Below are 55,809 nucleotides of genomic sequence, written 5' to 3'. Positions count from 1 at the left end.
TCAAAAATTATCTCTAAGGTTGAAATGACAAAAATGCCCTTCATTTTGTTTATCGAGTTAAAATTATCAATATTGATTGACATAATTTTTCTTGTATTTTCTTGGTATTCTATTATCATCTAAACCTCAATAATTCTTCACTTGAGTCTCAAATAATTATTTTACAGGGTTTCCCAAGGATTTAGGGTTGGCAACTGTCTTAACAGTCGCTTCCGTTAGGGTTATTATCGCCATAGCTCCGGCTCATTTTACCTCTTTGCATTTCATTTCTTAAATTTTTTCCTTAATTTTTCTTGTCATTATTTAGGTTATTTGTGACTCATCACTCTAGTTTAAATATAGTTTCAGACATTTTGACTGTCCGGACAGATATTAATTACCAGAACAGTAGAATGTATGGACTACTTAAAGTGATGGTGTTACAATTTAGTTTTGTACTTATTTTTAAATATATTTAAAATATTCGGTACTTATATTAAAACAATGATAACTAATATAATGATTTGAAAATTGCAATGAACCTGTATTCTAAAACCAATTAATATACTATAATAATGTGATCAAAACGTTATAAAGTAGTTGAATGTGACATTATGTTATTTGATATTATTATTTATATTATACTAACAATTCTTTCAAATTTTGAGTCATGTAAAAAGTGTATAATATTATATAATATATGAAAAATTAATAAAAATTACATATAAAATTAAATAAGGAGTATATAGAATAAATACAAATAATGTACAACATAAGTTAAACAAAAAAATTGGTTATTAAAAAAATCATAAACTCTCATATTTATTATCTAATTAATTTTTAGCATTTACATATTTATATTAATTTTAAAATTTAAACTTTTAATTAGTAAAAGTAAAAAAATTTATAATTAATTAATAAACAAAAATATGAATTAAAGAGACAAAATTTTTAATATCAATGAATTTAAATTTAATAATATTAGAGCGTCTTAAAGATTATTTTAAAGATTATGAAATTTTGAGTTTAAATTTTAATGACATTTATTTATACAAAAAGTAAAATATTTAAATTAATAAATAAATATGAATTAATGAATGTAATATGTAATTAATGAAGCACATGTAAACTATTATAGAATAAATTTTAAAATTGAAATAGAAAATTATTATTTAATTTATTTATTTTAATAAAATAATTATTTAATTTTTATTATAAGATATATATTAATTAATTTAAATAATTTATCCTGTTTATTTTTTAGTTTTTTTACATTTTAATTATTAATTTAAATTTTATTTAGTCTATATAATTTAAAAAATATAATTATATACTACCTTTATTTTATAAGTATTAAATTATTTAGTTCTATAATAATATTTTTTTTATTATATGTTAATTAATAAAAATTTTATTTTAAATTGAATGAAGCCACGGAGAGAATAAAAAATATATGCAATAAAAATACAAAAATTAATTAATTTTCTGTTCACCTGTTCTCCCATCCACTTTACCCAGTATCCCCCTCCTCCTCATCCAAACGAAACCGATAGAGATATCACAATTTCCTCTTTCAAGACACTAAACAGCCCTTCAGCTGCCGCACCACTGTAAGCCTCCATCGTAACTTTCGTTAACAATAGCTGTTCTTCCCACCGTTGTCGTCACTGTCACTCTCGCTCACCACCACTTTGAAGCTGTGGCGATCTCTGCTTTAGAATGAACAAGGAGCACTAAATAGCTGTCCAATCCTTTCCCCTTGTCTTCATCGCCGTTGCTGTGTGTGGTGAGTTTGGTTTCTCTATAAAGGGATTTTCGATATATAAGCTGTGAAATTCGGATATAGGTTGTGCGCATCTAGTAGTACTGTTCTGGTACGGGTACTAATGGAGATGTTAAACGGGTAGACCAATTTTTGCATGTAGCCTAATGAATAATTAGAACCATTGCTAGAATGATTTATTATGTAATTTTTAATCAACCGTTTGCTTGAAAATTGTAGCCTCTTTTTTTTTTTTTTTTGTGTGTGTGCACTGCATTTGTGATTTCAATTGGCAATATGAATATATTTGATCAACACGGAGTTTAGCCTGTCATCTTTAATTTTAGAAGGTGTGCAACCTTAACTAGCCAGTCTCCATTTTGAATTGATGCTTAAAGAAAATGCCTCATGATAAAATATTGTAAAATAGTATGTTATTTTTGGTCGTGGAGATGGAGTGTTTTAATACAACGGATAGCTTCTGAATTTAGGGCTTTATGTTCATGCCTTGATGAGCATTTCATCAGTAAGAGCGATGGAGCTGCTCTTATCAGAAGTTTTGAACTGTCTAAGATCAGTGCTGTACTAGCATGCAATTTGTATTTCTCACATGAGGATTCCCTTTCCTTTTAATATTCATTATTTGATAAATACCAAACTAGCAGTTAATGAACGCCCCCATATTATTTCTGAAAAAAAGTTTATTTTAGTTTTTGAAGTTATTTGCTTTTGTTTGGTGTTTTTGTTTTAAGATATGATTTGTGGGAGCTTTGGTTTATGGGTCTTTGTTGCTCCAAATGGATGGAAAGCTGATCTGATAAAATTATGATTTGGCAATCGTTTATTATTCTACATAAAAGTCATATATTCTCCCCAGCATTTGTCTATTTTTATTAGTACTATTATAGATCTGAAAAGAAAAATATTGCTTAAGAATTTTATCTAGACAGTATGTGGAGGCCGGAGGGACACACTTTCTTTTTTCATAGTTTCGTCTGATTCCTATATGTCCCCACCCTGCAGTCGGTGCTAAAATGTACAGCATTTCTGAAAAGAAACTTGGGTGATTGTTTGTCTTTGTTGGATGAATCTTTTTTTTAATTTCCCTTGTAATTTCTATTATTACCTTATCTTCAAAAAGGTACCAGACAATGATTCTAACTGGATGTGCCATGCCTCCCGCTGGTGGATGTGCAAAAACAAACACCAGGGCATGTAAACCGATGCCTAGTAGCCTGTTATCTGCAAGTATTCCTCGATTGACTCCCAAGGCTGCATTTTTAAACATCAGAAGTTCATGGTCTTCGGTTCAAGATCTTAAGTCTAAACCCTGGTCATATAGAGGTATATGTTTTTTAAACATTTCTCTTGTTTTATTTTTTCCTTCATCCCCTGTTCTTTTGGAAGCAGTTGAGAAGCAAAGGGTTGATTTTGTGAACACAACAATATGGTATAGTGGCCTTATCTTGGAGCCATAGTTCATTTTAACTAGTTCTCAACATAACTCTTCTCATTTTTTGCGGTCTTAGCATGCTGTGAAGCATCTCAATCATGGTTCCTTCTTGTTCTAATTTAGACTTTTTCAATAATAGATTTGCCATTCTTGCACCTTTCTGCTGCATCAACCCCTCTCTTAAGTGGTGATCAAGGCAGAATATGGCACACTATTCCCTCATTACCAAGGCAGCGAAGATCGCATGTGTGCCCTCGAGCATCAAAGGATGTGCCATACAGTTTTCGTTACCCTCCAATGACCAAGAAGCCAAGATGGTGGTGGAGGACTCTAGCATGTCTGCCTTATTTGATGCCTCTTCATGAGACATGGATGTATGCTGAGACAGCATATCACCTACACCCATTCCTTGAAGACTTTGAATTTTTGACATACCCATTCCTTGGAGCAATTGGCAGTTTGCCAAGCTGGTTCCTGATGGCATATTTCTTTGTTGCATATCTTGGAGTTGTGAGGAGGAAGGAATGGCCACATTTTTTCAGATTTCATGTAGTGATGGGCATGTTGTTGGAGATTGCTCTCCAAGTGATAGGGACTGTGAGCCGTTGGATGCCACTCGCTGTCTACTGGGGTAAAGTAGGTATGCATTTTTGGACAGCCATTGCATTTGCGTATCTTTTTACAGTCTTGGAGTGCATACGGTGTGCTCTTGCTGGTATGTATGCTGATGTACCTTTTGCCTGTGATGCAGCATACATCCAAATCCCTTATGATTAGGAAGTATAAGAGCAAAAAATTAGAGCAGTCTTTCCATTTTATGTTTGTATTGGAAACTTTTTGAGCTGAATGGCTTATTACTGAAGACAACCTTGTAAAAATGTTACATTTGAATCACCTGGATCTGCATCGGGGATTCTTATATGAAGTGCTATTTCAAATTTTCTTGTTAATTATCATACAAATGTCACTTTGAATTTTTAAAACATCCATGTAATCTTGCCACTGTTCCTCATATTTTCATAAGTTGCTGCTTGTGGATTAGTTTATAGTAGTCGTAAATGTTTGTTTTGCATCTAGCTCGATATTGGAAGCAGATCATATACCATGAATTCTCAATATAAACTTTTGGTTGGTATTTGACTAATACAAATGTGGTTATTCAAACACCAACAGCAACAACTAAACCTTAACTAGGTCTAGAGTCTTGGTCTTGAATTTATCGAAATCTTATTCCATGTTTTATGTGATTAATTATTCATAGAGAATGTTGTAATTCAATTCTAAGATCCTAAATGAATTATGTGTTGCAGAGAGTGGTTCACTGTTTCCTTGGGAGTTCTCATTGACTGTTGTGGACTGACCTCCAAAAGCATAAATGTTGCCTCTAATGCCAATTTTAATCTCCCAAATTGTTTTTATACCAATTGTTTTTATAATTGGAGGGGGGAAAAAGTCTTTTTCCTAGTGTTGAGGTTTGAACTCTGGTTTAATTTCGTATGAGCATAGTTGTGGGTGAGCACTGAGGTCTTTCCATCCTAGGTTGGAGCCGGGAAATGTTAATAATATGTTTGGGAGGAGTTGAGGAGATAATATTTTTATTTGGAAGTAAGGAATAGTAGATGATAAATTAATAATTTTATATTATTTGGATGAAATATATGGAAAAGTAAGATAAATTATAAATATTATATAAATATTATTATCGTATAAAAAGATGTTTCAACATTTAAATATGTTTAAAATACATCAAGTATAACGAATAATGAAAATTTCTTATGTCTTTAAAATTTTTTCTAACTTATCAATTTGATATTTCGAATTTTTTTTTTTTTTAAAGAAGTGTTGGCTTTTGAAGTTTTTGCAAATATTAAAAGAAAATCCTTTGATTGGGGACTAATTTCGTGATATTCAACATCAGATTGAGAGTAGGCAGGGCGTAAGAGTGCAAGAGGCATTTCTCAAGGTTAATTTGTCTTTGGACCCAGAAAACCAATTTTTCAGAAGTGGTCGGCAGAACTCATCAGAGGCCAAACAGCCCAAAGTCAAGTTCATTATTGTATCATCGATTAACCAAAGGGTACACAAGTGGCCCTTGGAGTCCCACCCAAACCCATAATTAGGAAGTGCTAAAGGGCAAAAGTTAAAACCTTCAATAATGTAGAGATAATTCCCAACTTGATTGATGCTTGTAGACAGGGGAACCCAACTAACCGTGCCTGTGATTTGAGATGATGCAATCATCACCTGCTAAAATTTGGACCCATTCTATTTGCTTTGGTCACTCTATTATTTTTTCTTTAATCATTTTATAATTATATAGATTTTATTTGAGCATTTCATTGTAGTCTCACATTATTAGTCTTGGCTGCCTTTGCTTTCAAAAGCTAAATTAAATACAATTGTTTGGTCATTTTTGTTGAAAATGAGCCACCAATCTTGTGTCTTTGGCATGATCATAATTCTAATTTAATTGGTACAAGAAAGCTACATGTATTGCAATTTTAATTGTTAAGCTGCATTAAATAATTACAAAATTCAACCAATAAATTTTAATTTAATAGTATTAGAATCATTTTCATAATCATGAAATTTTAAATTTAAATTACAATTAAAAAAATTATAACCTTTAGTAAAAATATAATCACTATAATTTTTTTTATTTGACTCTAAATTCTTGAATATGGGACTTCACATTCCTACCATTTACTTGAATAATATTTAACATAAAGCCACTTAAAATTTTAAAATATACTAAAGCAGGGAAAATGGCACAATTTACTCAGCCAATTAATTAATTTATTAGTGGCTACCCCACATGCTTTCACCACCTCCTATCTAATAATATTTATCTTTTTCTAAACTTTATTTATTTATTTATCTATCAAGCAATTAAAAACCAAACATGGAAAGGCATGACTGGTGAAATCATCATCCTCTGCTTCTTCTTTTAGCTATAATAATAATAATAATAATATATGTCAATTGAAATACTAAAAAAATTAAGCGCTTATTAAACTCAATTGGAGGATTATCATAATTATTATTATTATTATATATAAAATTTAAGTCATAAAGCATAGCTAGGGTTAGTGAAATGATAAAGCAAACAGTGGAGTTATTGAATATTTAATTTAATAATTAATAGTTTGTGATAAGTGCAATGGCATCTCAGAAGCAAGTGTTGCAAATTAAAATTAATTAAAATTAAAGGAGATATGGCCTCCCACTCAAAGGCTTAACATGCATACAAATGCATAATTACTTATATTTATTTTATTTTAAATTTGTACTTTGATGATTATGAGAATTAGTCGTGCTGGGAAAAATAATTTATTTCAAATATGCATTGGCTGAACGTGCTTAGATCCAGCCGGTTTGATTCATGCTTGAAATTAGATCAAAATCAAAATTTTCAAAACCGGATCGATTATAGAGTCGGCCATATATGTATTATATATATATTTTTAAATTTTCTTTATTTTTATTTTCAAATTTATTTTATATATTTGATATATAAATAAAACCCATTCTTGTTCCATTATTTTAATTTTTATTATGTTTATTTAATCTCAACAAAGAAATTAGATAATCAAAAAGTAATAAATTAGAAAAACAATCACAAAATGACAATTTGGTAAAATTTCCTCGATCGTTTCAAGTGGCGACACTGACTTAATTAGGGATTTCCTTGTTGTGTTAGAATTGAAATGTGGAATCGTGAGGACAAAACCTTAGCTATTATACATTGAACCAATGCAAATTCTACAGCAAAAAACAAAGAAGAATAGATTATTTATTTATTTATTTATTTTAATTTCTGCTCCAAAAGATTTTGTCTGTGTACGATAATATACAAAAACTTATCAGCATCGTCACAATATATATATATAGCTAAGTGGCAATAAAATTGATATGGAGTGTTTGGTTAATAGGTATTTAAAAATGTAATCACTTTGATTTTTGGAGCACTAATTATCTTGCATTGATTAATTTGATCTTTATGTTGCAGCCCTCCATTAATGTTATAATAAACAAACAACAATTAAATTCAGTGGCATCCATGCTTATAGTTGCAATTCTTTGATTTATCTTTTTTCTTTTCAAAAGATGATTCTTTCTAATTTTGTCCTCAAAGCAAAAGAAAATGGCAAGTTTATGCCTAGAAGATGCTCCTTTAACAATTCTTTATCATAGCAATTCTTAAGAAAAAAACCCTAATTATTGTCTTTTATTATATTATTAATTGTTGTTTTTATTATTAGGAGATACCCAAATGTTATATATTTTTAATTTAATTCTTTTTAGGTTGAGTCATAGCTGTTGTATGGTTGAATTTTGATAAAAATGGGTGAATATTAGTTCTCTTATGTATTATAGTGAGGAATGAGGATCTTCATTATTGTGAAATATTCAAGGTCAATGAAAAAACATATCATCATGAAATCATGATTTAGAGCTGAACCAATTTGTATTCACAGTCAATTTCATGAGTCATGATTGTATTGTTATATTTTTAATTGTAGATAATTTTTGTTGTAAGATATTGTTTGAATCCAACAATAATGGAACTACTCCTTTTGAATCTAATCAGTCTTTGAATAGGTTATGAAGAGAGAAAAGAGACTGCTAATAAATATTTATTTATTGAATTTATTCGACTTGAGAGTATTTATTTTATTTTAAAAAATCAATAAATAAATTATCATTTGATCTCAAATAATGAGAATTAATATCTATATTTCATTTGTAAACCTAATTACATTTTAGAATGAAATTAGAAATATGATTCTTTTTCTAAATACTCCCTTTTATACTTATACGTGTCTTTTGCATTTTTGTTTTTATTGTTCACTTATTTCTCTGGTACAAATTAATATTTGTTTTATTAAAAAATATAAACAGACATATATCAGTGGCTACGTACAGTAGAGGGATAGAAACATATATAAAAACAAAGATGAGCACTGCACCAGTTATGAGAAAACCATTACTACATATTAATACGGTAGCAGAGAGACCAAATACATCTAGATCCTTTTCACACCATAATTATAGTGACACATTACAAGCCAAAGCTCAAATCATCATTTTCCATCTACCTTTTCTTCTTCTTCTACCACTCTCTCATAGACATATTGCATCATACTAGTAGCTACTTAAGGGTTAGGGAGAAAGACCAGATTTTTTTTTTACTCCCCATGTCCTCTCATAATTAAGACCATGGACAGACACCACCAATAAAATAAAGAAGAAAAAGACAACCATAAAGCTTTGAATCCTCTCAATACCGAAAGAAATCTGGAGAAGCCATGATGGGGTGGTTATTAAGATAGATCAAATTTAGTGGATTCATGAAGGTATCAGCAGCAGCAGCAGCAGCAACAGCACTTATTTGGAGATCTTCAGTTTCAAAAACCCCATTGCTAGTGTTGATATAATTGAGGATCTCATTTAGGGATTCAAGTCTTTGGCTAAGTTCCATCATCTGTGCCCTTAAAATGGAGTTCTCAGCCTCAACATTCAAGTAATGTTGAGTGGTGATATTGATGCTTGTAAGGAGTTGGTTATTGTCTTTCTTTAGCTCTGTCACTTGGGACATCAACTTATCCAGGTGCTGCTGTTTTTTCTGCCTGGATCTCCTTGCAGATTCTCTGTTGGATTGCATTCTCTTCCTTTTTCTTTGATCCATCAAGTGCTGGACGTCCTCGTCAGAGCCAGAGTTGTGAAGCAGAGAGGATCCTGATGAATTTCCACTGGAGGATGCCATAGAGAGAGATAGATATATATATTACACCGAAATTAATACTAACTATCTCAATAAAACTGAGATCTTTTATCTTGATCTTACCTTAGGGACTTAAAATCTAAACGCAGGACCCAGCCACTAATATTTTCTGGGCAATTAATATTAGCTATTATATATGTAAGTGATATACTACTGAGAAAGATTATTCATGAAAACACGTAGAACCAATAAAGGAACACAACTGAGAAAGATTGAACGAGATGGGTCCTGCGCCTGAGAGAGGAATTGATCATAAACCCCGAACGGAGGATTTCACTGAGAACTGGAGACGACATGAATCTCAAACATTAAGATAAAAATATGCAGCATCAAGATTTAGAGAGAGAGAGAGAGAGAGAGAGAGAGAGAGGTTTTGCGTTTGGCAGACAACAGCCAGAGAGATCTCTCAGCTGTGGAATGGAGGGTACTTTGAAGCTTTTGACTTTATGGGTTTCAACTCAAAGATTCAACAGCAAGATAAACACAGAAAGGAGCCAGACAAACCCACAAAAGGAGGGCACCAGGGAACGAAAGAAAGAAAACTGAAGAACAAACAGTTTCTGAGAAGAAACCAGCAGAACCGCAGCCCTTACTGAAAGAGCTAGAAAAACAAGAAATCCTAAACGTACAGAGGGGGAAGAGAAGAGAAGAGGTTATTGAGGGTATTGAAAGGGGAATTTATAGAAGAAAAGGGTTAGAGAAGGGTGAATAGACCAAGAAGAAAAAAGAAAAGGAAAAAGGTTAAATGCATAGGAATCTCCAATGGGAGTGGTTGAGAGGGGAGAGGTGATTAGGCACGTGGGGTTGAGAAGAAATTTGCACAAGCGTCCAATTCCAGCTGGTGAGCAGAACACCGCATATTATTCAAATCATTACGCATCTTTCAGTTTCAGGTTTATTGTCTGTTTTCGTATCTTGTAATAAATATATGCAATTTTTTACCTCACTTTCACCGCTGAGCACCAGAATTAACCGTTGACGCACAGTTGCTTTTTCTAGCAAGTTCCAGGCAGGGAATCTTTCGGATAAAGGAGGCCTTTCAAAATTAGATAAGGGTAATTTCGACATTTTATCCAACCCCAACATCAATCATTTTTTGAGGATATGGGTCAATTTGTGTAGATATTCAAAAATTAGCTATAATTTTGTTTTATAGTCAAAATTAAAGCTATAAGTGTTTATGTGATAATTGATTAAAAATAAAAATTTCATTTTTTCAAATTAAAAAATTGACATAATTATGAAAATTTTAATAAATATGTATATTTTAATCATTAAGCCTAAAGACGACAACGGACAATCTCTCCCTTAATACTCCAACTTAAAATATAAAAATATAATTATGTAATTTTGTTGATTTGAAAGTGGAAGTCACGTGCACGCTTCTAGTATACAGAGATGGAGCTAGCCAGGAAGCCTTTGATCTCACCCACGAGCACAAGGGTTTGAAGGATTTTTTTTTTTTTTTTAACTTTAAAAAACGATAAATCATCGGATATAAATATCAGAAAATATTAAGGCCTCCCCCTGCAGAGTAAATTTGGACTTTCTATATTACGAGATGTGCAATCCATCACTAAGTTATAGGACCGATGAGAATGGCAAGAAAGCTTTTCTCCAATATAAGATGGTGACACTACTTCAAAGCAGCACTGCAGGTGGATCTTCTAGTAGGACACAGCTGAGACCATGTCTTTATATCCATTGTCAATCAATCTTTTGAATTAGTACAAAAAAACAAAAGGTTTCTTAGCCTGGATCTCTCTTCAATGGACAGAAGCATAGCAGATCTATATATATATATATAAATTCTTTGCTTTTATTTATTTAATTTTAATTATAAAAAGAATTTCAACACTGATGAAGCATGCAGCAGCCGTTGCAGTTGGAGGCATGCATACAACAGTAGATTTCTACAATACGGGACAAGTTCAATATATAAATTTTCTTCCTCTCATCCTAATCTTGAAATCGCCCATTTGACCAGACGAGAAAGAGAAAAAGAAAATGAAAAAGATGATTGATTTTTTATTTCTTAATAATATGCATGCTATGCTAGTTCTAGTTTCCTGGAGCCTTCATTTGCTTCTGAAACTTTATAATAATCTTATTTATACACGTGCTTTTTAATTGTCAATACCTCCGTCTCAAATTACTTCAATATATATAGTAAAACCTAGCATTTAAATTTCTTTAATAAATTTTTTTAAATAAAAATTAAAGAAAAAAAAAGAAGGAAATTTAGAATTGTAGGTGATTTTTTTTTTATATGGTAATAGACTAATAGTTAAAACCAAAGGGCTTTGGATTGCGATGGGTGATTAACAAGTATTTATAAATTTTTAAGATATTTTTATTTCTTAAATAAATAGAATTTAAATATTTTTATATAATTATTAAATTTTTTAAATATAAATTATTAATAAAATATTTTCTAATAAATTATTAAATAAAAAATTAAATGAAATTGATAGTATTCGAGTAATGACAATCAGACTTAAAATATATATAAATAATTTAAAATAAATTTTAATTAAAATGGAATTAGATTAATTTTATTAAATACCTTACCTATCATCATTTTAAGCTCATATAGCAATTGGGCATACACAACTTGGTAATAATTAAGTTAAATTAAATTAAAGTTACTTTCCCATGATATGGACAACTCTTCAATTTATTAATAATTAAGTATGAAGTAATATTTGGAATGGGAAGGAGATTAATAAGGGAAAAAGCTATTTCATTATTGTGGAATATTTGGCCTATATGTAAAGAATTAATTTGAATATTAAATCTAGTGCTGCATTACATGGCCATTACTATATCCATTAATTAGTAGTCACCATCGTCAATATATATGCTTTAGAATATTCAGGTGGCTAAAGCATATGTGTGTACATATATATATTTTCTTTAAATTTTACTATTATTGATTTGAATTATTATATTTATATACTCTAACTCCAAAAAATCCAACTCTGTGGGTCGGATTAATCAAGTCTAATTCCAAGCTTCTATAGATCAGAACCAAGCAGCAAGATAAATTAGTAGCGATCCTAGACATGAAGGATATCTACAAATTTATAGTAAAGTATAACGGTAATTAGAGAGATCGACGCCTTTGATTCGAGATCGGAATGATCAGATGTCATGCTAAAAATTGTGACTACAATCAAACGCGCTAATCATAGTGTATGCCATTATATACAATTTAGGAAAGAGAAAAAAATCCAATCGAGATTTATAGTGATTATTTCTCATCTCTATATAAATAAATTTCAAAATTTGATTTAAATATGTCTTTATATTTATTAAAAAAGTTACTCTTTCAATATTTCTCAATAAAACTCGATTATTAATTTGAGCATTAGAGTGGCCGATAAATAACCGTTAAGCCTCACTTTATTATTTGATTTCAAACAACTTAGTAACCTGACATCTACCTAAGACCCGAGGAAACACTACAACATCAATATTTCATTGTTTACTTTACAGTTATAAATGCAATTGCAATCAATATAATTATAATCAAAATTTATCTTACTAATTAAGCATATCTTTTCATGACGAGATGGCTTAAAGCCATAACAAGTTGCCTGGCTTCGATTACCAAATCAAAATCATTATATAGTCCAACAAAGCATAATTCTATGGTCACATGCATATTGGTCTCTCTCTCCTCCTTATTTTTTCTTTGCTTGCTTTTAGTTGTACTCCATGAAGCATTTATCCTTTGTTAAAAGAAAAAGCATTTATTCCTTTTCTTTTTTCAATAGAGAAATTAATTCTTATTTAATATTTAAGGGCATAAAGTATATATAATAATTAAAATTAGAATGCATTTAATATAAGTTCGATCTCATAAATAAGCTTAATCTTATATCAAATGAGTTTAATAATTGTTAAACCAATTTATTCTTTTATAAATTTAAACTCTTTATATTGTTGTATGTCAAAAGAAGGGGAAAGAGAGAGTTAATGGTGGGTTTTGTAATAGATATATGAATTGTGAGCTAATTAAAGAAAAAGTTAAAGCATAGTGTCCTTCATAGGCAAGGAGAAAACAAGAGGAATAGTATTGGGCAACATTAATTGACAGGTTCATGCTTTTGATATAGAGCGAAGACCTAACCTTTTTAACTTATTTTAATAAATAGATATATATTTCTTTCTTCACTTCAAACATAAGAAAAGTCTCAGATTTTCATCATAGAGTAAAATAAAGGGCAGAAAAGACATATCAATGATGGCATATCTCATCTGATCTTCTTAATTATGATTCTTAGTTTCTAATTAACTTATATATTACTCTATCTATATTCTCTGCAATTTTCCACATTTTAATTTTCTCCTCAAATTTTCATAGCTAGCTAAACTGACTACAAATTGGTCATGGTAAACTGGAATATGGCCAATGTTTGTGGTCCCTTTAAGAAGTACAAATTAAATCCATGCCGGAAAGTTGGGTCTCATATGGTTAGCAATCGCTTGGGTGAAAAAGCTGGTTTTATGCCAAAGGTTACACATTGGAAGATCTTGATAGGTTGTAAGTTCTGAACCAAGTCACTAAGGTCTAAGATTACTTTGGGAGCATGTCTCTCCAGCTCTAATGGAGTAGGGTACCCTTTTATAAAAGTGTTGCCTTCCCCACTTCAGGGTTGAAGTCACATATAACTACAGGTTCCAAGTTGCTTAGCTACTTTGCTTTTTATCATTATTGGCTTATTGGGTTTGCACAACTCATTGAAATTTACTTGATTTTTAGTTTGCAATTTTGTGATATAAGGTCTGCCAACAATTTTGTTTTCTCTGAATACTGTATGTATATTTCTCTCTCTCTCTCTCTCTCTCTCTCTCTTTTGTACCATTTACCAATCAAATGGAAATTGTAGTCCCCTTGCACCATGTGCTGTAATAGTATTCTCTGTACTCACATATATTTGGAGCCTCCCATTAATTAAAGAAAATGAATTCACATATAATGAGTGAATGGGAACTACTTTGAAGATTAATATAATAGTAAGATAGTAAGACTAGAAATCGAAACTCCTCCACTGTTTACACTTTAAATGAAAGGTTATTATTTTTTATCAATTCATCTTCCTAATAGCAAAATTAAATTTTTAAAATTATAAAGTCTTTATAATGATAAAAAAAAAAGAAAAAATTATAGTAAATTATAAATAATTTGATTGGCCTTGTTATACTAATAAATAATAAAATTTTAAAATTAAATTAAAACAAGTCAAAATTTTAGAAATTATGTTAATATATAATATATAGTGCTAAGAGAATATACTACTCTCCAAGCTGTTTTTTCTTTAACTAAATATTATTTTTTTAAAAATTATCAAAATTTAAAATCTAACATTTTACAAAGTAAACACTGCCTTACTGTTAATTAAACAAGTTAATTTTTTTATATTTTTTCAAAATTTAAAATTTCTAAATTCTCTTGCCACCAATCAAAGGAGGCCTTAGGGGCAACTAGCTGGGGCTGGGAAAGAGGAAGACTCTCTATAGACAAAAGTGACATGCAATGTGGTAGGTATGTAGGGTTGGGTCAGATGTTGCAGCGGCAAGGACCCATTACTTTCAGCTTTTGCAAAGGGGCCCCCAGACAAAACTACCTATTTATCTACCAATGATTTTCTTATGGTTTTCCTTTCCCCAATTCTTTTGAATCAACTATTTTTTTTCTTTTATAATTATTTTCATGCCCGAGTGATTTCCGTGATAAAATTATTAAATTTAAAATTAATTAATTAAGCATAAAATTAGCTTAAGAAATCTAATATAAAATTATTTCAATTAATAAAGATGGAAGTTTGTTTTTTTCATTAAATAGATTTATTTATTAATACTTTAAATTATTTATTCTGAATGTATTATAACACTTATGTGAATAAGTATGTCCATAAAATAATTTAAAAATGATACTTAATCTCTATATGTTCTATAATTGTAAGTATCAAACAAAAATACGAAGAAGAGGTTGAGATCATAAATTTCTCAACCTACTACCATGGATAAGTAACTTGAAATTAGCAGGACCATCACTGGTTAATTTTATTTTATTTTTTATGAAGCCATCACCCATGTGATATGCTTTAATGTGCATGGGAAAAGCATCTATGACTTTTCACCTTTTAATTCTGCTATCCTCTTTAGGGCTCTAGACCATCAAAGATAACAAAATCTCAAAAAGCAGAGCTAGGGTTTACTCCATTACAACCCCATCTTGCATGCAAGAACACTGCTTTAAAGTGACCCTTCACTGTACAGTCATGCTATCAGATCATCTACTGGCCGGAGGAGAAGCCGTACGTGCTCATTCCTTTCTTGCCCATTGCTGAATATTTGCCTTAGCTTTGAAGGAAATGGGATTTAGCCTAACAACCAAAAAATGAAAATTTGAGACTTGAAATGCTGGTTACCCTTAATCTAATTTGAAATTGAAATTAATCAAAATTATTTTAATTAAAATAAATTTTAAATCGGATCAAAATTATACAGTTCAATTTGATTTAAAACTGAATTTTTATTTATTTATTTATTAAAAGAGATGTTGCAATTCTGATATCAATCCCACTATTCTAAACCTTGAACTGCAATCGCGGGTGGCCACTCCTAGTTAGTGCCATGTCTAAAGAGAAAGATGAAAGCCACCGTAGGCCGACCAAAAGCCAGATTCCCTGATAGATAGCTAGCTATTACTTTAAACACCAAAAAACTGAACCACTGCCATCAAAATTTTCAAGGAGAATAAGGGCAAAAAGCAACCGTATAAGATCGATCATGGTGTGAACTGTGAAGGGATTCAACGGAATCTAAATCCACCACAATAATAAAATTTTTCGAAGATAAAGACATATCTATTTTTTCAAATTATGAGATTTTAATTATATTTAAATTTTAATAAGTTAAATAAATAATAAAAAAAAAGTCAACAAGAATCGTTTCTTGATTGGTTGGGTTAATATCCTGTCTCTGATCAAATGATGTTGAAAAGAATTTTTTTGTTTAGATTCATGCATTTAGGCTATAAATAGATATATGGGGGCAATTAGTCAAAATCTGCAGGTGGCTGCTGCTGTCTTTTAAATCATATTTTCTAATATTTGGTGATGCGATAGTAATTAAGAAGAAAATGCTGTAGAAGCCGACAATGAATCACTTCAAGTTTGGATTATTTTAGCACAAAATCTTATCATCTGATTTCTTTTTTCCATATTAAAGAAAAAGGTGTTAGAATTTAAATCTAAATTTTTATAACATATTATGAAATAAACACTTTTTAAGAAATGTTCAGTGCCAAATTAATAAGAGTAATTTTTATTTTTATAATTTTTAATTTTTTATTAATATTATTTAAATATTTAAAAAGACTATATTAGTAAATATTAATATTAGAAGACTAAAGATTTCGTCTTTAAGGGTGATTGATATAAAATTTTCATGAATTAATTTTTATCGTTGTTTAGATACTTAAAAAAGATTAAATTGACTTTTCACTTAATTAATATTTGTAATTCTTGAAGATGATAATTAATCCTTAATTTTTTTAATTTTTTATCAAACACATTAGTTTAATATAAAACTATACTAGCCATTTAAAATCCTTCAATTGCCTGAACTTGGGCTCCCTTAGCCTGGCCCATTGCCATTCCTTCCATTACAGTCGAATTCACCCCCACATTACTGAGCAAATGGGCATCCATGGAGAGAGTGTGTATATATATATATATATATATAAAAGCTCAACTGCTCAAATTGATAATCAAGGCAGTAGCTCAAGATTGCTTATTATTATTATTATTATTTTCTTCTTCTCTTAATGTATGGGGCTATACGACTTTAAGAACATCATAAATTTTCAAACAGCTAAAACATCATATGATATTCCTATCCATGCATATCTGCACCAAGCAACCAACATATAATTCATATACATCTGCTGACGTAAATGGAAATAAAGCAAGTCTACACAGCACATACTTGCATGTGTCATTTGCAAGCTAAATGTTCAACACCCCAAGATATTCTCTTCGCACAAGCGTGGTTACCATGAAAGTACTACAATACATTGATTTATATATTCTAACATACAACAAAAGTTTTCTCATACTCTCACAAAGGCACTTTAGGCACAACTATGTACAAACTGAAAGGGCAACATAAGTTCAGAGCTCAAGCTCATCAACAAGCCCTTAAAACAAAAGTTAGTCAAATCATGCGCCAATGGCACATCTGACTGGTGCATGCTTCGTTAAGATTATTAGGAACAAAAGGGACAATGCCGAACATGGATAAAAAAGAACTAAAATATTACCAACAACAAAAACTTCCTTAGCTTAAACTAATGTAACAAGATCAGGCACACATCTGCCCATTGGCTGTACCAGCTTCAGGATGGTAATGGAGGATCTCCCTCCACATCGTCTCCCGTATCATCTCCTCCCCTAAATCCTCATCTATGTCAAGATCAATGGGGACCTGGGCTGGAGGATTGCTGTTGGGATCATAAAGTGGGGACATGTAAGGGTGTTGGAGTGCTTCAGTAACAGTTATTCTCTTTGATGGGTCAAAAACAAGCATTTTCCCAAGCAAGTCAATTGCCAAATGATGGGCATTAGGATAAAGGCGAGAAAATGGAGTACCAGGGGAATATGGAAGTGACTTGATGTATCTCTTAGCCTTAGGGTTATCAATAAATTCGACATCCACCTCCCCCTGGCTGCCAAGGATGTTGATGATAAGTTTAAGCTGGTTGAGACACTCTGTGCCCGGGAAGATAGGTTTCCGGCCAAGAAGCTCTGCAAAGATGCATCCAACAGACCAGACATCAATAGATGTCCCATAGTTATCACAGCATAGGAGTAGTTCTGGAGCTCGATACCAGCGAGTAACAACATACTCGGTCATGAACTGGCCCTTGCCATTGCTAGCACGTGCAAGCCCAAAATCACAAATTTTTAGATCACAGTTCGCATTTATAAGTAGATTCCCAGGCTTCAAGTCACGGTGGAGAATGCTTGCTGAGTGAAGATACTTCAGCCCTCGGAGCAACTGCACCAAGAAGTGTGAATTCGTTAAAACTCAGAAGGCCTATGCACCTAAAGAATAAATATATGTGTGTGGTTTTTTTTAAGAAAAATCTGAAGAAATTCTTACTCAAAATCCATAGCACAATAAATATAAGTGTTTAAATGCTTGTCTCAAAAAAGAATAACAGTAACAATATGAAGTGGTGAAGCGTGACAAGCCAACAGTTCAAAGGCAGAACAGACTAATAGAATGGGAAGTTTTGGCGTTTACACATTGTTGCAGCAATATAACCATATTCAATGGACTCTATTTTCAGAAAATAAGCTCATTTGGCATGAACAGGACAAAACGCATGAAAGCTAACTATGGAAATCTATGGTAATGCACAAGCAATTTCACCAATTTTAATAGGAGCAACAAGACCATTGGAAACTGGAAATTATTTGGAGGCCTGGGGAGCTATTAAATGCAACAGCATTGATAATCTCCTAAAATAATAAAAACTGCAACCAACATGAATGGTAATCTCTTAAAATCCAAATAAAAAAAAAGGTACAAGAACAATAACTTAGCATATAAACTTCATTTTAGTGCAATTGGAAGATGCAATGAACTAATTTGCATCTGAATCCAGCAAATGCACAAACGATAGACACAGTTAACCAATATAAAAACGACAGCAGAACTTCATGTGCCCCTGGAAGAGGGATGAGGTAACCATCAGATCAAACTTTTGAGAATCTAATTAACTTTTTAATAGAATCTATAACATCAGGATACACACACACATGTCCGCGCGCACGCGCTGTGTTATATGATATCTGAATCTCATCCCCAAGATTATTCACACCTAGATTCCACCCTAACATGTTTTCCAGTGTAATTTTAGATAGATTATTTGGATTGTGCAATTCAAAAGAAAACCAAATAGCTTCCTAGAAAGTAGAAAGGTAATCCATCTTGAAAACGTTTCTCCCAAATGCTATCACAGATTTTGTACCTCTCACAGTGAGCCTCATTTTTAAACATCACAGCTAATCATAGAAACCAATTAACAGAAACAGAGACCTTTCTCTATCAGTATCATTCCTACAATTAATTAAATCAGTGCAGCAAAATTTCATCTCCTGGCTACTTTATTTTCAAGCATCCAAAAAAAAAAAAGAAAGAAACTAGCATAATCTCTAAGAGAGTACTTGTCTTGGACTGCTAAGTACAAGTGAGCTCAAAAGTTTTCTTGAAAGCATTATTTAAAATTCATCGCTAATATAACCCAATTCTGATGTTAATAGACACACTGTTATAACAACAAGAACATATTGTATCAAAGCATATTAATAATGTTACCCTGGTTAACAGTAATGCTTTTGCAAAAACCAAGCATATTATTGTTCTCATGTTAACGAACATGCTGATATAACAAGAAGATCTTGCAACAGTAATGCTTTAACAGTAAAGGCCAGTAAGAATTAAGTCAAGAATTCACATTGCAACAGCTGTAAAACATTTCCACGCAAGTTTTTAATGAAAACCAAGAAAACGCTTTCACAAAATATTTCATCAATTAGTTTCTATTACCACAAAAGCTAGCTATGATAGAAACTGCCGAGCATTAACCTTGTCTTTTTTCTATTGTCTACTTGAAAACACTGCTTCATCATTAGCTAGCAAATAGATACCTGGAATAGGAAGTATTGGCAGTGATCATTAGTGAGTGCTTGAGAAGACTTAATAATTTGATGCAGATCTGTATCCATGAGTTCATAGACCAGATACACATCCTTGAAACTTCTCCTATGAATAGGCATCATTACATCCTTCAACTGAATGACGTTTTCATGCCGAAGATGCCGAAGAAGCTTCAGTTCACGTAAAGTTCTCAGCGCATCAACACGATTATCAAAAGCATTGTGTATTTTCTTGATTGCAACTTTCTCGTTGGTTTCCCTATTCACCGAGGAGCACACAATTCCATAAGCTCCTCGGCCAATTGGCTTGATGGGCACATATTTTGTGTCAATCTCAAACAAAGTTTGCCACATAGAATAGTAATGCTTCCCCTGAATTCTAACTCCATTTGGAGGCTCAACCGGAGTCGCCATTTCCTGCAAGTTATTAAAATGAAAGCTGGATGTTGAAATCAAAAGCATTGCACACTGATCATACTGATATAAAACACAAACTGGGAATTCCTCAAAATCCAAAATTGACCCATTACACAGTAATGTAGCAAGAGAATATAGAAACGTCGGCATAAAAAAGAGACCTGCCCATCGCATAAGATCAATTACAAAGTTTCTCATAGGGACATTGTATGGAGACTTTCTAATCATTTATGTTTCGGTCAAAAAGCACCATAAGGGAAGATGGACTTGTACCTATAAAAGTGTGAATTAATTCTCAAGGCAGACATCACATCAGATTTCCATTGCATGCCCAATGGCAACATTGAAATTCCTAGAATTTAAATGCTTAAAACACATAATAATTTGCAAAATACGAAAAATCATAAACTCCCTTTCAAAATAAGAGAGGGTGATAAAGAACTTACTTTTGATCTTGTGAAGATCTTCCTTATACAAATAAACCAACTTTACAATCCGCTACCCACAGCAGAACTCATCCCAAACTCAGCTGAAAATTCTCTGGAAAAAAATCAAAGTTCCTCGAATTCCCAACAAACAAAGCCATTATTTTCCCGAAATTACCCTCAAACCTAGTTCAATTGGCCCATTTCATCTCTGGAACTCATCCAGCATCAAGCCTTGTTCAATTTGGCGCCAGAAAAGCATAAATTATCGGTCTCTGTGAAGCAAAAAGGTTAGAGGCTTGGTGTTCGATCTGTTGTAGTCAAGAGTTTGTCAACGCCCAACGGTGACTTCTATGAAATTTCGCAGCGATCAAGATCCGTTATGTCGTCGCGATCAAAGCAGGGTGCCAAAGCAAAAGGCCAATGGAATAATAAAAAGAATAGTCATGTTGATATTTTTTTTGCTTATCGCCGTAGAGTCCGGTGCCTCTCTTTTAACCACAACTTTACAATTTTATCTAAAGACGTGGACGTTTTATAAATTATGGTAACAACAATTTACCGAAACGACGCCGTTGTAATGAGTGATTTGTTGCGTCCTTCTGTTGATCAACGGGAAGCATATTCTCCCCGGGTTCTTAAGAAGTGGCAACGGACAAGTCACGAGTTCCACGCCAAAGTCGAGAAGGACGTGTGCTGCCTCACATGGCAACGTGGGGCTTAAAAGCGTAGGTTTCAATTACGATTTTTCTCCTCGCTACAGGACCTAAAAGCTCACCCCCCTAAATTAAAATGAGAGCACAAAGGAAAGTGATAATCGAAGATTTGAAACCATGATCTCGCAGTTGTTCGTGCTCTCTCAGAGAGGCGATAGCATCGTCTTCCGTGACTGTTAAGTCTCTCTTTACCCTCTTCATCTTTGCGCTAGCTGCTTTTCTCTTTTAATTCTCAAATATTAATAAAATTAGCTATTAATTAAGATTATTCAATTGTTTCTGATGGAACTAGAGTGGAAGATGATGATGAAGAAGTGATAATTAATGTTTGATATTAGTTACCAAAGAATCCAGTGGTAATGAAATCGTGTGAGGTCTCCAGTTTTTGAACCAAAGGAACAAATAAAAATGTTTGATTTTAGTTGTGCAGGGTGGATATACCTAGGAAGAAGTTGGGAGCTTTATAGTTGAAGATATAATTAATGTTCTTGAACCAACATGCAGATCGTGGTGAAGTGCCCAAAGCAACTGCTGAAATATTTTTCCGCAAAGTTAAGTTTTGGAAAGAGGATGAAGAAGGGGACGCTCCACCTGTCTTTGTAGGTATTTTCTTACCAAATACTAATATTAAGTATGCTTAATCTATATATTTGTATATGTGACCATGCATTCTAGGATGAGATTAGCTTCTTCTTATTATTATTATTATTTAAATTAGTTTCTGCTATTTCTATTTTTCGCACACTAGATATCTAACATCTGTAATACTTGCCATGGCATCTCCTAGAATTTTGTTTACTGATGACCGATGACTAATGATATGCTACTGCCTACTAGTATGGCAGAGACTGGTTGAGAAATCTGGCTCGTTTTGCCCTGTATTCCTTTTTCGAGAAAATTGATGCTGTTGTTCAAATGGGGAAGAATCAATTATACTAATTAATAACTAGTATTAATGATTATGGCTAGAGTGGTTGTTGTTCATACGTACTAAAATGTAGTATTCCTAACAATCATTATGTCCTGATAGTGATCCTACAGCCATGTTAAGGAAGATACCCTATCAAGTATTATTTTCAGAGATATTAGTTAATTTATGATTGAATGTTTATTTTCTTTCTCCAGCACATGCTAAAATCATCTTTGCTTATCTTTGTCATTGATAGAATGTGGATGGTGTGAACTACTTTCATGTGAAGGTTGCTGGGTTGCTATTTGTTGCAACAACAAGAGTTAATATCTCACCTTCACTTGTTCTGGAATTTCTTCAAAGAAATGCACGTGTAATCAAAGATTACCTTGGTGTTCTCAATGAAGAGTCACTGCGCAAAAATTTTGTGCTCGTGTATGAGCTGCTGGATGAAATGATTGTAAGTGTTTTTTTTTTGTTCAATAAGAGACCTAGAAAAGGATGCCACTAGAGGTAGAACAGATGGTGCAGAAACGAAATTGAAGTCACAAATGGATGGCTTGGATAGTTAGATGCTTGGCCGAGTTTAGATGCTTAGTGCATTGCCATTATCTAACTAATGCTGATAATATTTGAAAGTCATTCCCAATACCAATTTTCTGTTTCTATCACTTTTCTGAATATTTCAAACCCATTGAATGTTGCCCCTCCTAGTCAATTTTTTTTTTTTTTTAATATTAAGACCAATTGTTCTCCATAATTTGATATTTGCCCATTTCATGATTCAAAATAACCAACCCATCTCATAATTGCTTATGCTTATATCTATACTCTTAAAAACTTTAAAGTTCGATACCTCAAAACTCAAGTTACAATTAACATACAATTAAGGCGAATTTTGCTATTATTGCAGTGATTCCTCTCTACAATTGCTCAACTTAATTTCTTTTTTATCCATTCTCTTTATTATTCCTTACTTTTTCTTTTCATTCTATTCCATAATTAAAGTTGATAATTTTAATTTATAGGTTTTTTATTAAAATTGATATTTAAAATAGATGGATGAAAATTTTGATGGAAATTTTTATTAATTTTTAACAACTTGTATTTTATTCTTGTAAATATATGCATGTGTAAATTGCGAAATTTTAAAACTTTTCATAAAATTTTAAGTTATTACTTTTGTAATTATGTTTATGTTTGAATTGTAAATTAATAAAATTTTAAGTTAGTAAAATTAAGAAGTTAACATCATGAGTAAAGCTAAAATTACTTATGCGTATTTTATGGAAAATGGGTTCTCAAAATTTAGAAGTTATTATTTTAACTCAAATTGAGAGTGACTACTCATTTGTCACAATAGGGAAAAAAATTATAAGATTTTCGCCCCCTTAACGCTAATTCCTAGTTCCGCCACTACCTTCATGGCCATCTTTTAATATCAGTGTGTTGGATTGGGAAAGCATAATGTATTGGAGAATTTCTGTCCCTATGCACAGAAACTCAACAATGTTTTTCCTCTGTTCTTATATATGACTAGACAAATGACATTAGCAGGAAAATATGTTTTGAAGATTTTTTCTTTTTTTGAAACATCCTTTCCCTATTATCAGATATTTCTAGCAGCAGTAAGGAAAATTTATCTAAGCAACGCATCGTCAATTAATGTCAAAAGTTTGTTGCTAGACTAATAGACTCAGTTTCATAATTCTTACTTTGCAAGTTGTAAAATTTTTCTTATTGCAATGCTTGAGTTATATGTATGATTTTTTACTTGAAATGTTTTCCATAATAATCTGATAAATTGTTGTTCCTTGTAAACTGTACATTCTGATTTGAGTAATTTGTTCCAGGATTTTGGTTATGTTCAAACAACATCAACTGAGGTTCTGAAATCCTTTGTATTTAATGAGCCAATCATGATTGATGCTGCATGTTTGCCCAGCCTTGGTCCTGCTTCCATCTTTGTGGTATTGATTATAAGCAATTACATACTGGTGCACTCTTTTTTAATTGGCTTACATATTTAATTAAATTTGTAAATTTTCTTGCTGCAGCAAGGGGCCAAAAGAATGCCTGCAACAGCTGTAACCAAATCTGTTTTAGCCAATGAACCTCGTGGCAGGAATAGAGAGGAAATTTTTGTAGATGTAATCGAGAAAATAAGTGTCACATTCAGCGCTAGTGTGAGTGTTTAAGAAACATCGTAATTATTAAAAAAAATGTTAATGAGTGCTACATTATCTATAGTCACACTTCTCAGACAATCCATTGGCAAAAAGTGTTAAATTAACACAACCCCCCCCCCCCCCCCCCCAAAAAAAAAAAAAAAGTAATAATAATAATAATAAAAAATAAAGTAATAAATAAATCCATCATTTTCATTCATTTCAGCCTTTTTTTTATCTTATTAATTTAATGTTGGGCATACAGGGATACATACTTACTTCTGAGATTGATGGCACGATCCAAATGAAGAGTTACCTTACTGGCAACCCTGAGATTCGGCTTGCTTTAAATGAAGAACTAAGTATAGGAAGAGGTGGAAGGTCAATCCATGGTATGCCTATAATCTATAGTATTTTTTTTTTTTTTTTGACCCTTGGAACATTGTGATGGCTTCTGGCTCTTGGTTTTGCACTACCGGTGAGAGTGAGGCACATTCTTTATTTGAAGTGTCAAGCCATATCTTTCACCATCTTACAGTTTAAGACAGCCTTTTGCAGGGGATGCTTATTTAACAATTACCACCCTCTGCTTGCATTTTGATTTTTCACTCTTATTTGTAGAAGACAGTATATGATGTAGTTCAAAACAATTGTGAGTGTTGACTGGTTTGCATTGTCTGTATACTGAAAAGAAAGTTTCTAAGATTATTTTCTAACTTGTCACTTCCTCAATGCATGAAAATTGCTGTGCTGCTTTCTGCAACAGACTACGGTAGTTCATCTGGAGCAGGGACACTGATTCTGGACAATTGTAATTTCCATGAATCAGTACATCTTGATAGTTTTGACATTGACAGGACTTTGGCTATGGTGCGTGTCAATTGGATGGTTCAATATATTTGGTGTATTTCTTCTAATATGCCTTTCACTTACCTGACAACTTTATTGAGACTGTAGTACTTCTCTCTGACAGGTAGCGCCAGATGGTGAATTTTCTGTCATGAACTACCGAATGACTCAAGAGTTTAGACCTCCATTCCGAATTAATGCATTAATTGAAGAAGTGGGATCCAAGAAGGTGACTAAAGCTTACTTGAGTTTGCAATTCTAAGGGCTCCTTAGAACTTCAAACCAACCACACTGTTAGGGTTAAGGAACCCTAACACAGAATTATAAGAGAAGTAGAGAAAATTAGAGAAGAGAGAGAGAGAAGAGAGAGAGAGAATAGAGAGATAGTTGAGAGAAAATTGAGAATTATTATTTCTGTGATAATTCTTGAATGAATCTACAGATTAGCTTGTTGAGAATTTATATCTCAACTCAGTAACTACTTTCTCTAAAGTCAAACATAGCAGTTACCAATTCTGTTACAGAATCAGTTATACACTCTAGCTCCTTTCCCGCCAATATTCCCCTTCCTATTACTATTATACTTTCTTCTATAGTATGTAACAATACCCCTTCCTTCAGCACTTTCTTGTCCCCAAGAAAGTGGCTGTTCTGGAAATTGAGCAGTGATAAAACTTCTATCCTCCTAGGTGGCATCCTCTTCAGGCAATTGAAACCACTTGATAAGTCCTTGTTCCACCTTCTGATCTCCCCTGGAAACCACTCTGGTCTGTAATACCTTCTCAGGAAAAACTACAAACTGATCTTCTTGCAGAATAGGCAATTCAGAAATTGAAGTGATCCCCTCACCAATCCTTCTTTTCAACATTGAAACATGAAAAACGGGATGAATTGTAGAAGAAGATGGCAATTGTAACTTGTAAGCCACCTTGCCCATTCTAGCAATTACTTGAAATGGCCCATAAAACTTAGCAGATAATTTCAAATTCTGCCTCAGTGCCACTGAGGTTTGCCTATAAGGTTGCAATCTCAGATATACCCAATCTCCAACAGAAAATTCCCTTTCAGATCGGCCCTTGTCAGCTTGCTGCTTCATCCTATTCTGAGCCTGTTGCAAATTGGCCTGGAGAAGAGAACTAAGCTGCTGTCTGTCATGGATGAAGGTATCTACAGCTCCTACCTTCACACCATCAAAAGGAAACATAGGCAAGAATTGAGGGGCATACCCATATAGAGCCTCAAAAGGTGACATTCTGATGGCACTATGGAATGAAGAATTATACCACCACTCTGCTAGGGATAACCAGTCCACCCATTTTGCAGGTTTCAAGTGAACCATATATCTTAAATAGGTTTCAATACACCGATTCACCCTTTCAGTTTGACCATCTGATTGAGGGTGATAGGCTGAACTCATAGCCAATTTAACCCCCAAACACTTGAATAATTCCTGCCAGAATAGACTTGTGAAGACTTTATCTCTGTCTGAAGTAATTACTTGAGGAACCCCATGAAGTTTAAAGACAGTATCCAGAAAAACATGAGCTACTGATGCTGCTGTATAAGGATGGGACAGAGAGATAAAGTGTGCCACCTTTGTTAATCTACAAACTACTACCAGAATAGTGTCTTTACCTCTTGACTTTGGGAGACCCTCAATAAAATCCATAGAAATTTCTTGCCAAGCTTGGGAAGGAATGGGAAGAGGCTGTAACTTCCCTGGATAAGGGCATGTTTCACCCTTACATTTTGCACATACATCACAAGACTTTACCCATTCCATCACTTCTTTCAACATACCAGGCCAAAAGAAATACCTCTTCAATCTCAAATAAGTGACATTAACCCCTGAATGGCCTCCCACAGCAGAATTGTGATAAGTTTGCAATAAGGTATGCTTCAAAGTTGTAGAATTCCCTACATACAGCCTATGGTTGTAATATAGGACACCATTCTTCAACTGATAACCTGCAACAGCATTATGGTCCAAAGAGAGCTTCTGAATTAACTCTCTAACTTTATCATCCCCTTCATAACTTTCCACCAATTGCTGCATCCAAGCAGGAACTACCACAGATTGAATAACACAAGAATGAAAGTCTGCAGGCCTCCTTGACAATGCATCTGCCACTTTATTTTCAATTCCCTTCCTATACAGTATCTTATAGTTCAACCCCAACAATTTAGAAATACCCTTCTGCTGCAAATTAGTATGTAACCTCTGCTCAAGTAAGTATTTTATACTTTCATGATCAGTTTTAATAAAGAACTGACCCTGTTCTAGGTAATGCCTCCATTTACTCACTGCAAAAGTGATAGCTAGCAATTCCTTCTCATACACAGATAAAGCCTCACTCTTAGGCCCAAAAGCCTTAGAAATGAAGGCAATAGGATGCCCTTGCTGTTGCAACACTGCTCCCATTCCCCTATTACTAGCATCTGTCTCAATTACAAATGGCTTAGAAAAATCTGGCAGAGCTAAAACTGGAGCTGTAGACATTAATTCCCTAAGCTTCTCAAAAGCCTTTTGAGCAATAGCATTCCAGTGAAATGAATCCTTCTTTAATAGATCAGTTAGAGGCTGACAAATAACCCCATAATTTTTGATAAATTTCCTATAATAGCCTGTAAGTCCCAAAAAACTCCTGAGATCCTTGACTGAATTAGGAACAGGCCAGTTTACCATAGCAGCAATCTTTTTTGGATCAGTAGCAACCCCCTATCTTGAGATGATATGCCCAAGATATTCAATTTCAGTTTGCCCAAAGAAACATTTAGATTGTTTAGCAAAAAGATGTTGGGCCTGCAGCACCTCAAACACTTGTCCCAAATGCTCCAAATGACTCTCCATATCCCTACTATAAACCAAGATATCATCAAAAAATACCAGTACAAATTTCCTTAAGAAAGGTTGGAAAATGTGATTCATTATGGCCTGAAATGTAGCAGGGGCATTAGTGAGCCCAAAAGGCATCACTTTAAATTCAAAACGCCCATGGTGTGTCCTAAAAGCAGTCTTAGGAATATCATCCTCCTTCATCCTTATTTGATGGTAACTAGCCCTCAAATCTATCTTAGAAAAGATCACAGCCCCATGCAATTCATCTAGCAAATCATCAATAATAGGGATTGGAAACTTATCCTTAACTGTCAAGTCATTAAGTCTCCTATAGTCAACACAAAATCTCCATGTCCCATCTTTCTTCTTCACTAAAAGAACAAGAGAAGAATAGGGGCTAGTGCTAGGTTGAATGATGGAAGAGGAGAGCATATCTTTTATCAATGTTTCAATCTCTGTCTTCTGGTAATGGGGGTATCTGTAAGGCCTAATAGTAACAGGCTGAGCATCATGCTTTAGAGGAATAGCATGATTGTGACTTCTAAAAGGTGGTAACCCTTGAGGCTCTTCAAAAATGCTGCTATATTTCTGGAGTAATTGTTGCAATCTCTCATCACACCCAAAATTGGAAGTAGCTGATAGCAAGTAGTGGTCAGAATGCATAACACAGAATAAAGGAGTCTGAAAATCCTTACCATCTTTCCTCAATATATTGGCAGAATACCAAAGCCCAGACTGCAGCTTACCCTCTCCAATGCCATGCAAAACTACAGATCTTCCTTCAACGGTAATAGTAATTGTTGATGCCTCAAAGTCAAATAGTACTGGATTATGCTTCTTTAACCAATCCACTCCTAATATCATATCAAAACCCCCTAATTCCAGAATTTTCAAATCAAAATTAAACTCATTATTGTCCATTTTCCATTTAAATTGCTGACATTGTAAATCACACCCTAACTTCCTCCCATCTGCCACTGTAATAGCAGTGTGTGGTGTTGAAACCAACTCCAATTTCAATTCTTTAGCTATTCTTTTGTCAAGGAAACTGGTGGTACTACCACTGTCAATTAATATCACCAATTGCCTGTTTTTATGAAGCCCCAACATCCTTATTGTATCAATGCCATGGCTACCTTCCAGTGCATGAACTGACAGAGTGTTGTCTTCCATATTTTCCCTTTCCTCCATCTCCATTCCTGCTTCAAACCACTCCTCTTCACCTCCATCATCATCCTTCTCCACGGAACAAATTGCATTTAATGATTTCTGCTTACATTGATGCCCTGGAAAATACTTGTCCCCACATCTGTAACATGGTTTAGGCTGATTCTTAACAGGATTTGAAAAAGAATTTGTTGGTTTATATACTGAAGATAAAGTAGAAACAGGCAGTGGATTGGGTGAGTTGGTACTGGAATGAGTTTTAATTGTTGTAGGGTTGGATTTGTCAAAATTTGGTGGTCTTGGAGGGTTTTGATAGGTCTGATATGGCTTGGCATACTGGCTTGGGTAATTAGTTTGATATGGAGTTAAAGGGGCAGTAGATTGGCTTCTAAAAGGTTTGGAAAAATTGCTTGTATTCTTAGGCTTTTTACTGACTTCCAACACTTGTTCTTGAAGCCTAGCTACTTCTATAGCCTGAGATAAGGAAACAGGCTTCATCATTCTAACAACCAACCTAATTTCATCCTTTAAACCCCCCATAAAAGCAGACAGAAAATAAGATTCACCTAATTCAGGCATTAATCTCTCAATTCTTATTCTTAATTCCTCAAATTCATCTTGATATTCCTCTAAAGATCCCTCCTGCCTCAGTTTCATAAAACCCTCTACTAAATCCTCTAGCCCTTCATCCCCAAATCTGCTACAAATTCCTTTCTCAAATTCTTCCCAAGAATGTACTCCACCCCTATTCCAATTATGGAACCATGCATCAGCCCTATCCACAAAAAACAAGCTCGCTATTGATACCTTTTGATCAATAGGAACCTTATAGATCTCAAAATATTTTTCACACCTTCTCAACCAAGCCCTAGGTTCTTTCCCATCAAAAGTAACCAACTCTATCTTGGGCAAAATCTGTGGCATACCTTCCATAAAAGAAAATTTTCCAAGGTTATTAGGGTTACCTATATTCTTTAAATTCTGGATCCTTGTAGGGTTAGGTAATAAACCCATCCCATTTCCCAAAACTGACTAAAATCCAACATTTTCAGATCTACTTCCACCTTCCCCAGAATTACTAACTTGATTACTCCTTCCAGCACTCATGTAGGCTCGCAATTCCTCCAAGATAACATTCTGACCCTCAGTTTTCTTCATCATATCTTCTTTAAATTCCTTCAGATCTCCAGCAGTTCTTGAAGCCACTTCTTGCAGATTCCGAGAAACTTCTTGCAAATTCCTCACTTGTTCTTCCAGCTCAGCAATCTTCACCATCTCTGGACTCACTACAACTGATCTAGTCATATTTCTGACTTCCAGGAACCAAATACCCACTGATTCTTGGATCTGATAGCTCTGATACCAAATGTTAGGGTTAAGGAACCCTAACAGAGAATTATAAGAGAAGTAGAGAAAATTAGAGAAGAGAGAGAGAGAAGAGAGAGAGAGAATAGAGAGATAGTTGAGAGAAAATTGAGAATTATTATTATTTCTGTGGTAATTCTTGAATGAATTAAAATTAAGTATTATTTTTTAAATTTAAATTTATTTTATTAAAATTAAATTAAATTAAGTATCAATAAAAAATTAATCTGTTGTTATTTTTATTATGTCTTAGTTTATATATATATATATATATATATATATATATGGCAATGTCAATATCATGAGATCACGTACCAGATCTTGCAAAGATTTATATACTTTTTTGTTTACGGAAAATGTTGCCCGCGATGCGAGACTTGTCTCGCAATTTGTAAACAAGTTTTGGAAACGACGCCGTTGCAGTTGCCGTGCATGCACATGCCATCAGTGATATTGTTCAGATAGTGTACTACTTCTTGATTAAAAAAAAAAAAAAAAAACAAGATAGAGAATTACTTGCAGTGTTATCTCTCACCATTATATAAAATTATTTTTTACATTATAAAAAAAAATTCTATTACTTTTCAAGAAAGAGTCATATTTTTATATATATTGAGAATATTTATATTTAATCAACTTATTTTTATATATGTTTTTTAAAAATTTTCAAAAGAGAAGGAAGAGGTTATTTAAGCCTAATTAATGGGCATTATTTCTTTTTTTTTTATTAATAAGCATCAAAAATCAATTTAGAGACCAATATTACAGCATTATAAAGAAAGCAGCCTTCTTAAATAAGCAAGACAAAATCAAGTAGGCTGAAATAAATAAATAAATAAATTCCAATAAAAAAAAAAGAATGATCTATAGGTGAAACTAGGGGTGGTCATTATGCGTTCTGGCCATTTTGATTCAAAATGTAGAGGACTTAAAAATGAATAATAGAATTATTCTCAATTTTAATTTAATTTTAATATATTTAGATGTTAATTTTTTAATGAAAATTAATTTTAATTCAGAATCATATAAATCTATATCATTCATTCCGATTTCAATCGAATTTAAGATTAATCTATATTTGCAAAATTATTGAAATTATCTTAACTTTTGTTTTTATGTAATTGTGGTTATATGAAAATTTCTCTAATTATGAATACTTTGTTTTGTTGAAAAATAACTGTAAAATATTTTATTTTATATTTTTTATTATTAATTTTAATATTAAAATAATAATATGTATTTTATATTATGCATGTATAAATATTTTTAAATTATAGTTTAGAAAATAATTTCTACTTTTTAAAAGGAAATTTATTGTCACGACCCAACCTATGGGCCGGACTGACAATAGGACCTGGGCCAGCCTAAAACCCCCGAGACCCGTAGTAAGCCTAACTATTCCTTAACTCAACTCTAAGGCCCATTTGGGCCCAATTTCAAGAATTTAACCGGACAGAGTTCGGCCATAAAATGAACATTTTAACGGGGAGTTTTTGACTCACCCGACCTGTAAATATAATATATAATCAATTGGGGAGCTCAGCGCACCCTCCACATACTCATAACAATCATAAAAATAAATGGGAGCTCAACTCCCTCATCCAATCCAACATACATGCATATACTAATAAGTTTACAAGTTCAACATGGTACTTATATTACAAACCCAAATCAAATGAATATTTATAAAACATGCGGAATTCTATGAGTTAATAGAATTACACAACATTAATATACAACCTGCGAAGGAGAAAGCAGGTTAACCACAACAAAAATCCTATTGTAGCCTGAAAAATAATGAACATGAGTGAGCGTTCGACTCATAGAGTAAAATATCAATTTTAACCATGATCTCTATAACTATCTAAAGCTAATGCAACTTGTAGAGTGAAATGCAATATCGGCAATATTTTCACATCATAACAGCAAAAAGGTAATTTGGAGCACTCACACACCCAGTAATGTCAAATCATAAATATATGGGAGCTGATCTCCTATACAGCTTTCTTTAATCCAACCTGTGCCAGCGAATAACTCAAGCCGTGTCTACCCCGAAGGACCAGATTCTAGCGAAGATTTCAAGCCGTGTCTACCCGTCCTGTCCATATCCAACATTATACCACACGCACGCCAACGCATGCACACTGTTCCAAATTACCACAAACACATCCATGTCACTTTAACAATTGTGAATGCAACATAAAATATGTCTAAAGTTTAACTACATAGACATATACATATAAGTGATGCATGGGCATGCCTGAACATATAATAATATCGAAATTACAATTAAAATTAATATTTTACTCACAGACTTGATAGCAGTCACTGTGGCGACTGGGTGGAAGAAGAAGGCTGTCCCAGCTCACCTGACAATTTTATTACAATTATTTAATATAATTGACTCAATGCGAATCAAGAAAAGACCAAATACTTCCTAAGTCGTGCCGAAAATCCGGTAAAGTCTCCCTTATACCTATGACATACCCAACCTGTAAATGGGTTTAAAACACACTTCTATATCTACCAATCATACACCCACAATTCAATCATATCACACAGCCCCTCCTGAGCCCATCCAAACAGTCATCAATCACAATATGTAAAATTACAATTTAGTCATTATAATTGACCCTTTTTACAAAAACTACTCAAATAAACTCTAAAAATTCTAAAACTTTTGCCCCATGGTTCTTAGCAATATTACTAGACTATTGCAAAAAGAATCATAATTTTCTGAGCTACCACGAATATTTTATGGATTTTTAATCTCATTTAAGCACTAGAAAATTATGAAAAAAGTAAGGTTCGGGTTTACCTATGCCGATTTTGACTCCGAGGATGTGCTCGGGATGTCTGACAATGGTGGGATAGCCCAAATCTCGATTCAATTCGGAGACTTTTTCGGTAGCCGGTCTGTTTGGCCAGAAATTCACAGACCCGAACAACTGTCAGATTTTCGCCAATTGAAGGTACCTACACGAAGCCCACAACACGGGGGTTAGTGTATAATTTTTACGGAATTTTCTAAGCTCATTTAATGCTCGGAAAAACACTACGAAGTTTCGTGGGACCCATCGAAAAACGGTGTCGAAAAATTTTGAAATTTATATTGCCGCGAAGCTCTCGATGACTGGAGTGCTCTGGTACTCTTGGTTTTCTCGTGGGGTTCATGGTTTGCGAGAAATCTAGCTCAAAAATCAAAATGGGCTAAAACTTTTCGGACAAAAATTGGACAAATCGCTCAATGAATTTTTGTGTTCTTGGTGTCTATGGAAAGCTCTCAATGTGTAAATGGTGTTTGACACAAGACCCGACCCAATCAGTGGCCGGATCGGCCGAATTTTGGTCGGGAAGGTGAAGTGTCAGCAGCAGGAGGCGTCGCGCTTTCCGGCCACTGGAAGACGGCCGATCAGGGGGAGGCACGGGCGTGGCCGGTGAGGTGGGGAGGTAGGGGAGGCGGAGGCGTGGCCTGGGGGTGAGGGAGGAGAGAGAAAACGGGAGAGAGAGAGAGAAGAAGAGGAAATGTGCGCAGGAAGAAAAAGAAGAAGAAGAAGAAGGAACTGGCCCGATTCGACCGGTCCGATCCTGTTCGATTCGGTCAATCCGATTCGGTCTTGTTCGATTCGGCTGGTTCGATTCAGGATATTCGAAATTGAATTTTTACTCTGTCTTGGGACTAAAAACGAGGCCCAAAAATTTCAAAAAAATTCTAGAAAACTCAGAAAAATTCGTAGACTCCAAATATATTTTTAGTTTTGCCACGTGGTCTTTAAATTAATTTTTAAAAATCAACAAATTTTTTTATTTTTGGGAAATCAAACCCGATTTCTAAAATCCGAAAAATTTCAAATAATTTTCTAAAATTTAAATAAAATTAAAATATTAATATTACTCACAAAATAATAAATTTAAAAATTTGGGTGTGTTATATTTATTTTCATAAAAATTAAATTAATTTTTTATTAAAAAACATTTTTTATTGATTAATTTTTTAAATAATTTAATAGATAAAAAATTAAAAAAATTTTGAAAAATATATATTTTTTTACAAAATAAATAGATTGGAAAATAAATAAGGATGGCCTAACTTTTGACAAAAAGAAGTCTATGTGTGTGGCTTGTGTTAATTTAGGATTATGATTTTGAATGTTGTTTTGTGGTAAAAAGACACGAAATGGCTTTGTAATAAAAAAAAAAAAAAGCGTACGAAAAAGTGCTTTTCAAAATGTGCTAATTAGAAAATATAAGGGTTTGTTTGTTATTCAATTGGATTAAAAAAATAATTTTTTAATAATATTTCTTTAATATTATTAAAATTAATTTAAAATTTTATATAATATTTATATTTTTAACAATAATTTTAATAATAATATAAGCCTGTGAAAATTTAAATTTAAAATACTAATTAGAGTTAATTATTAAAATATATAGAGCTTATAAAAAGCACATCTATGCACGCACTCTCCTTAGCCTCACACCCTCACCCCTTCCTAAAAGGAATCTCATCGTACCCTCACCATATCCAGCCGTAGATCTCTGTTTTTCTTGTCTTCAAACCTCTCTCTCCCTCTCTATAAACTTCTGTATCATCTTCAACAAATTAACACTTGAACCGAAGAAGAACAACTGGCAAACATGTTCAAATCTCCAGACCTCCCGGATTGTTTGTATCAAAACCAACCAGTTCTAATCTCCCCTTCTATCCCTACCCCAAACCATTCTCTATATCTCTCCAATCTTGATGATCAAAAGTTCCTTAGATTCTCCATTAAATATCTCTACCTTTTCAAAAAATCTGTGAGCTCAGATATCTTGAAATATTCACTCTCTAAAGTTCTCGTGGAGTACTACCCATTAGCCGGGAGGTTGAGAACCACCAAAGAAGACGATCAGAAGCTTGAAGTAGATTGCAATGGAGAAGGTGCGGTCTTTGCTGAAGCTTTCATGGATATCACAGCTGAACAGTTTCTTGAACTTTCTAGCAAACCAAACAGGTCTTGGAGAAAGCTTTTGTATAGAGTGGAAGCCCAGAGCTTCTTGGATATTCCTCCTCTTGTCGTTCAGGTAACCTTCTTTTAATTTCTTCAGGACTTCCTCACATAATCAGTACCACTAATCCGCAAGATTCATTAGAATGTTTACCAATTTACTTAATCCTATATTAATTTAATTAAGTAGTAGTTAATAAATTAAGTTTTGGTTAATCTATTTAATCCTTGAAATTTTCAGCAGATTCCCAATTAGCTCAGTGCTCCATTAATACATCCTCCGACGTTACCACTTATATATATATATATATATATAAGCGAAAGTTTCCCAGTTGTTCAGTGTGATCTTTCTCTCTCGAACATGCATCCTGGGGAAAGTGACGTTGTCAAGGCAACAGGAAACCTTTTACTTTTTTTTTTTTTTAAATACCAAGAAGGAAAAGAAAATGAATTCGACCTGGAACTGAGAGGTGGAGCTCCCAGAACGGCGTCGTTTTTACCCAACGATGCCGTTTACCTTTCCTGGCCCATTCTCCAGGAAATGCGTGGCCATAGATGATCTTAGGGTTCATCTCAATCTCCTTTTTTCTTTTTCGAATTTTCTCCTTAAAAAGGGCTTTTGCTCGATATATATATATAAATATTTATATATATAAATGTTTATTTATTTATTTTTAATTTATTATTCCATTTCTACCATTTGCAGGTAACGAATCTGCGGTGCGGAGGAATGATAATAAGCACAGGAGTTAATCACTGCGTATGTGACGGTATAGGCACATCCCAGTTCTTGCAGGCATGGACCCACTTCACCACAAAACCGAATCATGATCTTCCAATCGTGCCGTTTCATTCCCGATACGTGTTAAAACCCCGAAATCCCCTACAAGTTACCTTCACTCATCCTAGTTATGTCAGAACTGCGGACACTGAACCACAACCGGCCTTGTGCCTTAACCACTATTTACAGTCTCAGCCACTGGTGCCCGCTTCCTTAACCTTTAGCACGTCTCATATCCTCCACCTCAAGAGGCAGTGCGTGCCCTCACTCAAGTGTACCACCTTCGAAATACTGGCATCACACGCGTGGCGCTGTTGGGTTAGATCACTGGACTTGCCATCTGCCCTCAACGTCAAGCTCCTTTTCTCAGTTAACGTCAGGAAAAAGTTAATCCCAGAAATACCACCAGGGTATTATGGCAATGGATTCGTCCTTGGGTGTGCTCAGACCTATGTTAAGGATTTGGTCTCTAGTACTTTGCATCATGGGGTGAAGTTGGTTCAACATGCTAAATCTTGTTTAAGCGATGATTATGTGAGGTCAATGATTGATTTCTTGGAGGATAAAACCGTAAAAACTGACCTTTCGGCAAGTTTGGTCATCTCTCAGTGGTCAAAATTAGGATTAGAGGATTTGGATTTTGGAGAAGGGAAGCCATTGCATATGGGGCCTTTGACTAGTGACATTTACTGCTTGTTTTTGCCGGTTATTGGCGATGATGAAGCGGTCACCGTGCTCGTGTCGCTGCCAGAGAGTGCGGTTGTGAAGTTTGAGCATTATATGAAGGAGGATTTTTGGGATAAAGAAGCCAATGATAATGGGTATCATCTAGAAGAAAATGGATTGATTTGATTAATTATGCCATATAATTGTGTTTTTTTCTCCTTAATAATCATTCTACTTAATATAAGAACCATTTATGATGGGATCAAACTACTGTGTCATGTATTGTCAAAGTGAATTTGGCTGACTCAATGTTTTCTACAACTTCTTCTGCTCTTCGTTTATATTTTTTTTAAATTTCTCCCTTGTTTGATTGGGTAACTTGACAATATTTAAACCAAGTAAGCTTTCATTTTTATTGTTAATTTTCATGAAAATGTCATGTAGGGATAGGAGGGGTATGTATTATCATCTTATGGTTATCGAAGATTTATAATTTACCTTTAAAAAACTTTGGTAATAATTAGTGAAATTCAAATTAAAAATAGAATGTATCAAAAGTTAAATTATTAACTATTGAACCATTTTCCATGAGTTTCGTAAAGATTATTTTTAATTTTATATAAAATAAATAAAAATCTGAGCTTTGATTTAATCGCAATGAAAACAATCGTCTTTATAAGCAGAGCTTTTAAGAATTTCTTAATAATCTAACAATGGCTTAAGATTAATTAGCTAATTATGTTGATTAATAAGTGTAATTACTTATTTTATGAGTGTATCGCGTAATTTTAGACATCAATTCCATAATGTATAAAAAGAAAATTAATAATATGCTTTAATTTATTTTAATTTAAAGGACAAATGTTGTTCATTCCAGTTACAGGTGTTGCCAACCCCAACTGAGGGTAAAGCCAGTGGACTGTGGAGAGGCAACTGGCAAGGAAAACATTAATTAGGCCAGCAACGTCGGTGGCCACTAGCCAGCCCCTGCCCAGGACTTATACGTTCCTTTGTCTTACTCTTTTGACTTGCCACCCTATCCTTTTTATAATAGAGTAGACTTTGTGGCGGTTTGATTTAGATCGCAATTAATAGATAATTATATGATATCCATTAATTATTGTTGGAATTAATCTTATTTTTAAAAATATTTTTATTAATTAATAATTTATTTTATTTTTTATTAAATTATATTATTCTTTTAAAAAATTTACCAGTTATAAAATTTTTATTTTTAAAATAATTTTTTATATTAAGGAATTATTTAAAATTATAATAAATAATAAATATATAATAATATAAATATAATAATTATAATCTTTATTTTATATATACTTAAAAAATAATATATTTTTAATATATTATATAATAAATTAATAATTATATATATATGTTATTCATTTTACATATAATAATAATAATCAGATATAATTTTACTAAATACTCATGATATATATAATCAGCTATTAGTCATCATATATCAATTATCGTTATTAATTATATGCAATTACTAAATTAAACAGACCCTTTATTTTTTAGTATTTCTTGCTTCACAGAACCCTAAATTTCTCCACAGTCCTTAGCCTTTTTATGGCGTAGTATGTGTATCTCCCCTTCTTGCTCTTTCCAGGCAACTTCATTACATTGAACTTCTTGTTATCCCATAAATAATATACTTACATACATTGATCTTTAATCGTAGTAATCATCATCAATCATAATCATCATATAAAACAACTTTAAGAGAAAGATCGAGAGATAAAAGAAAAAAAATAAAATTAATAAATTTTAATTTGGGTTTCAATCGAAAATAATATATATATATATATATATATATATATATATATATATATATATATATATATATATATATATATATATATATATATAAACTTCCTCATGCGGGTTTGCTTATGATGCTAATCTTGAGTTGGCAGATCTTATGATAAATTAATTAATAGAAGAAGACAATTAAGTTGGAGTTAGATAATATACAATAATTATAATTAAAATAAAAAAAAAGAAAAAAAAATCCAATGATTCCAATTTCCAACCGTGACTATACCATGAGTTAATGATCAGAGTTTATTTTTATATTGGGTGAATGCTTTTCCTTTTTTAAGAAAATTATTTGATTGAAATGCAATGTCAAGTATTGGAGTCTTATTCATCATTAATCAAGTATAAAGAAAGAACCACACGCTCACATGATTTAATGATATTGACTTGTAGTGGGACTTGACGATTGACTACTGCCTAAAAAAGATTATTATTTGCTCCATTAACATTTGGCATATTGGACATCCACATACTTATGGTCCATGACGTTTATGAACCTCACAAACCAATTTCTTTATGGGAAATTATTCACTTAACATTATCTCCTCCGAATTGTAATTATATATATGATATGATTTCATATCTATATAAATATAAAATATTTATAATTTTATATTAAAAATTATATTTTTATTATTTTAAAAGCAATTAATATCAGCAATTAGAAAAACGACGATAAATTTTATCGTAATTATATTAGACTTTAGTGGTATGCTTTGATTCTGATTGGGAAGCATATTTTTACTTAATTTTTTTTCATCAACAAAAAATATAAAATAACTTTTCTTAATTAAAATTAAATAATTATTTAAAATTATTAATTTATAATAATAATAAAAATAAATCCTATTATGAAAATAAATAAATAGCATATGTTAAAATTTTAAGAGTAATTGTTAAAAATATGAATATTTCTTAAATTTTTATATTATTTTTTTTTAATTTTTGGTCAGTAAACATTTATATTTTTATATATTTTTATTTTATATAAAATAAAAATATATATTTGTTTAAAAAAATAAAATAAAAAAAATATTTTTCGTAAATAAAGAGGGCAAAAGAATTTAGACAACCTCACATTAATGTCTTCCCGTAAACAAGAGATTCAACCTAGTATTTTTTTTTTTTCCCTTGGCCCATCCGCATCACTCGCATGCCATGGAAGACTTTTCGCCACGCACCTTTGTCGTTAGAATTTGTTTAATTCAAGGAATTGAGCAATTCACAGTAATATAATAATTATTATCCATTTTTATTTTCAATTTTATTAGATTAAATTAAAATATTTATTTTATAAAAAAAAATTATTACAGGGAATTGAGCAATGACGAGAGCATCCTTAATCGGTTCTTGAATCTTTAAAAGAATAGCAGAGCCTCAAATTAAATATCTCTCTCAATTTTTATGCTTTAAACGTAAATAATAATAATAATAATAATAATAATAATAATAATAATAATAATAATCAAATTATTCATATAATAGACTAAAGTTTGAGTGAAAACTCCCTCAATTCTCAAATGAAAAAAAAAAAAAAAAAATGAAGGCAAGATCACGTATAGCGAATTGGGCTCCATAGAGTTGCTCAAATTTCAATGGGTCTGAAATCTTATGAAAGGCCATCTGGGCCAGACCAAATCTTAATTGGATTATTGATAAATCGCACGGCATAACTGCTAACATCCTGTTTAGAAGGAGTTAAAATAAAATAATAAATTTTTTTAAATAACTTTTTAATAATTTTAAATATTTATAATTTTTTACTACTTGAGACAAAATAAAATTTTTAAATATTTAGAGATTTTAAAAATAAAATATTCTAATTCAATGTGTTGCAACATAAGAACTCTTTAAATATCTATAAAAACCACAAATTTTTCACAAAGACAAATTTTTAAAGCAGAACTTTTTTAATTTTTTTTATGTCAGTTAATTTATTTTAAAAAATAATAATAATCAAATTTAATAAAATAAAAATAACAGAGACGATTTAAAAAATATTAAATAAATTTAAATTCAGACATCTAATATAGTGTTTGATTTAATTCTACTACTAGAATTTATTTCTATTATTTAGTATGATATAATTAAAATTATAAAATTTAATTGAATTCTATATGATTTATATTTAATATAATTTTAGAATTAAAATTTATTTATTTCTCATTTCTTAAATTAAATTATTCTCAAAAATAGAATTAAAAAAAGTATAATTTTACAAAATTCAAAAAATATTATCCTAATAAATTTATAATTAACAAACATATCCATCACCTCTCAATCATATATATTTTTTTATTTGATATTAAAATTTTTGTTTTGAACATTTATTTAAAACTGCTGTATATGGCAAAATAAAAATAAATGATTGAAAAGTGATAAAATTAATTTTAATTATAACAATTTTTTAGAATTTAATTTAATTTTTTTTAAAATTTTAAGATATAAAAATCAATTAAATTTTATAAAATTTTGTGTTTTGAAACTTCACAAACAAGCTTTTCAAATTAACTAAAAAACGCGCGTCAGAGAGCGCGTAACAGACGTGTGGCGCGTTCTCGTAAATATCCAGAGGTCGTCTGGATAGCAAAAGGCGTCAGCGTCAACTAAACAAGTCATTTTACTACATTAAATAAAATATAAAAGGAAAGGAAACAGAAATTCCGAAGTACTAGAATTTCAAACGGTAACTTAACAGCCAGGTTTCCTCGTGCTTCGTCCATCGCGATTCCGTCCCGTCCCGTCCTCAAGCTTCAGGTAGAATCTCTTCTCAGCCTTTCTTTTTCCTTTTTCTTTTTCTATTTACTCTATGCTATTTGCGGAAATGATTTGCTTGGAAGAACATTGGATTTTTCTTTTTTCTTTTTTTAATTTGAAAAGTTTCCTGCGGATTTTTCTCCGAAATCTTTTTTTTTTTTTTTTTAATTTGTCTTGTTAGATTGGATGTTAACTGTGATGCTTTTATGATTGCTGTGGATTTGATCATTGTTCGACCTAATCTTTGTTGAGTTCTAGCCTATTCAAAGTTACTATTTTTTGCGATTTCTTTTTAACACATCCAAACATGGCGTACAATAAAAAATTTCTAGGGTTTTTGTCTATTGTATGATCCTCCTTTCAACATTTTACGCAAATTCCATCAGCTGTTCACATATTGCATTTTTTACCCTGTAGTCGTCTCTGTATTCTTATTCGCCCCAATGCAATTATCACCATTAGAAGTCAGATTCCATTTTTCATTTTTCTTCATAGATTCCTTGAAATTTTATTCTTGTTGAGTTGATAATCTTTTTGTATCGCCTTATCGGTTTCTTAATGGTGTTATGGCTTGCAGAAAATTCAGCTAGCTAAGCAAATTTTGATCAGCTGTTATATTTTGAAAAATATATTTATTTCTCACTGCCACTGAGAAGAGAAGTTGGGCATGGCAGAACAGACGAGAAGGATCCCATCTCAACAGGTTATTGCAACCAGTGAGTGCTTATCGGAAAAGCCTCAGTTCCACATGTGCAAGTGGTACTTCAGTAGGCACGAAATTGAAGATTGTTCCCCTTCTAGACAGGATGGAATTGACTTTGAGAAAGAGTCTCAACTACGGAAGTTTTACTGCTCATTTATTAAAGAACTTGGCAAGAAGCTTAAAGTGTAAGCTTAGGATATTGCTTATATTACTCGTATTTGCACTCTCAGAAAGATTCTCAGTTGTTACTTTTTGACTCTTATTATATCTGATATGCACTCTGGCCAAGTGCTTCCTGTGGCATTGCATATCTACCTCTATTTAACATTCATAATAATACTAGTTAAATTTAGTTCCTGTTATTTGCTTCAATTATTAGTTTGGTACCTGTTATTTGCTTCATTTTTTAGATTAGGTACTTTGCTAGAAATGCCTACTAGTTCATTCAATAAATTTTGCACCTTTGTTCCCAAGCTTGTTCAATGTGCTACCTGAAGTTGGATTTCTTGACTTGACTCCTATTCTCTACAAAAAGAACGTGTACAATTTTGCCTACAAAATGGTCTCGTACATTTTCCTTTGTCAATTTTTTGTACTGCTTACCGGCATGTACCTTGTAGCTGACTGGTTTACAGTAAACCTTTCTTTTTTTATGTGCTTATATTCTTCATGCATTATTGTTTTTGCTTGATCAAACATGCAGGCATGATTGTTGCCCTGTAAACCACTGAGTTTCACATTGGTAGCAAATCTATTGTCAACCCACTGTTTCTGGAGTCATCTTTTAGCTGATACTGAAACTGTGGTCCTCTGTTACATATTATAGGAAGAAGTTTAGGAATAAAAAGGAGGGAAAGGCTGTTGTAACTGAAGGAGAGTAGCTGATGGCAGTTATAGAAGTCAATAAACAGCTGGAATTGATTAGTAAACAGCTAGAACTGATTAGATAAGCAGTTACAACTGCTAAAGTGTATAAAACTGGGGAGTTACTTTGTAATTGCATAACTGAAATTTCTGAAATAATATTCTTCTTTTTCTCTCTAATTTTCTCCCTAATTCTTCTTTCTTCCGATCCTCTTTCGTACTTCTTCTCTCTCAGTTACTTTTTCTTTCTTCTATTCTCCTAAGTTCTCTTGTTAGGGATCCAAAACCCTAACATTTGGTATCAGAGCTGGTACGTGGTGGGATTGATTCAATTGTTGGTTCTTGTGAGTTGGAAATATGACTAGATCTGTAGTGGTGAGTTCTGAGATGGTCAAGATTGCTGAGCTAGAGGAGAACATGAGAGATCTCCCAGAGGAGACTCGAGGAATGAAGGAGGAGGCAAAGAAAACTTCCTTGGAACTTAATTCTTTCAGGGAGGAATTTTGGGCTTTCATGAGCATTATGATGGAGGATAAAAACAAAGAAAAAGGAAAGGAAATTTGTAGCAGTGATGAGGACAGACCTGGAGTGCATGAAAACAGTGTTGGGATGTGTCCAGAGTGCATGAAAATAGGGGGCTGTTACCCATCCCTTCTCAAGGTAGTTCTGGAAACTCTAATAATTCTTTTAGTTGTGAGGGATCAAACCCTTATCTGCCTAAGATTGAATTGATGACTTTTGATGGAAATGATCCTAGGGTTTGGATTAGGAAATGTGTTAAATATTTTGATGTGTATGGAGTGCCAAAGGATAAAAGGATTGGGATTGCTAGTCTGTTTTTAACTGATAAGGCTAGGGGTGGCCACGGTTCGGTTTTGAACCGGAACCGAACCGGAACTGATTCGGTCAAAACTGGACCAAAACCGGTCAAAATCGGAACCGACTTCGAACCGGACCGAAACCGTCCTTCTGCGGTTTGGTTCAGGTTCATATTTTTTAAGAACCGTGAACCGGCAGTTCTGAACCGGATTGAACCGACGATTTCAAACCGGATTAAACCGGCGATTTAAATATAAAAAAATTCAATAAATATGTTATCTCACTCCTAATTCATTTATATATATCATTAATTCTCTACACAATTATTCTCTGCATTTTCTTCAATTCTTAATATTTTTTCAATTTTTCTCAAATTCTCTAAATAATTATTTTCTACACTCATTTTAATTTCCAATACTCTCTCAATTTTCATACTTTATTATTTTATATACTTACTGAAATTTTCAATACTATCTCAATTACTTTGTTATTACTTTAAATCCTCAATAAAATTTCCAATACCCTCTATTTTAATTTTTTTCTCTTTTATACTTTTTAATTATCAATTATTATATAATTTTTAAAAAAATGCAAGTAATAGAACTAGAAATTTTTGTTCCTCTAAATCCTAAAGGGATATTTAGGCAAAATTAAGTTCATACACTTTTTGCTATTTTCTTTAAAAAAAATTAATTTCATCTTTAGTTTTTTAATCAGGTTCAAGTCTTTATTTATTAAATTTTTCTTAAAGATAAATTATTTTCTTTCTTTTTTTTTTCTTATTTTATTTTGATTGAAAGATTTCTAAGAAAAATTAAAATATTTTTACAAATATAACTTAAATTTTGAATCAATAAAATTTTTCTCTAATTTTTTTTGTCTAAACTACCCTTAAACCATCCCTAAACCACTTACAAATCGTCTTCCAAACTGTCTTGAATCGTTCTTTTTCGAACCGCCCTTCAAACCGTTTTAAACCGGGACTCAAACCGAAACCGGCGGTTCAGGAACCGTCCTCTGACGGTTTGGTTCAGGTTCATAATTTTATTGAACCTAAACCGGCGGTTCAGGAACCGTAACCGGTGGTTCCTGAACCGTGGCCACCCCTAGATAAGGCAGATGCATGGTTTCCTAACTGGAATAGGGAAAAGAGTCATTCTTGGAAGGAATTTGAGCAGAGTATTTGTGAGAGGTTTGGGGATCAAGGGTTACAAGATATTGTTGAGGAATTTATGAAGTTAAGGCAGGAGGACACCATACTTTTGAGGATCTAAGGATTAGAATGGAGAGGGTTATGCCAGATTTGGGTGAATCCTATTTTCTTTCAGGATTTATTGGGGTTTTGAAGGATGAGGTGAGACTTATGGTAAGAATGATGAAACCATCCAATCTTTCTCAAGCTATTAAGGCTGCTAGACTGCAAGAGCAGCTTTTGGATAGTACCAGAAGGTACAAAGGTCCTGCTAAGAATTCTTATACCACTCACTGTAAGTTTTAGACCTATTTCTTACAGCAATCCTAACAATAGCAATTCTGGTAATAACTTCAGTTTTACAAATGTTTGCCAACCCAAACCAAAATTCTAGACCTAGTCAGCTATACTTTTACCCTCCAAGACCACCTCTTGTTAATTCTCTTCCTAAGCCAAATTTTCCTTTGAACAAAACAATTACTAGCAGTACTACCCGTGTTGTAAAAGCCAATTCTTCAATCAACAAACCTTCCAATCAACCTAATTCAACTACTAAAACCAACCCAAGACCTTGTTACAAGTGTGGGGAGAAGTTTGTACCTGGGCACTTATGTAAACCTAAGACTGCAATGGCTGTGCAGATTGAGGAATTAGAAGGGGAAAATGAGGAAGAAGGTTTGAATATGTTAGAGGAATCACAGGAGTTGGAAAATATGGGAGAACCTATGCTATCAATATATGTTGTGGAAGGAAAGTAAGGGAATGAAACTATTAAAGTCTTGGGGAAGCATAGAAGTAGACAGCTGGTGATTCTTATTGACACAGGGAGTACTAATAGCTTCTTGGATAGGAAAGTTGTTGAGGAATTGAAGCTGCCAATGGTGGAAATACCAGCTGCCCATATTTCTGTTGCTGATGGGAGGAAAATTACTTGTGAACACAAATGTCAACACTTTTCTTGGCAGATGCAGTCTCATCATTTCAATTTTGACTTGAGGATTCTGCAGCTGGGAAGTTTTGATATGATTTTAGGGGTTGATTGGCTTAAAAGTTTTAATCCAATTTTGTTTGATTTTAAGGCTTCAAGGGTTATATTGAGTGGTGATAGGAAACCAATTGTTTTACAAGGGTTGAATGATTATTCTTCAGGATCTATTCTGAAATCCTGTGATACTATTTCTGAATTACTTCAGAAAGGAGGGGTTGATTTAGCAACACCTATTTTCTGTGTTTTAGTTTCAGAAAGTGAGCAAAATGATTCTGTTGTTAATGCAGTAGCAGTGCATGTGGGTGAGGGTTTAGAGCAACTATTGCAAAAGTATCATAGTATCTTTGAGGAACCTCATGGCCTTCCACCATTTAGAAGCTACAATCATGCCATTCCATTGAATTCAACTTCTCAGGCCATTAATGTTAGGCCATACAGGTATCCCTATTTTCAGAAAGCTGAAATTGAAAAGTTAGTTTCTGATATGCTGCAATCTCAAATCATTCAACCTAGTACTAGCTCATATTCTTCTCCAGTCCTTTTGGTGAAGAAAAAAGATGGGACATGGAGATTTTGTGTTGATTATAGGAAATTGAATGATCAAACAATCAATGATAAGTTCCCTATTCCTATTATTGATGATCTACTGGATGAATTGCATGGAGCTTGTGTTTTTTCCAAGATAGACCTTAGAGTAGGTGATCATCAAATAAGAATGCATATTCCAGACATACCCAAAATTGCATTCAGAACTCACCAAGGCCATTATGAGTTTACTGTGATGCCTTTTGGGCTTACCAATGCCCTAGCAACCTTCCAGGCATTGATGAACCACATATTTCAGCCTTATTTGAGAAAGTTTGTTCTGATTTTTTTTTTATGATATTTTAGTCTACAGCCCTAATATGGATACACATTTGTAGCACCTAGAAGTGGTGTTTAAGGTTCTTCAAGAGCAGCAATTATATGCAAAAATGTCTAAATGTTCTTTTGGTAAGACTGAAGTGGAGTATTTGGGTAATATATTTTCAGGGGAAGGGGTAGCAACAGATCCAAAGAAAGTGCAGGCCATGATTACTTGGCTAACCCCTATTTCTGTTAAGGAATTGAGGAGTTTTTTGGGGCTCATTGGCTACTATCGAAAGTTTATAAGGAACTATGGTATCATCAGTAAAACCTTGACAGATTTATTGAAGAAGGATGCTTTCCAATGGGGTCCAGCAGCTCAAGAAGCCTTTAACAGGCTCAGGCAGGCTATAACTGAAGCTCCTGTTCTTACTTTGCCGGATTTCGCAAAAAATTTTGTTATTGAGACTGATGCTAGCAACTGGGGAATGGGTGCAGTATTGCAACAGGAGAATCATCCTATTGCTTCTATTTTTAAAGCTTTTGGACCTAGATCACAAATCCTATCTGTGTATGAAAAGGAGCCTTTGGCCATTACCATTACTGTCTCTAAATGGAGACATTACTTGGAGCAAGGTCAATTTTTCATAAAAACTGACCATGAGAGTATCAAGCATTTTTTAAAGCAAAGGTTACATACTGGATTATAGCTGAGGGGAATTTCAAAATTATTGGGCCTTGATTATAAAATTCTCTATAGAAAAGGAGTTGAAAATAAAGTGGCTAATGCCTTATCTAGAAGGCTTGATAGGACAGTTCAGCAAGTCAATGTATTGCAGCTATCCAATTCTTCTGTTACATCAACTTGGTTGTCCAATTTGGTTCATAGTTATGAGGGTGATGAGAAAGCATTAGAGTTGCAAAGAACTCTTTCATTGGATCCTAATGCATATTCTGGTTATAGGTTGAAAAATGGACTGATCCATTATAAGGATAGAATGTATGTGGGGGCTGCTACAGTTTTGAGGCAGAATTTATTGGCACTTTATCATAGCACTGCAGTTGGGGGACATTCAGGGGTGCATGCTACTCACATGAGGTTGAAAAAACATTTTTTTTTTGGCCTCGTATGTTGATTGATGTTATGCAGTATATCAAAACTTATGATACTTGTGCTAGGTGCAAATCTGAGCATTGTGCTTCCCCTGGTTTATTGCAACCATTGGAGATTCCTACTCAACCTTGACAACAAATTTCTATGGATTTCATAGAGCATTTGCCAAAATCAAATGGGCAAGATACTATTCTAGTAGTTATTTGCAGATTGACAAAATATGCCCATTTCCTTCCCTTGACACATCCATTTACAGGTTCTTCAGTAGCCAAAATTTTTATGGATTCTGTGTTTAAACTTCACGGCATTCCTCAATCTATTATTTCAGATAGAGACAAGATTTTCACTAGTCTCTTTTGGAAGGATCTCTTTAAATGTTTGGGGGTTACACTTGCTTTTAGCACAGCATATCACCCTCAAACTGATGGGTAGTCTGAAAGATTAAATCAGTGTTTGGAGGCCTATTTGAGATGCATGTGTCAATTGCAACCTTCTTCTTGGAGTAAATGGTTTTCGTTAGCAAAATGGTGGTACAACTCTTCTCATCATAGTGCAATTAAGATGTCCCCTTTTGAAGCTCTTTATGGGTATTCTTCTCCATTTCTGCCAGTAATTCTATCAGAGTTGCCTACTGTCGGAGCTGTAGCTGAATATTTGGAACAGCGGCAACATATGAATTCTATTCTTAAGGAAAATTTATCATTTGCACAACAGAGAATGAAGCATCAAGCCGATAAAAAGAGAAGTGAAAGGGAGTTTGCTGTGGGAAATTGTGTCTATTTGAAACTTCAACCTTACAGGCAATCTTCTATTGCCCTTGGGATTTTATTGAAGCTTGTTGCCAAGTATTATGGTCCATATCTAGTGTTGGAAAGGGTTGGCTCAGTGGCCTACAGATTGCAGTTGCCACCTAGTTCCTCTATACACCCTGTCTTCCATGTTTCTCTTTTAAAAAGGAAACTAGGAGATAAAGTAACCCCTTTGACGGAATTACCAACAATGATAGAGGAAAGGGTTATTGTTGCTCCTGAGAAGGTTTTACAGACAAGAGTTATTACAAGAGACAAGCAGCATGTGCTTCAAGGCCTCATTAAATGGGCTAATCTACCTGCTAAAGATGCTACTTGGGAAGATCAAGCTTCTCTCTTAGCACAATTCCCTGAATTTTTATGTTCTTGGGGACAAGAATGTGGTAATGGGAGAGGTATTGTTACATATTATAGGAAGAAGTTTAGGAATAAAAAGGAGGGAAAGGCTGTTGTAACTGAAGGAGAGTAGCTAATGACAGTTATAGAAGTCAATAAACAGCCGGAATTGATTAGTAAACGGCTGGAATTGATTAGTAAACGGCTGGAATTGATTAGATAAGCAGTCAACTGCTAAAGCGTATAAAACTGGGGAGTTACTTTGTAATTGCATAACTGAAATTTCAGAAATAATATTCTTCTTTTTCTCTCTAATTTTCTCCCTAATTCTTCTTTATTCCGATCCTCTTTCTTACTTCTTCTCTCTCAGTTACTTCTTCTTTCTTCTATTCTCCTAATTTCTCTTGTTAGGGATCCAAAACCCTAACATCCTCTATCCAAGAGAGAATCAACATACCTAAAATAGTTGATGTGCAAACCTCTCAATTATGTGCAATGATGAACCCTGAGTCTGTAGTTGTCTAACTATGATATTATCCTTCTCATGATGCTATTGCCATGGAATAGAAACTATTTTACTTTTCCTTATGGTTTTTGGCAACTCATATTCACCTAGATGGTGATTGATGATGTCTGCCTTTCAGACCTCAGGTGACGATAGCATGCGCATTGATCTTATGCCACCAGTTTTACATGCGTCAGTCTCATGCAAAGAATGATTGGCAGGTATTCATTACATCCTAACATGGTGTTTGCTTTCCTATTTCTCAATACTTTATGTTTAGAATGACTAATTTTTAACGTCTTCTGGTGAAATAAATACTTGGTGGATAATGTAAGCATCCTTCCTATCCAACTTGCTCATGAGGTGATGTGCGTGTTATATATTATTATTAAATGATTTCCTTACAGCACAGACACACATAAAAAGAGAGATGTAGAGAGATTGCATTTTGGTATTTTGCATGTCAAGATGAGTAGAAGGCTCATGTGCTTGTTACCTGTGCATGTTCAAAGTTGGAGCATGCATCCACACTCCGCCGTTTTGTTTTAATGGAATTATGACTGTTAAGATTCAATACTGTAGGTTTGTTTGTGAATATATGCTGCTTCTTATGTATTCTTTTGGTTTATTTAAACTGAATTAAGGTTTAGCAGTTGTTTGTGAATATAGACTGGTTTGATTATTTTATAGTTCCATAATGACAGTTGGAAATTTGCAGACAATGGCAACTGCAAGCATGTTTCTCGCTTGCAAAATAGAAGAAACCCCACGCTTGCTGAGGGATGTTGTTGTTGTGGCTTATGAGATGATAAACAAATGGGATTCTTCTGCCCCACAAAGAATCCGAAGAATAGTGAGCTCATACAACCATGCTTCTTTGAGATTTCATGTGATGCTGATTCCTTGCTTTCATGCTTGCTTATCCAATACCTTTTTGTTCTAGGAAATCTGTGATAAGCAGAAGGAATTGATCACAAGTGGGGAGAGGCTATTATTGGCAACAATTGCATTTGATCTCAATATCCAACTCCCCTACAGGCCACTTGTTGATGCTTTAAAGAAACTGAATATATTCCCAGATCTTGCAAAAGTAGCATGGAATTTTGTGAATGACTGGTAAGTACTTTATTCATTGTATGTGGTCCAGCATGGGTTGAAAACGGAATCTTTACGCATCTTTTTGAGTGATCAAATTCTTTTATGAATTGAATTTGCAGGCTTTGATTCTTTTAAGAATTGAATTTGCAGGCTTTGTACAACATTGTGTTTGCAGTACAAGCCCCATTATGTTGCAGCTGGCTCCCTGTTCCTTGCTGCCAAATTTCAAAAAGTTAAACTGCCTACAGAAAAGGGAAAGGTTTGGTGGCTGGAGTTTGATATTTCACCTAAACAATTGGAGGGTACGTTAGTTATCCCCTTTGTTCTATTTATGAATCATGGAGATCCAGTCATGAATGTCTGTCAAGGACGGTTGACAGTTCTAGTACACATTGTTATTTTGCATAGTATTTTAATTTAAACCGAAAACTGCTGTGTGAGTTTCTGAGGAAGTGTTAAGATCTGAAATATGTGAAGGTTAATTCCTTAAGTTCAATTCCACCGTTAGTGTCTTGAGATATTATACTCCCATACAGTTAACGTTGAACAGTTAATATTTCCTTATGTGTCATTAGTTGCTGGTTACTCATTTGCTTCTTTTTGGCAAATGATTTCAGAGGTCACTCAAGAGATGGTTAGGTTGTTGGAGCAAGACAAGAAACGAGCTGTGCCTTTACCACAGGAGAAGGTACTGAGTGGACCTTCAGTTGGAAAGATGAATACCAATAGCCCACAATCAACAATTACAAGTGTATCAATTGCCAGTTCACATTCTAGTGGAGGAACTGTGATAGAATCTCAGGTCTTGAGTGAGAGAAACTGTGGTCTGAAACAAGCTTTACCATGTCAAACAAGTGATACTGGTGATGCAAGTAATATTGTTGATGATGATGGCAAGAGTAAACCAAGAACAGAGAAAGTTGATTTGGTTTCAAGCTGTAAGATTGCCCCAATCCATGATTCGTATGGTAAGATTGATGCTAACCGGATTAGAGAGGCATTGAGGCGGAGGAGACGTGAAGGAGCTGCAAATCAAATGTCCAATAAAATCATGAATACTGAATTAGATAGTGAAGCCTGGATAGAGAGGGAGCTGGAGAATGGAATAGAGCTTGAATCAGCTTCTTCAGGAAAGAAACAAAGAACGGTGTGATGAAGTTGTCAAGTAAAGTGTCCATAGGTTACATGCCAGTGACTAGAATTCCTCCTCAACAGCTGTAAGTTTCAGGATCATTTTCTGGAAGGAAATTGTACAAGTACAGAAGAGTCGTTGACATTGTTCTGCAAGAATAATGGCCTTGTAGATGCAGAATTACAATATTACAGTATTTATGTACAGCTTTTTAGAAAGTGGAGCCAATTGAGCTTTTTATTTTATTTTATTATATTATATTTTTGTACCGACTGCGATGGAGTAATCAAGTGTATAAATAATCATTTTATGTGAATGGTTTTTTGAGATTGGCGTGTAACGGAGTACACAATCTTTGTCCTAGGTGCAAGCATTTGAGCTGATTGAATGACAAAGCAATGATATTATCATCATGGCATGTGGGTTGGCCTATTAGGCTTTTAACCATTTCTTAAAAGAAAAGCAAAAGATTTTTGTTAAGAATTCAATTTAACATCAATATACTTGGGTGGTTTAGAACTTTAATAATTTATATCTGAAATGAGCGAGAGGATTAACAGAGACTGAATACTTTGAATTTCATAAATCCAATAGGTCTATCAACGCAAAAATATTTAGTGGCCGACCCACATCTTCGTTTCTTTTATTTATTTTTTCTTTTTCTTGTCAGGAAAAGGATGAAAAAATCAGAGGAAATGCTTGTGAAATTGATGAGAAGGACGAGCATTCACCAATCTCTTCTCCTTTCCCCGTTCACTTTCTCAGTCGCTTTTGCACTTTCAGTCTTTCACCATATCTTTTTCTCCCCGTACCAAAACAAAGTGATGAGCTTCACTTTTCCAACAGCAAATAAGACAGTACCTCTGTTTATTTCTTTAACTCTAATTAATCATTCACTTTCATCGTTATTCTCCTTGCTGATCAAATGAAGCAAAGGTAAAACATGAAGAAATCAAGAAGCAAGCAGAAATTAAAGTTTCCAAAAACTACACTAAACGCAGATGGGCATAGACAAGATTGTGTGGAAAACACATGTAGCGTTTAATGGTGCCAGTCTGCCAGAGGAATGAATAAAACCCTAATAGATTATGCAAACAGGATAGGGAATCAAACAGAATAAGGAAATATTAATGGGTGAGTGGGCATGGAAAAGCAAACCAATGGGGGGGAGCAATGGCCCCTATAGTGTTGGATTTTCATGGTCTTCAGAAAGCATATATTCTCCTGTTCCAATGAATTTGTCTTCTTCTTAGACATACCTTTAAATTCTTGCTACTTTAGACCTCCTTTTTAAGGGCTTTGCCAAGTATTTGACTCACACTTGCAAGGAAAATCATGTATCTTTATCACTTACTCTCCAATAATATCATTTCTTCATCACCAACCACCTAATGGGCCACCAAATGTACAGTTGGAAATAAATGAAAATTTTAATTAATACCTCCATTTATTTTTATCTTCTACATTTAAATTTATATATTAATTAAAAAATATTGAATAATCTTATTTTTTTAAAATATATTAATAATTAATTAAATTATCTTTTATTTCACTTAAAAATTTATCCTTTAAAAGAATTTAACATACTAAAGAAAACTAAGAATATTGATATAAAACCATATATGAACAGAGTTGAGCACACAGAAATATTGGTTTGAAAGTTTTAAATATATATATATATATGTAGAGTAGTGAATGAAAGGGTGTAGTGTTCCTTTAGAATGGACAAAAATCTTATCTAGTAATCTATATGGTAAGTGGCATGAGTGGATGTTTGACCGTAGGGTTGACTGCCTATGACTTCTACTTATGACTGCAAGGGACCCCTAAAGACTAAAGTCATCAATCATAGCATATATTTTTTTAGGTTAAATCACTGCTTATTCTTTATAACATAATTTATTATTTTGTTAAGCACAAAATTACTACTATTTTAATTATTACATGGCTGGCTAAGTGACACGCTAGGGCACTCATCAGTCCCTCTTTTTTTTTTCCCTTTTTGCATAATTTTTGTCTTATTTAATTTAATTTTAATATAGAAATGAATTAGTCACTAGTGTAACTTTTATGCATGATCAAATCAAAAGATAATTAGAAAAAAACCCCAGTTTATTTTTAATTATTAAACAAAAATAGAGAAAAAAATATAAAATATAAAAATGCTTTTAAAGTTAATTTTGATTGTAATTTGAGGACTAAAATTATTATTTTTTTTAATTTAATTATTTTTTAATTTTTTTAATTAATATATTTAAAAGATTTTTTTTTCTGATAACAATTATAACAATAATATTAAATATATCTTATATTATATATATTTTTTTTTCTTTTAAAGAGAGAATAATACATATTATTTTAATTGAATTTTTCTTTTATGTATAACTTCCAGAAGAATGTCCCCACATATTTTTAATTAATATCACAAAATTCAAGCACTTTTCAAATTTAATATGGTATCAAAGTCTAAATTTGATTTGTAAGTTTTAACTATTTATAAAGCTGTATAATTTAGTTTATATTAAGTTAAGATATTAATTAATTATCAAATAACAATAACGTGATTGCGCTTGAAAAGGGAGTATTAGGAATTTCACTTTGAAAAAATATAAAGTAAAAAAGTAATCTATACATGATTGAATTAGAATATTAAATTGATTATTCATTTTGATTTGTAAAATAATATTTCTAAATTTAACAATCTTTATAAGGATATCATATATATATATATACACACACTCTGGCATAGTACTAACTTAATTTATAATGTCTTTTTAGAAGAATTAATTAATTAATTAAGATGAAAATCTTATTAATAATTAATGGGAACGGCACATATACAAGCAGCTTTTGTTTCTGAATTGAATAAGCATAGCAAATTTACAAAAGGTGACCAACTAGTGGAAGGTTGAAAAGCTTTGAATAAAGAAGAATTGCTTTGAGGAAGAAAGGGACAGAAAAATAAAAAAGTAATTTAATTTTTAAAAAATAAAAATCATAAATATATAAGGTGGGCGTGCATGGTAATTAAGGGCAAAAGGAGTAAAGGAAAAAAAAAAAAAAGAAAAGTTATAAATAAGGGTTTGCCCATACTCTGATCTCAGATTCTCCCATCAACTTTTTGAGTGATGTGAACCTTTGTGGGGCTGAACATACTATTATTATAACCTTCTTTGAAGGAATGACACCTTAATTATCATACTTAATCCATCTTATTATTCACCCCTCTCTCTCTCTCTCTCTCTCTCTCTCTCTCTCTCTCTCTCTCTCAAGAAGCAAACAAATGAAAAGCATTATAGAGAGACTTTATTTTCACAAGTTGTTATCAAATTAAGTCGGAAAAAAAAAGATGTAAAACGTAGGAATCACTCCTTATATATAATAATAATAATAATAATAATTAAACACTTTAATTATAATTATGGAGAAATTAAATAATTGATATATACAAAATAATAAGCGAATTAATGAAAAAGATGTAGATACATGCGGCAGTACAGGTGCAGAGAGTCTAGGGTTTAGCTTCTTTTTGTTTGCCACTAGGAGATATGATTGAAATTAGATCATTTGCCCAAGCATCATCATGAAGGTTTTTGAAAAATCAATTGCATATGAAAATGAAATTATATCTATCACCAATACCATTAATTATTGTCTATTTGTAAAAATAACTTAATTATTAATGAAGGCTTAAAAGAAATTAAAGCCACTGCAACATAAATTAATTAATTAATTATACCTCCATATGTTTTATTTAGTTTGATGTAGTTTAATTAGTGCTTATATAGCTAATTA

The 55,809-nt window shown here is 32.9% G+C and overlaps 6 protein-coding genes across 8 annotated transcripts; 4 read left to right on the top strand and 2 right to left on the bottom strand.

Moving 5' to 3' along the window:
• The first annotated feature begins 1,459 nt into the window (after positions 1-1,459).
• LOC110658635 (protein TIC 20-I, chloroplastic) lies at positions 1,460-4,144 on the top strand. The gene is made up of 3 exons (XM_021816337.2): positions 1,460-1,765; positions 2,883-3,085; positions 3,334-4,144. The coding sequence occupies exons 2-3, from the start codon at positions 2,893-2,895 to the stop codon at positions 3,969-3,971; spliced, it is 831 nt and encodes a 276-aa protein (XP_021672029.1). The 5' UTR covers positions 1,460-1,765; positions 2,883-2,892; the 3' UTR covers positions 3,972-4,144.
• A 4,023-nt stretch (positions 4,145-8,167) lies between these two features.
• LOC110658634 (bZIP transcription factor 11) lies at positions 8,168-9,953 on the bottom strand. Its single transcript, XM_021816336.2, has one exon. The coding sequence runs from the start codon at positions 8,959-8,961 to the stop codon at positions 8,476-8,478; it is 486 nt and encodes a 161-aa protein (XP_021672028.1). The 5' UTR covers positions 8,962-9,953; the 3' UTR covers positions 8,168-8,475.
• Positions 9,954-17,044: 7,091 nt separating this feature from the next.
• On the bottom strand, positions 17,045-21,054 carry LOC110658633 (mitogen-activated protein kinase homolog NTF3). Its single transcript, XM_021816335.2, has 3 exons — positions 20,582-21,054; positions 19,710-20,135; positions 17,045-18,051 (listed from the first exon to the last, which is right to left on the bottom strand). The coding sequence occupies exons 2-3, from the start codon at positions 20,130-20,132 to the stop codon at positions 17,356-17,358; spliced, it is 1,119 nt and encodes a 372-aa protein (XP_021672027.1). The 5' UTR covers positions 20,133-20,135; positions 20,582-21,054; the 3' UTR covers positions 17,045-17,355.
• A 150-nt stretch (positions 21,055-21,204) lies between these two features.
• On the top strand, positions 21,205-25,489 carry LOC110658632 (AP-4 complex subunit mu). 2 transcript variants are annotated; one of them, XR_009141867.1, is made up of 9 exons: positions 21,205-21,451; positions 21,781-21,875; positions 22,443-22,646; positions 24,040-24,156; positions 24,244-24,372; positions 24,620-24,746; positions 24,903-25,006; positions 25,121-25,224; positions 25,328-25,345. XR_009141867.1 is itself a non-coding variant. In XM_058130819.1 (8 exons), the coding sequence occupies exons 1-8, from the start codon at positions 21,394-21,396 to the stop codon at positions 25,463-25,465; spliced, it is 972 nt and encodes a 323-aa protein (XP_057986802.1). In that variant the 5' UTR covers positions 21,205-21,393; the 3' UTR covers positions 25,466-25,489. The 2 variants fall into 2 exon arrangements, 1 of the variants encoding a protein (XP_057986802.1); XM_058130819.1 differs by lacking the exon at positions 24,903-25,006 and having other exon boundaries at positions 25,328-25,489.
• A 9,554-nt stretch (positions 25,490-35,043) lies between these two features.
• Positions 35,044-37,337, top strand: LOC110658631 (alcohol acyltransferase 9). The gene is made up of 2 exons (XM_058130818.1): positions 35,044-35,646; positions 36,277-37,337. Exons 1-2 carry the CDS (start codon positions 35,213-35,215, stop codon positions 37,196-37,198), a joined length of 1,356 nt encoding a protein of 451 aa, XP_057986801.1. The 5' UTR covers positions 35,044-35,212; the 3' UTR covers positions 37,199-37,337.
• Positions 37,338-41,447: 4,110 nt separating this feature from the next.
• On the top strand, positions 41,448-52,341 carry LOC110658630 (cyclin-T1-3). 2 transcript variants are annotated; one of them, XM_021816330.2, is made up of 7 exons: positions 41,448-41,608; positions 42,186-42,496; positions 49,924-50,005; positions 50,503-50,637; positions 50,728-50,900; positions 51,033-51,184; positions 51,500-52,341. In XM_021816330.2, the coding sequence occupies exons 2-7, from the start codon at positions 42,276-42,278 to the stop codon at positions 52,033-52,035; spliced, it is 1,299 nt and encodes a 432-aa protein (XP_021672022.1). In that variant the 5' UTR covers positions 41,448-41,608; positions 42,186-42,275; the 3' UTR covers positions 52,036-52,341. The 2 variants fall into 2 exon arrangements, with proteins under 2 accessions (XP_021672022.1, XP_021672023.1); XM_021816331.2 differs by lacking the exon at positions 41,448-41,608 and having other exon boundaries at positions 41,772-42,496.
• Positions 52,342-55,809: the final 3,468 nt, after the last annotated feature.

This window comes from Hevea brasiliensis, chromosome 12, assembly GCF_030052815.1.
Source record: "Hevea brasiliensis isolate MT/VB/25A 57/8 chromosome 12, ASM3005281v1, whole genome shotgun sequence".
NCBI classification, from domain to species: Eukaryota; Viridiplantae; Streptophyta; class Magnoliopsida; order Malpighiales; family Euphorbiaceae; genus Hevea; species Hevea brasiliensis.
The sequence above is the reverse complement of the archived record's forward strand: the minus strand, read 5'-3'. Positions and strand labels throughout refer to the sequence as shown.

Excerpts from the sequence above, each read along its gene's own strand:
- LOC110658635 (XM_021816337.2), top strand. The coding sequence starts at position 2,893 with ATGATTCTAACTGGATGTGCCATGCCTCCCGCTGGTGGATGTGCAAAA. Across the intron at positions 3,086-3,333 it reads TAAACCCTGGTCATATAGAG|ATTTGCCATTCTTGCACCTT; the intron begins GTATATGTTTTT and ends TTTCAATAATAG.
- LOC110658632 (XM_058130819.1), top strand. The coding sequence starts at position 21,394 with ATGATCTCGCAGTTGTTCGTGCTCTCTCAGAGAGGCGATAGCATCGTC. Across the intron at positions 21,876-22,442 it reads GGGACGCTCCACCTGTCTTT|AATGTGGATGGTGTGAACTA; the intron begins GTAGGTATTTTC and ends TGTCATTGATAG. Across the intron at positions 24,157-24,243 it reads GTCCTGCTTCCATCTTTGTG|CAAGGGGCCAAAAGAATGCC; the intron begins GTATTGATTATA and ends TTCTTGCTGCAG.
- LOC110658630 (XM_021816330.2), top strand. The coding sequence starts at position 42,276 with ATGGCAGAACAGACGAGAAGGATCCCATCTCAACAGGTTATTGCAACC. Across the intron at positions 50,006-50,502 it reads ATGCAAAGAATGATTGGCAG|ACAATGGCAACTGCAAGCAT; the intron begins GTATTCATTACA and ends GGAAATTTGCAG. Across the intron at positions 50,638-50,727 it reads CACAAAGAATCCGAAGAATA|GAAATCTGTGATAAGCAGAA; the intron begins GTGAGCTCATAC and ends TTTTTGTTCTAG.
- LOC110658631 (XM_058130818.1), top strand. The coding sequence starts at position 35,213 with ATGTTCAAATCTCCAGACCTCCCGGATTGTTTGTATCAAAACCAACCA. Across the intron at positions 35,647-36,276 it reads CCTCTTGTCGTTCAGGTAAC|GAATCTGCGGTGCGGAGGAA; the intron begins CTTCTTTTAATT and ends TTTGCAGGTAAC.
- LOC110658634 (XM_021816336.2), bottom strand. The coding sequence starts at position 8,961 with ATGGCATCCTCCAGTGGAAATTCATCAGGATCCTCTCTGCTTCACAAC.
- LOC110658633 (XM_021816335.2), bottom strand. The coding sequence starts at position 20,132 with ATGGCGACTCCGGTTGAGCCTCCAAATGGAGTTAGAATTCAGGGGAAG. Across the intron at positions 18,052-19,709 it reads GCCAATACTTCCTATTCCAG|TTGCTCCGAGGGCTGAAGTA; the intron begins GTATCTATTTGC and ends TTCTTGGTGCAG.